Here is a 65923-nt window from a genome sequence, read left to right as displayed (position 1 = left end):
CCGCTTGATAGCAAAAGGAAAGAAGAATGGCAGAATGTTTACGTTGGATGCAGATATGTCTGAATTGAGTGCAGCAATGTTTGCACATGGGACCGGTGTAGTTGCAGATATTGATATCTGGCATAAACGCATTGGTCATGTTAATGTACAGCGACTTAAATCAATGCAGGCCCAAAATATTGTTGCAAGATTGCCTAAATTCAAGGTTGCAGAAATGCATAAGGTATGTGAAGCCTGCCAATTTGAAAAACAGGCAAGGAAACCATTTCCTAGACATGTTCAAGAGAGTGAGAAGCCATTGGAATTAATCCACTCTGATGTGTGGACTACTAAAGCTGCATCTCTTGGAGGCTGTCATTATTTTGTCACTTTTATTGATGACTATAGCAGAAAAGTTTAGGTGTATTTTATGAAAAAGAAAAGTGAAGTTTTTGGGCATTTCAAAACTCTTAAAGCTATGGTTGAAAAAGAAACAGGCCTGCAAATAAAATGCCTAAGGTCAGATGGAGGGGGAGAGTACCTCTCAAATGAGTTTGCAAGGTTCTTGCAGGAGCATGGCATAAAGCAGCAATATTCATGTAGTCATATCCCACAACAAAATGGAATTGCAGAAAGGAAAAACAGGCATATTGGAGAGGTATCTCATGCCATGCTCAATGAAAAAGACCTGCCAGATTTTTATTGGACTGAGACAGTTGCTACAGCAGTCTACATAATGAACATGACTCCCACTGCAGCAATACATGGGATGACTCCAGAGGAGAGGTATACTGGTAGGAAACCAAATATTTCTCATTTAAAAATTTTTGGTTGCATTGCCTATGTTCATGTGCCAGATGAGTTGAGATCCAAGTTGGATCCAAAAGCTGAGAAGTGCATCTTTATTGGTTACTCTCTGCAGCAGAAAGGGTATAGATGCTATAACCCTTCTACTCGTAAGTTTACAGTAAGCAGAGATGTTGTTTTTGATGAGATGAGTAGCTGGTATAAACCAGTAAATGTGATTGATGATGTAGATGCACAAAATGGTAATGCTACACAGAATTCACAGCAGCAGTCACAAAATATTAGTGGACCTGGAGTGTCCTCTAACAGTGGTTCATATTCTTCGCCATGGACAGGCAGATTGAGATCAGGAGAATCTCCTCAAAACAATGCAAATAGTGGTATGCAGGTTTCACGAAAAGGAAAAGAGAAGGTAGATCAGCCCATGTTTGATGTGAATGCATGTCACTCTTATGTGGATGGTGAATCCAGTGGCTCAGAACAGAGCATTGATGATGAGTTGGGTATTCCTTCTATTGTTACACCTGGAGTAAGGAAGACCAGGGATGTTTTGAGAGCACCTGGGAGTGAACCTACTTTGCGCAGATCTACTAGAGCTAGGTATCCTGTGGATAGGCTGAAATATGATGGATTTACAACCATTCACTATGCATATATGGTCAAAGTGATACAGGAACCAGAACCCACTTCTTTTGAGCAAGCCATGGGAAAAGAAAAATGGGAGAAAGCCATGGATAAAGAAATGGATTCCTTGGAAGCAAATGCTACATGGGAGTTAGTACCTTTGCCTAAAGGTAATAATGCAATTGGTTGTAAGTGGGTTTATAAGGTGAAGCACAATGCAGACGGTTCTGTGAACAGATACAAGGCAAGATTAGTAGTCAAGGGGTATGCACAAACATATGGCATTGACTATGAAGAAACATTCAGTCCGGTTGCAAGGATGGCAACCGTAAGAGCAGTCATTGCTATGGCTGCATCAAAGCGATAGTCTTTACATCAGATGGATGTAAAGAATGCCTTCTTGCATGGTGATTTGCAAGAAGAGGTCTATATGGAGCAGCCACCAGCTTATGTGCATGCTATTCATCCTGAGTTTGTTTGCAGGTTGAAGAAAGCCTTGTATGGCTTGAAGCAAGCACCTAGAGCATGGTCTGACAAGATAGGACAATATCTTGTCACTATTGGCTTTCAGATTTCCAAGGCAGATTTCTCACTTTATGTGAGAAAAACAGAGAAAGGTATTATGCTACTTGTCATTTATGTTGATTTGATTATGACAGGTGACAGTGATGAATATATCCTTCATGTGAAAATGCTATTGAAGCAGAAGTTTGAGATGAAGGATTTGGGAGAGCTGCGTTATTTCTTGGGCATTGAGGTGATTAGATCACCAAGTGGGATACAGCTCTTACAGAGGCAGTATGGATTGGACATGCTGTCCAAATATGGGATGACAGGCTGTAAGCCTATTTCAGTTCCTTTGGAGCAGAATGTGAAACTGAGCGCAGATGCAGGTGAGCTTCTGGAAGACCCTACTATGTACAGACGCATAGTAGGAAGCTTGATTTATATGACTATTACCAGGCCAGATTTGAGCTATGTTGTTGGATTTGTAAGTCAGTTTATGCAGGCTCCAAGGAAACCGCATTTGGATGCGACTAGACGCATACTCAGGTATGTGAAGTCCACATTGCAGTATGGACTATTTTATGAGACTGGGGTTCAGATACAGTTGCATGGATATACTGATGCTGATTGGGCTGGTAGCATTTCTGATAGACGATCTACTAGTGGATATGTGTTCTCTTTTGGGAGTGCTGCAGTCACTTGGAGCAGCAAGAAACAGCCTATAGTTGCCTTGTCCAGCACAGAGGCTGAGTACAGGGGTGCAACAATGGCTGCATGTGAGGTAGCTTGGTTACATAAGCTACTTTATGATATGCATCAGCCTACAGATGGGCCAGTTGTCATTTATTGTGACAACATGAGTAGTATACACTTGGCAAATAACCCAGTCTATCATGCTAGAACAAAGCACATTGAGGTGCATTATCACTATGTGCGGGAGAGGATTTTACTAGGTCTTATTGATCTAGTTTATGTCAGCACAGAGGATCAGGTAGCTGACATATTTACGAAGGCATTGGGCGCAGAGAAGCTGCGCAAGTTCAAAGACCTGCTTGGTGTGCAGGAATTGGGATTGAGCTCGAGGGGGAGTGTTGAGATATCGAGCTCCACTCGTGATATGCCAGGGTGACCGTTGTGCATTTATGTCACCGACTTGTCAGTTGCAGATGTGGTTGGTACACCGCCCATGAATAATAGCTACATGATAGCTATTCTTATCTACTCTAGTTCGTGGCTCAGTTAGTATGCCACCTTAGTTAGTTGAGTTTGGTTTTGAGACCCATATATAGGGTTCTTCTATTTCCTTGTACTAGAGTTCTTTTTGGCTTACACAACTAAGAAGAGAAAAATTGTTTTCAGCCTCCACCCTTGTGTGTATTCCCCCATTGTGCAAGCAAGAAAGCTACAAGTGAGACTCCTTCCTTCTCTCCCACAATCTTGACACACAGTGCCTAGCTGCACCTTCTAGTAAAGGGAAACCTTTTGTACTCAATGGTAAAGGTAAAGAGGCCAAGAACGAAAAATGACTTGCTCAGTTTGGTAAATTGTTTCTAAATGCATCCAAAGCTTCTATGCAAACTCCAAGAAGGTTACCATCTCTGGTACTCCCTGATTCTTATGGTCTTTCAATGTTGTACCTATCCTAATGTACCTATGTACCTGAGTAACTAGGGTTCCTGAACTAAAAAGAAACTAAAACTAGAGGGAGGAGAGAGAGGAGGATCAAAGACCGGTGCTCTAATATCCACTGTAATGAAGGTCTCGAGACCTAGGAGAGAGAAGGAGAGAAGGGAGAGACTGCAGAGAGGAGAGAGAAAGAGGAGCAAGATGAGAGAAGAAGAGAGAGAAAGACTAGTAAAAGAGAGAGAAAGACAAGAAAATAGAAAGAAAGAGAAGGGAAGCCATGAAAGCTGGAAGGAAGGGTAAAAGAGACTTGAATATTGATAAAATTGATGCCCTAATTGGGCATCTCAACACATTATATACCCCGTTAGAATAACTAGGTATTTCCATGCTAACCCCTGCGCTACCCGTCTATCCCCCCTCTCTTAAATTATGAGTGGCGATGAAAGATTTGCCACTGGACAAGATGAAGGTGCATCATCCTCTGAGCCAGCATACAAATTTTTTGGTGCTGCAGTGAATTTCAACCTGTAGAAGGGCCAAGATGCATCATCAAAACAAGCACCCTTTGAGCCCCTAATCTGTCAAACTCGCCAAGATATCCAAGAGATATCCTCTAGGCCAAGTTCTAAAAACCTAATCTATTCAAGTGATTCAAAATCAAGTGATCCCATATCTAGCAATCCCAACTTTTTGTCAACTCTAAATCTGGAGAAATCCTAGTGGTCAAAATAGAGCGCCATGCCATCTATGCACATTGCCAAGAGGTCGCTGGAGACATGATTTCATCAATCGATTCAAGCTATGCAGCCTTTGAATCATGTAATCTATCGCCGTTATCCAAGTATTGATTGAAGTGGATGGTGCTTCTTCTAAGGTGTTTGATCCTGGCCGTGCATCGAATGTGATTGATGCATGGTCATGTGTGCAATTTAATTTGAGGATTGCAAATGCTAGTTCACTGGTGTTTGGCACCCATGTGGCTATGGAGGGGTGCATGGCATGAATTTTTCACAAACTTCTTCCAGTTTAATGGCCAATGTTCAGCATCAAATACATTTTTCAATGTGGCCATTCATCTTTTCTCCTAATTTGACTCCCATCCTATTTGAGCTCCATGCATCACAAATACAGGCGGTTGCCCAGAAATTTCACTTATCAAGTAGTCGTGAAATGCTTGATGTCAATGCATCAGGCTTATCCAATATTAAAGCTAAAGGGCATGTTCCTGCTTTGGAGTATGCCAAATTACTTGGATCCATTGCCTTGTTGTCGACTTCTCAATCGACCCAACCAACAATGATTCAACACAAGGATCCCTATATCAAAAGTTCAAAGTCTCCAAGCAAGGATCTCGGTGTAATTTGGACCCACTGGGAGATGCCTCTTCGGATGATCCTGATAGTGTCTCTGTTCGAAATGTGAGGTTTTCCCATCACAATTTCATTCTAGACACTGCTTTATTTTGTTGCTCTTACATTGACAGCAATACTCCCATGATTGGCTTTGATGGTTTTAATCTTGATGGAGGTACTCTCCAACAATTGTTGATTGCTCATGATGAATATGCGGTTGTTGATCTAGCTAAAAGTGGTCAAGATGAATTTGAAGCTCTGCTGATCAACCTATAACTGTTGGAAATGGGAACTTCTAGCAAAGGAAAGGCCCCCAAGGCTACAAAGGGAGAGAGATGAACCAAGTAAAATTAGAAGAAAAAGATAGAGAAATATAGAAAACATCCAAGGTGGATGCATCTATTGCGGAAAAGAACCATGACACAACCTTGGACACAACAAATAGACTTGGGAAAATTTTGCTAGAGAGGATGGACTAGCAAATAACAACTAGCAAATAACAAGGCACTTGTTGATGGAAAATCATATTCGCAAATTTTTCATGGTTAGTCTAGATTTTCAATGAAAGAACTATTATTTTAAATATAAGACATGGGCATATCATTAGGATGAGGTGGGAGATCCTATTACATTGAAGCTGCTAAGTGCAAATCTTTTATGGAATATCTACATTAGATATTTGCATATCATTTTTCATCATGCAGTTTAAATTAGTCCACATTCCATTCTTTCAATGGAAATTCATATTTTCAATTTTCCTTTATTTGATCTTGTGAGGACCTTTTGAAAAGGGAAAACTTATTTTTCAATCTTAGATATTTTAGGTACTTGAATGCAAAGTATCATCCTCTTGTATTTTAACATGTGCACACTTGTTGGTTGTGTTGAGAAGAAGTGAGGAAAGAATTCTAAGGTGTTGAAATAAATAGATTATATTATAGCTAAGGTGTCAAAGATTTAGATTTAGTTTCTCCCCTCTTTCCTAAAAAAGTATCTTGATTTTCCATTGTGCTTAAAAAAGACTATTTGAACTTTGTGAAAAGTTATGATAACTTTCTTGCTCCTTTATCATATTTCAACCAAACCATATTCAAAATGTCTTAGTATTGTCTTAATGGCAGAATATGAAAAGTGTTAGGACTAGATATGTCTAGCAACAAAAATATTCAATGTAGTAGGAAAAGAACTTAGAATATTCCTAATGAAAATCAAAACAAAGAATGAGATAGCAATGAGTCTTGCCTTGTATGCTAGCTTGGGGTGTCTATGGATACTCTTCAACTTGTACATCCACTTACATGGCAATGAATGTTTTCCACTAGGCAAAAGAACTAAATCCCATGTATGGTTTTTCTACAGTGAATCAAACACAAACTACATGGCCCTCTTCCAAGAGTGACTATCATATTTGTGCATGGCCTCCTCATAAGTAAGAAGCTCACTAGAATTTGTCACCATAACATAGTCCATGGAGGTCGCAAACCGATCAAACTGATGTCTATCTCTAAAAGATTGTCTCAAAACAAATTGTGAGGTATGTACATCCTATATAAAATCATAATCATAGGCCACTAGAGCATTAAATTTTGCATGTTATCTAGCTAGTTATATGGTAATAGGAGGCTCCTCATAAAATATCACCTTGTACACCTTAACTACATGCTCAGGCTACTTATGCATTTTTCCTCATGAAAAACAACATTATGGTTAAGCATGTGGATTCCATGCATGCTAGCCCATCTCATCTGCATCCTCATAACCAAGAAAGATGTATTTCACTAACTTAGGATCTAGCTTATTGCATTTGTTTTTGGGTACATGGAAAAAAACCTCATATCCAAAGATTATATGATGCACATATGAGGGAGGTTTTCTAGACCATACCTCCTCTATAGCCTGACAACCAATAGTAGTGCATGGGGATCTATTTATCAAATGTATGGGTAGTAGTAACTTCCTCAATCTAGAAATGATACGGTAAGCTTGCTTGACTAAGAATATTGTGGACTCTTTCGTGAATGGTCATGTTCATACGCTTGCAATACCATTCTGAGATGGGGTATATCGGGCATTTAACCCATTCTTAATACCCCTCTCATCAAAAAACTTCTCAAATGATTTAGAAACATACTTACCCCCATTGTTAGTAGACCTTAGGCATTTAAGCCTCTTGTTCTCAACAAGAGCAAGACAATGTTGAAAGGTAGATAAGACATATGCTTTATTCTTAATAGGATATACCTAGACATTATGTGAATAATCATCAATGAATATAACAAAGTACTTTATGCCACCTAATGACTGACAAGGCATGGGACCACATACATCACAATGCACAAAAGACAAAGGCTCACCCATGTGTGCAATGCCAAACTTCTTATGAGAACTACGTATATACCTACCATAAAGACAATGCTCACAAGAATCAAAAAATTTGGAAGATACTGCAAATGAGTAAGCATTTTCATTCCCTTTAAGGGCATGTGTCCAAGGCGATGATGTCATAGAAATACATGCGGTATGTTAGCCATAGCCAAAACATGGTCAAGGGATCCAAATACAAATAAAGAATAGAGACTATGAGCCTTTACACCTCAAGTAAAAACAAGATTCCCATGGGTAATCTTCCATGAGGAATCATCAAAAGATACACAATAGCCTGCATCATCGAACTTTGTAGGAAATAGAAGGCTTTTGGTCAAGGCTAGTACATGATGTACATTATGTAGAGTAAAAGAGTTGCTTGAAGGAAATTGTAGCCATACATCCCTAATGCTAATAATATCTAATCCTAAAAACAACCTCATAGAACTTGTTATGTTGCGATAGTTCTAAAACCAATCCCTATACGAGATAACATGAAAAGAAGCCTCGGAGTCAAGTAGTCAACATGGAGAGTATGTAGATAAAGCATTGGTCAACTGAGAAGCATCAAAAGAGGAAGTTGCTAAGATGTACTCATCATTTAACTTAGGTTGCACTACATTTATCTCTTCAATCTTTACATTGGACTTACTAGGGTCAATGTTGCAATCATCCAACTTTTTCCTACACTTTCTCCCTTGCCTTTCTCTTTGCACTTATCATTGCATATCTTATGACAATGATAAAAACTATAATTATAGTAATACTAAAATAAAGATAGCACTATATGTTAACTATGGGCAAATAGCCAAAAAAAAGCTTCCATTAGCCAAGGATATTTGAGTGGCAATCGGGATACAAAGAATGCAACTAACAAGTGATTAAGTATAGACTACCAGTACCAAAGATGTCAATAAACTATACACCCCATAGTCATATATATCACTAACAAACTACCAACAAAGGTAAGTACCACTTTCCAAAGTATACAAAATTAAATCAGCCCACAATCGAAAGTAACTACACCCACTAGCATCATACAAGAGAGTATCTACATGAACCAAGAGTCCTACTATCTCAAAGAACCAAGCTCTGTCAAGTATGTACAAGCATATTCCATTGGAAGAGAATCTAGAATGAAAAGTGATCAAGCAAAGCTCAAGATACATACATCAAAGCATCCAAGAAGCCCAAGCACATAACAAATACATCCACGAGCATAAGTGTCCAATGAAGGTTCAATACATATAAAGTGTCCAATGAAGGTTCAAAACCTATAAAGTGAGTAAGCATGGAAGCTCAAAGCAACTAACCAAAGAATATCAAATATAGCTCAAATTCCAGTGTCAAAGCATGTCATAACCATATCCACGCTCATATATCAATATTGAACACCAACATAGACATGTAGCATGCCCAAAATACCATATAGACATAACCTGCTCGCATTGTTGAGGTAGTATGAATGTGTCATTCTTGCCTTGGTGAAATTTTGTAGAGTCAATCACTACAAAACCACTTGGATGATGTCTAATTGTGCAATGCTCACCCGTTGTTACTACTTCTTTAAACCACTTCACATCTAGTACATATATTAAAAATCATCTAAATTCAAGCTTCAAAATATATTGGATCAAGCCACAATAACCTTCCATGGTGCCATTGGTATCCTGGAAGTTTGCAAGGATACCACAATCTTGGGTATTTCTCTTATCATCTATACGTTGAGTTCGAAAATGTTTACCTTCACATTGAACAATGTGCACTAGTAGTATATTGTTGAGATCATATTAATGATTTAGTTAAAGATGAAACATGTGAAATTATTATATCATATATAACTAAAGATAATTTAATTATAAGTATGTCTCACCTTTGATAAGCAACCTCGTGCGTATTCCCACTCCTCTTGCGATATATCCATCGCCTTCTCTTTTTCCATCTTCTCCATTTCTTTATGTAGCCAATCTATATCAATATGATGTGTTAGCGCACTTAAATGTTCTGGATATGGGACATTACGTCCATGTCTAGCACGAAATGCTTGCCTTTCGTTTACTCTTTTTACCCTTGTTTCTTTATATAGTGTCATCCATTTTCTCATTACTTCGTTGTTAAGCACACAAAATACATTTAACTTACGAAGTTCCTCTTTCATTAGTACTTTTCTCCTTCCTTTTCCTTGAGGTATTATAGAGGTCATTCTCAAATCTTCATCATCTTTCAATAGTCGTGGTAAAGAGGATCCACTTTAGTAAGATTTTCAGAGATTTGTATAAGGGATTATTATACTAACCAACCCTCAACCATGCTTCCCTCGGGCCGTGTATTTTGCCTTACAAAATCTTTTAGGGTTTTCATAAAGCACTCTAGAAAAAACATCCACCTTGGATGAACTACCCCACAAATTGCGATCTCATCAATCAGATGTACGAGTAAGTATACTTGAGTAGTCAAAATGGAGCGAGTAAAAGTTTCCTCCACCAAACAAACCACCTCAATGGACAATACTTGAGCCTCTTGCAACGTATTTGAATCAATTTCCTTCAAACTCACAAATCTACCAACATGCAATTGAGAACGATGATTAGTTTTGTCCATAAATTCAAGCGGGTTTACTATGTAATGTACGTAATATGTAAACAAAAAAATAAGTATAAAGTATACATACCTCGCGAGCTCACCCATCTTGTAAATGATATCAAGCATATCTTTCGAAACACAATGGAATATGCTAGTAGGAAGAATGAACTGTATGTAAATATTCATACATTGTAAATTATTCTACATAGTTACTCCACTAATTAATTTATTTATGGCTATGAAAATCCTTACCTGAATCATTTTGTGCCAATCGTGAGACTTTAAACCGGATAGTTGCTCCACACCTCTTTTCTTTTTCTTTATGAAGGCTCCCTTGAGGCATCTCATATATCTTGTGGGAGTTCGAAAGATACATATCTGCTGTTTCACCATCTTTTATTCGGTCTTTGACAACATCCAAGGTGCACGCGGTAACTCGATCTTTCCTCTGGGTCCGATGCGTGGCCAAGCTCTATGTAAATCCTCCCTTACATTGATAGAATCATGAGCCCTGATTAAGTGATCTCATAATGTAGAGGCAATATTCTTGAATATATGCATGGGATCCAACATGTGATTGATCTTGAGTTCAGTCCAATATGGGAGACGAAAAAATATAGAGAATCTAAGGCACAAACAATATATTATTTCTCATTCTCATAATGGAGTGTACTTTAAAGACAAACAAAAGAAGTAAACTAGTTACTGACTCATGTCGAGTGGAGGATGATCATTGGCGTGTGTCCAAGTGTCCTTCCAATCTTGAATGGTCAGAGATTGTGGAGTTCTTCCATTAGTGGGGGGTGCATATTTGGGCTAGTCAATAGGAAGAAAACGATGATGATTGTCATAGATAACCTTCTTCAAGTGTGTCAGTCTAGAAAAAACCAGAGAGAGACCGCAAATTGGACATGCATGATATCCTGATGTAGTTAAACCTGTAAAAATAAGTAGGTTAATGATGACATATATTTGATTAAGGGTAAGAATAAATAAAATAGAGTATGTAACTACCTGAACACTCTCCATAGCCTGAAAAGTCATGCATGGTCCACAATAACATGCCCTTTAAAGTGAAATCTCTAGAGGACAATGATGCACTCACATCTTGCACCTCAATATCTCTCCATAGCATTTCTAGCTTCTCGATCAAAGACTCTAAGTAAACGTCAATGTTTTTTACTTTGTGTTTTTCACGAATCAAAAGAGACAACATTACATGCCTTTTTTTTATTGCCATGGACAGAGGGATATTATAGTTCACCAATACTATAAGCGCACTTGTAGACGCAAAATTTTAGACGTGGTAGTAGACACGGTAATAAACGCGCCCAACATTTTTTAACACAGTTCAAATATTGCGTCTACAAGCACGTCTATGGAGCCTTTTTGTTGTAGTGCAACCTTACATTTTTGAAGCCCGCTTGGAAACAAAAGCTCTTGAGGATGATTCTTCCTATGCTCAATCCGAAGCAAGGATAATGAATGAGCTGTCCAATTTCTTACTATGTATATTAACCATCATCGAAAGAGAGATCGACTTCGTGATTATCATGTGCCTCCTAATGCCTGATAATTCAAGGGTTTTCGGGCTGCACTGCTGTAAAAGGAGACTATGGTAGTGTGTCATGTAAAAAGATTGAACCTCCTTATGCTACAAAAACTGTCTCTAGCAAATCTACATGTATGTACAGCCAATATTATAAGCTATTATAAGTCTCTTTCAGCCATGACTAAAGCTGAAAGAAAATATTTATGTCATGAAAAAATGGTGTTAAAAACTTATGACATGATGGCTACAAATGAAGATATTTCGGATATTTTTTTTAGATTGATTACTACTAACACATTGGTTGAAATATATACAGCTGCTCATACAAAAAATCAGGCTAAAAATCAGTCCATAGAAGTATATGTAGTTGTTCATACAAAAAATCAGGCTAAAAATTAGTCCATAGAAGTATATACATTGGATTTTTATTAAACAATTCAAGAATTTGTTGAGCAGGAAGACATTGGTTTACTCAACAAGGCTGAAGCGCAAGTGGAGACAAAATACAAGACGATGGATACAAAAGTCAAGCCTGTGGTAGTCCCACTGTCTCCTGAAAGTGAAGCCTGATAAGGCAGCAAATCATCCAAGTCTTTGTGATCCTTCCAGCATTGGTCACAAGTTCATATCTGAAAGTATAAAAGAGCTCAAAATAGATGAAAATTATTTTCTTTTGCGGGTTGAAAAACACTCTTTTATGAAAATGCTAATGAAATATAAAAATATTTTGCATTTCAACAAAGTGAAATAGGCTGTGTATATCCAAATATTGTGGCTCCTATGGTCATTTTTATGGTCTCACATGTGCCTTGGAATCTCAAGCCCATTCCCGTTCCAAGGGCGCATTTGCCCAAATTATTGAAACTTCTAAATAAGAAGATTAAAATGAAGATTTTAGAACCTTCTTCAACACCTTACTCAAATCGATGGTTTACCGTACCTAAGAAAAATGGATCCTTATGATTCATTCAAGATCTACATCCTATTAATTGTATCACAATCCGAAATGTTGGTTCGGGTCCAATTGTTGACGAGTTTGTTGAAGCTTTTGCAGGTAGAGCAATTTATTCTATGGGCGATCTATATTCAGGATATGACCAATTTCAGCTTCCATTAGAAAGCCGAGACATAACCGCAATGAGGATACCTCTTGGATTGGTCTGTATGTGCACTCTACCACAAGGTGCACCAAACTCTATAGCCCATATGATGAATACCATGCACAAAGTCTTAAGGGACTTTATTCCACAACTTACTCTTCCATTTCTTGATGATGTACCTATCAAGGGATGTGAAGTCAATTAAAAGAATGAGAAGCTTGATAAAGATGGCTGCAGGACATTTGTAGTTAACCATATTAATGAGTGTGACAGGATTTTGACATGGCTAGAAGAGGTATATCTTACACTTTCTAGAGCTAAGTCGATTTTTGGAGTAGAAGAAGTCCTAGTGGTCGAACATTTGTGTGGCTCCTATGAACGTAAACCTTCATCAATCAAGATAGATGCCATCAACATAATGCAAGAAAAATACACAAATATTTCAGAGGTGAGAAGATTTATTGACGCACGTATATTCAATACTGTATGGATACCACATTTTTCTGATGTAGCTGAAAATATCTATCAATTATTAAGAAAAGGCCAAAGATTCTCTTGGGGGAAAGAGCATGCTCTCACTGCATGCAAACTAAAGAAGTTTTTATTTTCAGCCCCTACTCTCAAAAGGGCTGATTATTCAAATGGTCAACCCATCATCCTTATTGTGGATACAAGTCCCATTGGGATAGGATGGGGCTATTGGCCAAGAAGACCTTGAAGGTAACAAGTATTCAATTCGTTTTGGACCAAATGTTCTCAATGAACGTCAAAGAAGATATGCACAAGTAAAAAGGGAATTGCGGGGAGTTGTAACAGCATTAAAGTGTGATCATAAATACTTTATAGGTGCTTCCGTAGTGGTAGAAACTGATTGTCTTCCACTCTTAGGCATGATTGCCAACTGCTCTACACCTGACATTGCTATGCTAAGATGAATTGCATATATTAAATCTCTCAGCCCCAAATTAAAGCATATTGTAGAAAAGGCGAATCTAGTTACTAACATGCTATCACGTGCAAGATATGACAATGAATAAGAGCTGATGGAAAAAGATGAAGCTGAAGAATCTATACTTGTTGAATTTCATTCCATGGCTGCTATTGAAAGTACATTTTTAGTTACTGCATATACAAACTCAAAGCTGAATCTTGTAGGTGAAGCTGATGTTTTTAATGATATAGCATTAAGTACAGTAAGAATAAGAAAATGTAATGTTTTAAATCAACATATAACAACAAAGATCAAAGATTTATCTATGGAAGAAGGGTGGTCAACTAGAAGCCAGTATGCTCATTGCATTGCTCAAGTTCTAGTTCATTTTCTTGAAGAAGATTGGCTGAAGATCGATCAATATTTAAGCACAATGAAGAAGAAAGAGATTTAGACTGATGAAGAGTTTAAACATATTAAGAGGAAAGCTTAATATGGCTTCTTTCTTAAAAATGGGCATCTATGGAAGCACACAAAGAAGAAGAAATGAGTGTCTGTCTGAGTTTTAGGTAATAAAAGGTTGCATTCAAGAGCATGAAGACATAGAGGAAGGAGAAGACGCAAAAGATAAAGACATTGATATGGTAGAAGATACTTTTTCTGAGACGCCAGATCTGTAAGAATTTGGCACATGCTAGAGGATGTGCAGGTTAGGATGGGGTGGATGTCGTGCCGCTACATGCACATCGTGTGAAAAACTCTAGAGTCTGGCTTCCTTATAGATCTAGAGAGCGAATGCCACTTTAGGCATTAGTGTTAGTGTCCATGGTTCAACAATATTAGATTTTTAGATAAGTTTTAGCCAATTTTTGATATTTTAGATATTATCTCTTGTAAAAATCCATAAAACTATAGACAACTTCTAGATTAGGATAACATGTAAAAAAAGCATGTAGCTTTCAACTATTTTGAGAGGATTTTATGTAAAAATGAATATGTGCAAAATTGTGCAATACGCAATCGTTGTTTTCAGGCAATGAACAGCACTCTCAAGTGGGAGATGAAGAGGGAGTGATCTGGCAAAATCCTGGCTAAGCGCGCCGGTGTTTTATTCCCCTTTTGGAGCCAATGGAAGCATTAGATTGGCGATATAAGTAGCATAGAGGAATGTATTATTTTATATATGTTTTTATCTATAAGAGTTTTATCTTCTCATAATACAAAAAATAAACTAATAGGCTTAATCTCTATTAGTATTCTTCTTCATTTTCTATTTCTTTCTATGAGTATTCTTCTATGTCTTCTATTTCTTTGAACCCCTTCTCTTCCGTCTACTCCTCTCCGTGAATCTCCCTTCACCTTGCTGTCTCTTACCCCTGTGGTAGACTTTTGACACCAAACGTACCGACACCGTGTTAGGAGAAGTTTATGCTATCATCATAGGTGAATTCTAGAAGATATTTGGGCTGATTGGGGATTGATATCTTCAGCCATATTCAAAAAATTAGCTACAACAGTGTTCTTTTAATTCATTTCTTACTCTACAGAAAACATCTTGTCAAAATATGTAAGTATTATGTGCCCCTATGGCAAGGCAATGTTTGTAGATCATTCATAGATGCTTTGAGTTGAATTAAGAGGAGCTCTTTCTCTTATTTCTTGGATGTGGTAACTTATCCTTATCAAGAACTCAATTTAAAGCTCTCTTTGTCCTACAAGCCTTGTAATTGACTCATAAGCTTTTGTCCCTACTAACAGTCTACATTGAATGTAATCATGCAAAGTTGATTTATGCTATGGCATCATACATGAATGATGGGATGCAAAGTTGTTTATGATACATGACCACATATTGTACTTGATTTTATAATTTGTGATTGTTCTTATAGTCAAGAAAACAAGCTTGATTTGAGTTAGAACTTATGAGATAATACTCTTGTGATCTTTGCTAAGAACATGCAGTTGGAAGTTCTATTAACATCTTCAAGAACTTGGCTTGAAACCTTCAACCCTTCTCTTATCTCTACCATCTCCGGAGTCTAAGATCTTGAATCCCCATACACTCTTCTCTCTCAAACCCCTGTGATTGACCGTGAAGTACCTCTTGAACCTTTAAACATTCACAGTAATCTACTTATCTCTTGAAGACACATCTCTATCTATCTTGTCCAATTTTCTTACAAAACCCATGTGGTGACCTTCAACCCTACGTGCTGCAACAACGTATTCTATCTCTTGCTCTGATCTCGGGAATCATCTTTGCTACAATTACCCAATTTAAGTTATTGGATAATTGGATTCGCTCGAAGTAATGCATCTTGCAAGTCTGTTGAGCACATTGCTTCAAGATGGTGGTTTAGAGGAGTGTTCAAGCCATGGGAAAACTTGGATACTTGCTGCACAATATCCATAGGTGGCGCATATTTTAGTAGCATTACAAACTTTAAGTAGTAGACTTCCAAGGTTAGTTCTAGCTGCTCGAGCTTGAAGAATTCATTGATCCTCAAAGTCTAGTAGGTTGTTGGAAGGTATTGTCCACATACAGCATTTTTCAACTGAGCCCAAGTAAGAGTAGCTTCAAAAATACCTTGATCTTTGCACCATTCCTTCCACCATAACTGAGCCTGTTCAACTAACTTAAGTTTGGCTATCATTTCTTGATTGGTAGCAGCAGTTCCCGAATCAGAGAAATAATCATCCATCGACTCAATCCATATCTCCGCATCTGTTGCGACGTCTATCCCTTCTCCATCAAACTCGAGTGCCTTAATTTTCTTGAGAATGAATTTCTTCTCTTGCATGTCAGCATTCATGGGTGAAGTAGGCGCCTAACAATCAAGTCATACCACTTAGGTTATTCTATTTATAATGTGCATACAAACCATACATTAATCAATCATATATCAATATGAAGTTTTACTCTGATACCAAGTGTAATGTACTCACCTATCCGTTGTCCAAGCACATTTTAGCTTTCCATTGAGAAACGAATCTAAGTGTTGCTGCCTGGCACTCCCATGGAATGTTCCGAGGTTTATTGCCTAGGGTTTCCCGAGTCCGCCTTCGCAACGGAACGTTCACGACCGAACCCACTAGGATTGACTTGAAATCTGGGTTCGTGGTGTGGTCCAGGTCTCTTGACAGCATTTTAGTATCGGGTCCTGGACATCCTACTTTACGCAGAGATACCCAAGTCGAGGCAAATCCATGCCACACTTGGTTCAAAGAGAATGGGAAACGAGAGGGATGCACCGCTCAATCTCTGTGCCCGTAGGGCATAGTCCCATTTTGGTCCCCTAAAATGGCATGAATCGAGTTCCAACTTCACAATACATAAGGGTTGGAATGACGGTAAGACCTTGGGAGAAGCCTCCTAATTCTCTAGGACCACCCTGCCATACGACAGACCCGTTAGGGTTCTGCCCACCCGCTTCCCTTGATAGCTTTAGTTTTCTAATTAGGCCTTATTACATTTATGTGTGACATTTAAAATCAGGTTCCTTAATTTAGCCTTTTAGGAAACATGGTTCGTTTGCATAATTTATGATACTGTGTGAAAACAGAGCAAGCAATCCTTTGATAAACAAGTTCAAACAAATTCTTTAACATATCTTCACGTTAATATTTGTCTCCTACCCATATAGGAGAAATTATATATTCCTTCTGTCTAACAGAAATACCCGGTCCAAATCACATGGCACCATAATTTCCATCCATTATCTAAAATAGGATTTCCCAACGCCTCTACATGTTGGGCTCACGACAGTCTACATGTTGGGCTCACGACAGTCTACAACTCTGTTCTTGACTAGACAAGGGGTGTCCACAGCTCCATTGATCCCAAGTGACCTAGGAGTGAGACAACTTCCGTGGTTGGCCTTTTCACCACTCGACCTTTGGCCCATGAATCGAGTAAGGCCCTCTCGAGTGAAACACGGCGTGACCTTAGAGATGATCCACCCGCGCAAAATATCATTTCTTAATTAATCCAATTAAGAATTAAGCACAATCATGGCAATTAGCCTAATATCATCTTCCAAGAAAACATTCATTTATTCCCATGGCAACTTGTCGTCATAAACCCCTACCATGCATTTACCACCAAGCACCATCACTTGGAATAATCATCCAAATCACATCTCATCAACCAGTTTAATGCAAAAGCATTTAGGACATTTATTTGATCAATCAATAAAGCAATGGTATTCTTTTTCAAACATTGCAAGAATAGACGCGTTAACATTTTCTTTGCACATTGCTCTTTCCCTTGGGATCAAAGAGCAATACTATGCAAAATGTTTCTTAATATTTCCTTTCCTTGGCCAAAGCATAGGTAAAGAGTTCAAACATTGTACGCGACATAAGTTCTATAGGTTACTTACATTTATCGATAATCCAACCCCGAATTGGATTGATGGACGTTGTAGTTAATAGACAGTTCTTAAGACAACTCAATTTCAATCCTTATGATTAATTTCTTGTACTAGCCCCTAGTCAAGCCATGAAGCAGCAGGAAATTATTCCCGTATATTGAACTTGTTATAGACATAATGGATAAACACTTGATAATATAAGTGCTAGATAATCTCAGGTAAACTGGACTCTAACAAGCCTTGCATTAAACTAGAATCTAGGGTTCCTTGTTATTTGGGCTCTTAGGCATACCTTCGGCCTATAAATCTCTCTCTCCCTCTCCCTTGTCGGAGAGAATAGCGTGTTGAGGTGACTCTCTTCTATTGTGAAAAAAGGGAGGGGAGATAAACTCGCGGAGATGAGGCTACGGGTGATGCATATGGTTGTCCTCTAAGGAGGGGAGGGAAAATTGGATCCTTCTTCAGAGAGTCTCTCTCTCTTTCCCTCTCTCTCTCTCTCCCTCTTCTTCTTTTCTTCTCTCCTCTCTCTCCCTCTCTCTTCCTCTCCCTCTCTCTCCCTCTTCTTCTTCTTCTTATTCTTATTATTATTCTTCTCTCCTCTCTCTCTCCCTCTTCTTCTCTTCTCTCCTCTCTCTCTCCCTCTTTCTTTCTCTTCTTCTCTTCTTCTCTCTCTCTTCTTCTTCTTCTTCTTCTTCTCTTCTTCGTCTCCTCTCCTCTCCTCTCCTTCTCCTTCTCCTTCTCCTTCTCCTTCTCCTTCTCCTCTCCTCTCCTCTCCTCTCCTCTCCTCTCCTCTCTCTCTCTCTCTCTCTCTCTCTCTTGCAGCATCCTATCCCCTCTCCTTTATTGCAATTAGGGGGGTTTATATAATGGGGGGAGAGGTGGTATTATTGGGAGGAAACAGTTAGGGGGGGGGGGAGGAGTGAGGTGGCCTCCTCGAGCCTCCATCTAGGTGGCGAGAGTTAGGTTGTCCCTCTCTACATGGCAACAGGGCACTCGCAGCCTCCCAACTGGTCTCGTTTCTCCCTCCTGTCATCTCTTTCATCAACCACGACGTCTTCTTCTTCTCGTCAACGTCACTCCTCTGCCACATCAACTTCTTCTTTCCCCCCTCGCCACCCCTCGGTGACGGTGGGGGGGGGGGGGGGGGGGGGAAGATATAAATTTTTTAAACTAACTTTTGAAATTGAGGGAGGTTCATATGCGGGAGCAGGCGGGGAGGTTACAAAAAGTGACCAACAAAGCTTTCTTTTTACATACTCATGATTCTTCTAATTACTTTGTCAATGAACTTTGTGCTTTTGTTTTGTAAGCATTGTTGAGATGGCAAGCTCAACACATGTGGACATTAATGATGGACCACCTAATTAGATGGGTCTACACATCTACACTTGGTATGTCAATGGTGATTATGATTCTCACATAGCCATTAACTTACCAGTTATTATATATTTTTTATTACATCCACCTACAATTGGCATAGTTATGATGTCAATCAATTAGTATAGTTAGTTATGCAGTGTTTGACTTAGTAGTGTACTTTCCTTTATATTGTATCTTATTTATACATTGTGTATATTGTATTGTGTGAAAAAGAAGAGAGAAAAACTCGTAAGAAAATGTTTTGGCCTCCATCTCTCTTCTTGTGTCCTTGAGTGAGCTTCCTCTTGTGTGTATGGTGTGCGTTTGGCACAACAGCTTAAGCAAGTCCTCCTACCAGACGACTCGTGATTATAAACATTTCTCTCTTTTATGCTTTTCGTTAGTGTGTGCCATGGAGACCTAAAAATAGACACAAATAAATCATTATTTATTATGATAAATATTGATAATTATCCAATATTTATTACTTTTTATTTGTTATCATAGACTAATATTTTGTGATCTCATAGAAAATTTGTTGAGGATTGTTATATGAGAATGTCTACACTATCTATGATGTATGCTAACCACTAATTTCTAGGATATTTCTAACCTAAGCACACTAGTATAGGAAAAAAGCATGTTAAATCATGGCTATTACAACACAATCAATCTTGTGCAACATAGCCATGTAAATATACTAAATATAATTTATTTAAAAATTCTCATTTATTTCTAAACATAGTTTACAAAGAAACTTTCACCTTGTTCTTTACATGGTGCAATGTGCAAGTGTAGTTGTATACCAATCTAAGATATTTTTTATCACATTATGATAGATTTTACCTAATCTAAAATATGTTGGTGTAGGATGCATGCAACTTGACACCAACTTGTTACTATTCTAGTGCATATTTTTTCCTAACCCTAAAAACGTTGGTGTAGAATATATGCAAACTCACACCCAGGATGTTACTAAAGCTTACATTTTTTTATTACTAAGCCTTAACATGTTGGTGCAGGATGCAAATTGGCACCAAATGATGATGATGCTATTAATTCTGTTGCACCAATGCTCGGAGATTTTGTTTCATATCTAGATGTTGAGGCAAGCCAATTAATGCTTCTTGCAGATGCGAAAGAAAAGTGAAGTTTTTAGGCATTCAAAACTCTTAAAGCTATGGTTGAAAAAGAAACATACCTACAAATAAAATGCCTAAGGTCATATGAAGGGGGAGAGTACCTCTCAAATGAGTTTGCAAGGTTCTTGCAGGAACATGACATAAAGCAGCAATATTCATGTAGTCATACCCCACAGAAAAATGAAATTGCAGAAAGAAAAAACAAGCATATTGGAGAGGTATCTCGTGCCATGCTCAATGAAAAAGACATGTCAGATTTTTACTAGGCTGAGGCAGTTGCTACAGCAGTCTACATAATGAACATGACTCCCACTGCAGCAATACATGGCATGACTCCAGAGGAGAGGTATACTGGTAGGAAACTAGATATTTCTTATTTAAAATAAGAAATTATAATCTAGAAGTAGAACCACATGTTCTATTGAGAATTGTAGTATTATACAACTAAAACTACAATCATTTAATTTTTTCATATGAATGAATTATCAATCGAAAGCTTCTATTTATCGAGGAAAATATGTTTTTCATACGAAATAATCTTTAATACCAAAGAATTGTTTCCTACAATAGAGTCATTTAAGAATATTGTGTATGAAAGATTAGTAATAATATAAAAATTAGATTTATATAAAATATACAAGGTATTGAACGTTGTTGAAAGTTACTAGAAATAAATAACATGAATATCTATTGTTATTTACCCACATAAGAAAACATTGAGCCATCAAAACCAATGCTCATAATTTACTTGAATTCAAAAACTTGCACAAAAGATCATGAAAATTTCTTTACAAACTCCTTATTCTTTTTTCAACACTTACATGTACATTGGGTGTGCAATCTTTTTACATCTTCACAAACTCTTACAAGGAAAAGTTATCAAGATGAATCACTTAGATGACAAACTCCTCTTCTAGAATGATAAACACATTGTATACCACATTCGATAGTTCTTTGAATCCTAATACTCTCCACACATAGAGACCACTATAGGATGAGTGTCCACTCATCTAAACAAGGCCAAGAGATAACCTTCATGCACGGACATCTAGAAAGCTATGATGGCATTAGAGGAGACTTGAAGGGGTTACAATGTGAGCAAGAGTTCATGTATAATAAATCTTTTATAAGGAGAACGGGATTCAAACAAAATGTCAAAAGAGATATCTTTCACATATATTTTTTCGGACCCATGGTTATGGACACATAATATACAACATGAACTTTGCTTTTTGAAGACTAAGATGCAGCCTTAGATCAGTTCTTTAAGACTTATAGTGGCGCAATAAGCCTTTAAGTTTCCCTTTGTGAGAGGATCTTGAGACTTTGATAACGTCTTACAAACCACACTTATATCTCTCATAGTCCATCCATAAGTGTGCTTGGCCATGTGAAAGGGCATCAAAGGATTAATTTTCTCAAAAGGTTTACTATGAAGGTGGAGAAGTAAGAGGAAAAGAGGCTTCAAACAGTCGATGACTCCCTAAATAATGTTTAAATCATATTTACAACTCTAGGTTGCACCAAAATGGCATCACCAGCTATCCTTTATGCAAGGCTCCCAACTTGTGATCCATGCGTTTGATCCTCTTATGCCCACGTATGCCCATCAATGTGGCTTCACCCAATATCTAAGATTACATCATTTTATCTGTTGCTAAAATTTATTTTCCAATATATGACAAGAGCATAGCACGAAATTAGCACATAAAATTGTTAGGAAAAATTAGCCCAATAATCAACACAATGGACACTTGAGCAAGCCCACAAGAAGTTAAACCTTTTTAGTGCTTATTTATTCAAATGAGGAGAGGAATGAGAATACGACTTGACTTGCGCACAATTACATCATTTCATCATCTGTTTTGCAATTTTTGGTTGCTAGGAAAAGAAATTGGGGTTTGGGGAGATCATGACTCACCCGATCTTGGCAAATCTACACCATTTAACATCGAAGTTTGACTCATCTCACGAACAAGTTTCTCCCATTGAAAGTTCGAAGAACCGGTAGGGTGAATAGCTCCATGTGCAGCCAGCTTCCACCGTTCAATGTTGTCCATGAGTTGGCTGGATGTTTGCATCAAAAGTGTCACCTTCTCTTGGACCTGTTCCAATATTGGTTAATGAGAAAAGAGTTTAGCTAGGCCATTTACTTTTGCTAGGAGATACAAACAAAAGGCCTACAGTGTGGAGACTCGTGGGCCAAATTCCATGTGATTTGCCGTTTGTATGTGTGACACCAACTGACTTTTCATCGAGAACCGGAGTTCTCCACGAGTACTACAGTCAGCCAATACTGACCTGTTCTCGACGGATCCAGCCCGTTTCATCAGCCTCGAGCTCGAGCCCAATCTTCCACTGCTCCACAGAGCGCCTGTTATTGAGCATTTGGTCGGCGAAGTAGGGCCAGCCAAGCACGGGCACGCCCGCCACGATGCTCTCCAGGGTGGAGTTCCAGCCGCTGTGCGTGAGGAAGCCGCCCACGGCTCGGTGCCCCAGAACCTGCTTCTGCGGCGCCCAAGCCACGAAGCAGGCACGGCCTCTACTGACCCTCTCTGCAAACCCACCGTCATCATCACGTACGGCAGCACCCTCCTCCTCCTCATCATGATCATGATCATGATGATCACTCCCTGATCCCAGCAGATCGCCCCGCATAACCCACAATACGGCATGCCCGCTGCCTTCCAAACCCAACGCCAGCTCTCTCATCTGCCCCCGCGTGAGCACCGTAATGCTCCCGAACGACACATACACCACAGACCGGTCTTCCTGCTCATCCAGCCACCTCAGGCAGCTGTGGTCCTCCTCCCATAGCGTCGCCGTTATCTGTATATTCCTGCTAGTAGACTCCTGCTCATCACTCCAACGATCTTCATGTCCAATATCCTTGCAATTCTTCTTACTCTCTTGCTGTTTAATAGCAACGATTGTGCCTGATCTAAAACACCAGTCTGGCAGCACCGGACCTATTGTGTGAACGGGCTTCCCCAGGTCTTCTCGCAGCGCAGCCAGCGATGCCTCCTCCAGCTCCTCGAATGTGTTGATGGCTACCCATGTTGCCTCCTCTAGCACTGCATAGCACCGCCTTACGTAGATGAACATTGGTTCCTTTGGATCCGCATTCCGCAAGGATGTGCTCACCTCTTCCCACTTCAATGGTGGTACGCCTGGGATCCAGTCCACCAGCTCTCCTGCGAATCACATCATCACACATTGGAATTGAAGTCTGATTCACTTGGCTTCGAAAGAGTCAATCCTGCATGTTCCAGTTCGAGTCATTCTTCATGTTTACAGATGCACGCATTCTTCAAGCTTGCAAATTGTTATTGAGTTTGAATATCGAAATCCCCAAATACCCCCCAATTGACATGTTGGTTGGGACAATTCGTTCCTTACCCAATCATGCTCCATGGGCTACCAAATTTGCCCCTGTCGTTGAATTTCACACTGGAAATGGCCGAATCCCCCTAATGAAGCATTTGATGAAACCCGTGAAACCCTCATGCATGATGTCAACATTCAAGGAGTTGTATCATGCGTTCTGGATGCTAGAGCTAATCGTGCAGAGTGCGTTCAATCATGCACTATACGTTTCCTACCAGGATCTCCTCAGAGGCCATGCTCATGCATTCCAAAAGACTCATTCATGTACTTCTAATTAAGGACAGCTTATGCAACTTGAACACCGAGTTGACCATATAAATCCCATGAATGATCCCATGTGATCCAAATTTCCACCCAAGTTTCTTGTAAAATGCATTAAATAATTACAAGTTATGGTTCAAAAGCAAACTTCCTACTCAGCCCCCTTGTTAGGATGAAAATGTGAAATAGTGGGCAACACTTATGATGAGGATTTTGAGCTACCTAGCATTCCATGTCGGAGTCTTCAATGTGGCTCTATTATATGCATGTTTGTAAAATGTATTTGGATTTGTAAGATATGCTTTTAAGGTATCTTGAGATTGTTTCTAAGGTGTTAAAACTACACATATACACACACTCTCTCTCCATTCAATGTTCACAAAACACTTTTTTCCTAGATCCAACGATTTAAAGGAAGTGGTCGAAATGTGACTGGTATTAGGGGAAATTTGTTATTAGTCGGTTTTATAATTAAAATGTTAAAAAAAGGCAGTTTTCAGAAGGACAAACGTGACTGACTTTTAGAAAATCCAGCTGGGAAAAATACGAGGAACGGTGTGCCGTGAAGTTTGAACATTGTCTCCTGGTAGGAAAGGTATACCAGGATCTACAGTCATTTTAATTTGTTGAAGCAGTTAATTTGGTAGACCCTAGATTCTTTTGAAAAGATTAAAACAAGGAAAGGTGTTATAGTTGTGAACCCAACCCCGGGAGAGAGAGAGAGGTAGGTAGTGTTGAGTCTGTTGTATCTGCTTTGTGTTCCATAGCCTACAGCCATCCTGCACCTCGTACTCTTGTACTTTTTTCGAGATTAATACAATACAATCACCTAATTCTGGAAAAAAAGAGAGAGATAGAGGGGTAGTACCCGGAGCAGGCGGGCGGCGGCCATGCTTGGTGATTGCCGCATAGGCGGCGACGCTCCCCGCAGCCTGAGGGGAGAATGCAAGCAGAGGGAGCTTGAATTTGGCAGCCACAGCGACAACGTCAAAGGGGGCGAACATGTCAGAGATGATGCAAGTGAGGGGGATCGCTGCTGGGGTCTCATCACCATCACCATCAGTCTTACCTGAAGAAGATGCCGATGACAAAGATGATGAGCCGGTGAGGAGCAAGAGTCGGACTAGCTCCTCGAAGGCGGCCGTGAGGGGGCTGTCCGGACACACGCACATGTCCACGATGGCGGCTCGGCCGGTAAGGGTGCTCCTGCCTCCGACAGTACTTAAGTTAGGTTGAGTAGTGTCGATGGGTGCGGTGATGATCTCCGCCAGGTGGATGTCTAGGCCTTGGGCTCGCAAGGCCTGCTTGATCTGCGCATGGTTGTTGGGGGTGGCGGCGAAGGTGATCCTGAAGCCCTCTCTCGCAAACTTGATGGACAGCTCCATCAATGGCCCTATGTGGCCCTGAGCTGGAAACATCGCCACCACCGCATGAGGCCTCATCCTCTTTGTCGGCACAGGTCGATTCATGTGATCTCTCTCTTTTTTTTTCGTAAAATCTGATCTCTCTCTCTCTGTGTCTGTCTGTCTGTCTGTGCCTGTGCCACAGATGTGAGGACGATTGCCTTAAAGGTCGGTACACCCAAACCACGTCAAAAGAACAGAACATTTGGAAATGGCCATGGGGCCAAAGTTCCAAACGGATCCGCGATAAATATCCAAAGTTCACTGTTCAAAGGCACTTCAAAGTTGAAATGGTAAACGGGCGTTCAACATTTCCAAAAGCACATGAAATGGTAAACGGCCACTCAACATTGCCTGGTTTTTACTATGCATGGTATGTATATCTATACTACCTCTTAGTTTCCCATTTCACAAGTCAAAAACGAAACCTAACATGGCAGGTACCGAGCTTAAATCTGCTTAGATGAGAGAGAGAGAGAGAGAGAGAGAGAGAGGACTTCAGTGTTTGCATTGGGAGCTCTAAAGTATAGAGAGCTTGCTTCAAATCAAGCATGGCACTATCTTACTACGATATTATTTTCGATTTAGGTTCAAAAAGGCCCGAACTTATCTTTTTTCCCAAAACCTCCCTTTTTTAATCAAAATCCTCTCGCTTCTCCTCTTTCTCAAGTGTAATCTCTCTTTTTCTCTTCCTCCTTCCTTTTTTCATTAAACCTCTCCCCTCCCCTCCCTCCCTCACCTCCCTTTTTTAAATTAAAACTCCCTCCTATCTTTCTCACTTTAATCTCTCTCTTTCTTTTCCTCTCTCTCTCTCTCTCTCTCTCTCTCTCTCATGTGTAGGGCTTGGGTTCTCTCTCTCTCTCTCTCTCTCTTTCTCTTTCCATAATTAAACTAGCGTTCCTTGTGCGCACTATCTTGCTTCGCTGTGAAAGCGAGGTATAAGGGAAGTGAAGCTGCCGTGCGAGGAAAAGCGGGGTGCACAACAGCTTCACTTTCCTATCGCACAGTGGGTAATGCTATCACAAAAGCATCACATGCTTTACTCTCCTCTACTCACAACCCCTCTATCTCTCATCCCTTTCACACCTCCCCCCTCTGTATCCACACTCAATCACTCTCTTGTCCTCTCTCTCTCTCTTTTACACACATGTATAAAAGGCCAAATATGCATTTGCATCAAAGAGTACATAGACTCATATGTACATGCAATGACCATGCACCAAACTTGTAAACTTGTATCTATACTTGCTCTGCACAACAATTAGAAGTAGCTCTAGATGATCCTTGCATGCTACAATGAGAAATAACATTGCTACAGTGAAACGAACCACAAATGAAATATGTATGAGCCACACCACAAAGTTTAAGTTTGTCTAAGCATTACATGCAAACTCTCAGTATTAATAATCCACATAGGTGAAGCAAAGCCTAAAACCAAAGTTTCTTCTAGAGACTATGCCAATAACCTTGCACCACAATTTCAAGTATCAACAAACCACAAAGTGTCACTCCTTGATTGTGCCTATGCATCTACATCCAAACACTACAAAATTTTTGAAACTTCCTATAGGGTTTAACCAAAACAAAGCTTTCTTTTCTTTGAGAAATAACTAGGAAAATTTTCACTCTCCAATATAGCATGGCTAGGCAAAGCAAGTCCAATCACCACTCTTCATCTTGTTGATGGTACAGGGGACATGATAGTATTTCCTCTCTTTCTTGCACCTAAAATTTTAGAAGTCCACAACATAAATGTAAGCACATTTAACAACCAACAAAGACTACTTAACATTAAAACAACAATACCTGGCCTAACATCTGCAAACCACTCGGTAAGCTTTATCATAGCTTGATGCAACGTCACAAATCAGTCGAGATCTTTAGATTCATACATCGCCCACTCTCTTGATACTCTATCAGTGTGACATCGTCAAAACCTCTTATCATGTTCAGCTTCACCCATATGTACTTGAAAACGCTGAGTATATCCACAATCTATTCCTCCCTCCCCTAGTTTATTCCTCTCTTTTGTTTGTGACCCCCTCTCCCACACAATTTTTACATCTCTCCCTATCTTTTCACACTCACACACACACACACACTCTCTCTCTCTCTCTCTCTCTCTCTCTCTCTCTCTCTCTCTCACACATGTACACATGCATAAAAGGATAGACATGCATTTGCATCTAGGTGTAGAGAGACTCACATATGTATATAATGCATTTTATACACCAAACTCATAAACTTTATCCATACATACTTTGCATGATATCTAGAAGTAGCTCTATACGATCCTTAGATGTTTTAATGGGAAATAACATTGCACCAAACCATAAACAAAAGACATACAAAATGCATATTTTGTACCCTTGAGTGTAAGAAATTATATGCTTGCTTACCATATTCTCTCTATCTCGAATCATTCTCACTATTTTTTGCCTCTTCCTCCCTCTCCCTACCTATCTTCACCCCCCCTCCATTTGCGACTCTTCTCTCGTATATTTGTTACCCATCTTTCTTTCTCACATCTATCATGCTCATTCCCTCCCTCTTCCCTTGTTATCTTTCTTCTCCCTCCACAACCTCTATCTCTTTCTCCCTCCCCCCTTGTCACCTCTTTCTCTCTCCCCTCTTTTACCCCTCTCCTCTACTCTATCTCTCACCCCTTTTACACCTCTCCCCTCCTCTATTCACACTCACTCACTCACTCTCTCCCTCCCTCTCTCCCTCTCTCTCTCTCTCTCTTACATGCATGTACAAAAGGCCAAACATGCATCTAGGAGTACATAGACTTATATATATACATGCAATGACCATGTACCAATATTGCAGCTGCATCCATACTTGCTCTGCGCAATAGCTAGAAGTAGCTCTACATGATCATTCGATGTTATAATCAGAAATAGCATTGCTACGCTGAAATAAACCACAAAGTCTAAGCATATCCAAGCATCAAATATAGACTCTCAGCAGTATTAACAATCCACATAGGTGAAGCAAAACCCAAAACCAAAGCTTTCTCCAGAGCTGATAACTTTGCACCATAAATCCAAGTATTAAGAAATCACAAAGTGTCACTTCTTGATTATACCTATGCATCTACATCCAAATGCCACTACAAGATATAGGCATTATACCGACATTAAAAGTGACAAAAATGTAAATAACAAAATTTGCCCCCATCGTCGCAAAAAGCATCGTTATTGGCGACACCATAGAGCAGTTGGTATCGGCGTCGGTATCAACTTCGTTATTGGCGTCGGTATCAATGTCGTTATTGGCGTCGGTATTAGTGTCGCATTTTGATACCGATGCCAATAACAACGCTGATACCGACGCTCTGCGACGCTAATAACGATGCCAATAATGACACGAGCAGTAAATTTGCGACGCTAATAGTGACGGTAATAAGGAAAAAAAAATTGTTTGGGCCATACAAAATAGTTTCTGCACTATGTATAATGCTCGTTTAAACAAAAACAAAGTATACTAAAATCATAACACTGATACATGAAATAAATACATGATCGCATAATGAAAGTGACTGGTACAATCATGACAAGATATCACTACTACATAGAAAATGTCTATACATATCAAGCAACCAAAAAAGAAAGGTGTGTGAGCTCTAGGGATCCAAGGGCGAGCTACATATCCTCGCCATCCGAAAGCTCGTCCCATCGCAAAGGAGCATCGAACAGACTCTGTAAAAAAAGAAACAACAATACATCAGTCCACCATACAATAATGCATTCTAATTAAACATGGTAATTACGGACAAGAAAGATGAGTGACTTACAAGGCCGCTGCGTCTATACAATCGGTCGATCAATGTAGTGAGGCCGTGCTTCTTTGCATATCGAGTCTCAAGGCCGGTCGGATCGCGATTTGTAATGGAGTGCTGCAAAGAAAACAAAATATTAACTGTTAGAAACATGATTGTCAGTACAAATAATATTGCAAAAAAATAAACAAGCAAAACAAAAGAAAAACTTACAAAGTTCTCCAGATATGTCCTGTGGCCGCCACTCCTAAGATGATGGACCACTCCGATCTCTAGTCGTGCCCTCACCGCCTCACACTATTGACTCCAACGTTGTCGAAGGGTTTTCAAAAGCAAAGTCGCGACCACAAAGATTCTTGAGAAATTCCAAGATATAAGATCAATTAAGCGAGATCAGGTTATGCAACAGTAAACTCCAGACTCTTCATATTGAATGTAAAAATTACTGATTTAACATGCATCTGAGAGTTTTCCCAAAAGGAAAAGATCAATTCTAGTCTACGCAGTGCAAGTGCAGCTTAGTCTCAATTAAAGCTTCGAACAATGAGTCATGCTAAGAAGATGTTTAGGTGTGTCCAAAATCCACGCATATACATAATGTCAAAGTGATGTGATGAACAAACAGAAGCCTGTTCAATAAGCCTGATTTTTTTCTGTTGTTCAAGCACTTTTCCGAAATCTATACTTTGGTAAGCTGACTTAGAATAGAATGGCCAATTAAATTATAGCTTTGAGTTCATGTAAACAGAGTCATTTGTAGTAAAACGGAATAGTTTATAGCCACTTTCAAGAGAGTACCTCCTCTTTGAACCTTGAAGGAAAGGAGGACATATAGATGTCAACAGGATTCTTATCCTTCATCTCCTTGATATCTGCACCAGCTTTAAGTCCATGCCAAATGCAAAGAGGTCAGGCTTGCATCATGTCTCTCCATTGTCTCTACATAGGTCTGTACCTTGTTCAATTATTACAGATCTGACTCATCCAACTTTAAAGACCATATAACAGACCCACCATCTACTGTGTCATGGGTATCATGGGCTCTAAATGCTCCCTGCAATAGCACCAGGAATCCCCCAGCAGATCGAAAGCAACCTCCCGTATTATCAGTTTATCTTTACCACTTTTGTATATCTCAATAATACCAAGAGAGCCAAGAATTTAGCCACCAGTTGGAAAATCAGGACCTGGAAGATGTTCACACAGAGCAACAGAACAATGTTATGATAGCTGTCTACGTGCAATAGCATCTCAACATGTTGAGGTAGCACTCGAAAATTTCATAACAGCAGAAGCAACAGCAAAGCTGAGGCATGTGTACAGGCATCCCTTCTTCTCACTGTGCTTTTGGTCTTTCTGATGATGACCGGATGGATTAGGAGAACATACAGAGACGACCGAAAGAGCTGTGGAATTACAGAAGGGATGGAAGAAAAAGTCTCATGGAAAGGCATGGCGTGACAGACTTAGCCGAGAAATCTCCTTTTTGATCCTGTTGTCATCTCTCATCCTCTTGGTGATGGGTGGAAAGAGTGCCCACGATCCATCTGCCACCCTCTTCTTCACAACAAGCAGATTGGCCGTTACTTCATCACTCTCCGCACACGTCGAAGTCATCTTTTTCATCTTCATCATCGTTTTGCAGGTACCAGTACCAAACGAAATTCGATTGCCTGTCTGACGGTTGATCTTCTTCTTGTTAACACTAATCATCGTCTTCTCTGCAACAACTTCGCCCCTCTTTGACTGCAACTCCATCAGCTTTTCTTCATCTCGACTTCTCTTCACAGTAATGTCCTCCAAGTTGATATGTCACAAAACTGTTGCCTTGTTTTTCCAATAGTGTTCCCGCGTTTCGTTTCTCTCCCCCCAAAAACAATTTTCAATTCTGTGCCATCTAGATCCCCTGTTTTTCGTTGCTTTTCTTCCCCCAGGCGGCCTACAACATGCCTCTTTCTGACCAGAAAAGCGGCCCTTCCCATAATAGCAGAATTCCCGAGAGCCTAGAATTTTGGTGGATTGCTTTTCTCCCATATCACATCGAATGACCAATTCTGAGCTCCCACTAAGTGCCAGGGTGTAGGGGTTTCATCAACAGCCACAATTTGGGAATCCTCTTGAAACGTGTAGCTGTTTACTGAAATCATAAAAGTCCTCTAACTCCTCATCTATGTCCCCATCCTCGTATCGTAGCTTACAATGGCTCTTTGATATCATATGCTTTCGAACTGCCTCCAAACTTTGGAATTGTTTTCCTCGATCATCACAATACAAGTAAACAAAACCCCTTGTTACCTTCAAGCCAAGATAATTCAGCATTCCACAAGGATCTTTGAGAAATTCTGAACTTGGAATGAAAAAACCATGATGTTTGTACATATGCTCAACACAACCTTCTATAGAGCCATCAAGTACAACATCACAAAAAAAACATTGGCTTGCATTCCAAACACCCATCGTCTCATCCTCAAGTAACACATTTCTATCCCCTCTGTTCTCTCTGCTGATTCATCAGGGCTCTCATAACTCATCACCTCGTCACCAATTTTCTCCCACTCGTCACTTTCATCCTCTTCTCTGATAGACTACCCTTTGCAATGATCTGTCCATGCAAAACAAAATGCAAACGCAAGGACTAAGTATGTACAAAGTAACAAATGTCACACACACAACTTTTTGGTGGATTTCACACCTCGGATGCGTAGCTATATGACAACGTCCTGGAGAATATGTAGTCTCCTCCCTCAGTCGGCACCAGTCGTTCGTGTCTAGCCACTCGCGCTTTGCAGCCCCACTCTTGAGTACCTTGCCTACGTTCAATCATCTGTGTGACATATATGCACGCATGCAGTCCATCATCCGGCCCGTAGAAAATCCATCTAATCAGGCTGGAACCGGAAAATCCTCATGCAAGGATGCTACTATGTAGTCCTTGCTCCCCTTCGGTATGTTCTTCCAATGATCTAAGATGTTGTGCCGAAAAACTTGTTGGCACAACTCTCTCATGCGAACCATCACCCTCCTCTCCTCATCCTTCATAATGATGGCTCCTGACCTATCATCGACAAGATAGGCATATCCCTCTGGGGTATACCTAAGATGGGTCCTCTCCTACCTGCGTCCACGCTCCTGGGCATATCCAAGAGACCCCTGAGCAAAAGCCGGAGTAACTGGAGTAGACATCCCCACAGGTGTGACAAATCCTGGAGGTGAGCAACTCCAGTAAAACGACGAGATGGAGACACCATGTCCGTGTCTCCACAACATCCACTTGAGCCTGAGCCACGCTCCCTGGAACCGCCACGAGAGCGAGAAGTCGCACATGTATCCCGTGTCAACTGCGGGCTCACTGCCTTCGTATCTCTACAGCATCCCCCTCACCCTGAAGCACTCCCTCTGTCTGGCCCAAGTCTGGAGCGTTGACCTCGTCTGCTCGAAACTGAAGCATCTGATTGCGTCAAACTAGATCTAGCAGAGCGGCATGATGATATCCGAGATAGCTCCTCGTCTGCCATGTCTCTGAATCTCGTGATCTGATCTGGAGACATGTATGTAAAGTTCTCCTACAACTTCTCATCACTCATCCCTCGACTCATCCTGAAAATGTCACTTGCACAGACAAAAAATGATGTTAGCATAATCAATTTAAATCATACAAAGCACGGTAATATAAATCCCAAAAAAATGATCTCACTTAAAATGCATATCTTATGTATTCTTATAAGCGATTAGTCAATGAATTGAGTAAGTGGATGCTCCAAGTATGAAGTATTCTATAGTTCCATGTTAATCTCTTGACACAACTCCGCATATACTGGAAGGTCGATAGACATATCACCACAAAAGGATGAGTCCACCTCGTTCTCAAAGAATTCTTGGACTCCTGTATTTCCATCATTGTTAGCCGATGCTGGCTCCAAGCTTTTGGTGGCCTCCACCCCTTGCAATATCGACCCCTCTATTTGCATATTGTCCTCATCTATGCTTAGAACATCGCTTTGATCATATACTCTCGCACTTTGGGAAGATGAAGGTATAACATACCACCATCAAGGTTGACGGGGGTTTGGATAGAAGATTACATATTCACAAACACGTACAAGAGAGTTTAAACTATTATGACATGTACCATGATGTAATACAATTAACAAACAAATGAGTTCATGCACCTGTTCACAATGGGCTGGCAACACAAAGGTGTCGCGCAAATCTGTCCTTTTTTTTTGGAATCTATTTCAAGAAATCTAGATGGACCTCATCGAACTATTGCTCTAGCTCCTTCAAGTACCACTTTGAACCACTGCACATCGAATAGTATCATGGAGAAGCTACGGTAATCCACCGTAACAATACTTTGCAAGTTCCCAAAATACTCCATCTCATCTATAACCGTGTTTGGATCCGTTGCTTGTTGCCAGCTCTTCTGCTCGAACCTTGCCATGATACCATAGTCCATTGTGGAGCACATTTTATCAATACGCTCCACATGAGAATGTCGTCTGCGCGACCACGCTGCACTATATATTTTGTACTGTACATTGAAACACTCAAATTAGTTGTCGTATATAAAATATAGATACGACAAATCTTAAACACCTCATCACCTTTAGACTACATTCCCTCGAGAATTTTCACTCCTCCATTGAGACCTGTACCCCTTCGCGAGACGTTACGGTCAAAGCTCCATGCAACCATTGCGTTGACATGAACAACGACATCTCCTCCATGCCCTTGGGATATTAAATCGGTCGATGATGCGTACTATGTCGAAATTCAGATCTCGCTTCCTCTCGATCTTGCCTAGAGATCTGGTACTTGGCGAGCCACGTCTCCATAGAGGCATGGTGCAACATACAAAAGCGATTCACATTCTCCTCCATTGCAGCATCCATTCTTTTTTCTACCTCATTTCCAACCACCACATCTCGGATCAGTCTATCATCATCCTTTAGCGAGGACCATAGCATTTTGTTCTCTGGATCCACCGTTGGTAGCCATTGTGAAATATGCACTAGCACCTTAGACACCAACCAACCTTCAACCATGCTATCTTCTGGCCGAGCTTGTTGTCGCACAAAGCCTTTCAAGGTTTTCATGAAGCGCTCCAAGAAGAATATCCATCGTGTATGAACAGGTCCAACAATCTCCACTTCATCTACAAGATGCACAAGAAGGTGAATTTGTATCATGAGCATGCTGGTAGGCAGGTATTTCTCAAAGAGACAGACTGTCTCCACTACTCCCCGCCTCATGGATTCAATAGAGGATGTCTTAATATCCTTCTGTGAGATCCATTGCACCAAAGTCAACAACCTGTAAATGGCCTCGCGTATTTTTGAAGTAAGGCATCCTGCGATCGCGATCAGTAGTACAAACGGCCACAAATGAGAAAGCATTATGAACAATGGCTACACTCCAAATAGCAAAATGTGCACGCCAATTACAATCCATTCGTAGTACAAACCTGACATATCTTATGCCAGTCATGGGTTTTTAGGCCTAATAATTGGTCGTCTTTAGAAAATGTAGACTTGAGAGAACGCATTATATCCATCGGAGTGCGGATAGACTTGGCTACTTGCTTCACAATGCGCTCTTCTTTAGTGGATAAAACCCAAGGAGTGCGAGGTAGCTGCACGCGACCATCAGTACTTGATTGCGGCCAAAGCACCTCCATCTTGCCTACCTCCTTCAAATCCATTCGTGCCCCTATAGTGTCTCTCTTTCTTGTGATGTGGTCCCATCGCAAGCTGCCCATATTCTTGAAAATATGCATGGGATCCAACAAGTGGTTGACCTGTAAATGGGTCCAATATGGCAACTCGTAAAAAACTGAGAACCGCTGCATTCCGTTTGGATGTGACTCCGTGTGGACCATTTTTATCTCGTACCAGCTTGCGGTATTCATACGTGTTGGAGGTCATCCAATAAAACCTTCCCTGAGTTCATGACCCTTTGGCAAGAAAGCAGCGTGTCCTTGATATACCATCTTCTTTATGGTTCATGACCTTCGAGAGTCTAACTGTGGCCCGCACAATTGACATGCATGATAACCTGAGGTAACCAGACTTGTTCCAACACCACGACCTAGTGAATACAAGCTTGAACAAGATAAAATATAGATACTACAAATGAGAATGGAAGCCTATTTACCAGAGCACTCTCCGAATCCTGGAAAGTCATGCATCGTCCACATGAGAATGGCTCGAATATTGACGGACCGTCGACCATCGCGCTTGCTCATATCTTGCACGGTGACCCCCTTCTCCCACAAAATCTTAACCTCATCGACTAATGGACGAAGATACACGTCCATATTTTTGACTTTGTAGTGGCCGGGGAGAACGAGTAAGCTAAGGATGAGATGTCCTTTCTTCGTAGAAAGCCATGGAGGGATATTGTAGTTGACAAGGACTATAGGCCACACACAGTAAGAAGTTGAGCGCAGACCGAATGGGTTTACGCCATCCATTACAAGACTGAACTGAAGATTCCTTGGCTCTCGAGAAAAGCTTGGAAAGGTAGAGTCAATGTGGCTCCATGCGCGTGAATTCTCTGATATTTTTTGAACTCCATCCGTAGACCTATTCTGCGCATGTCATGTTGTCAAGCTCGCCATGCCGAACGTACGAAACATGTGGTTTATGCAGAGGATAAGCAGAAAGTGTCTGAGAACTTTTTGAGGGATGGTTTGCCCTTGCAAGTCCTGTCGATACTACCTCTGAGCACCACACTTTGGACATGTCTCCATAGTCTCGTATTCTCCTTTAAACAGTATGCAATCGTTGATACATGCATGGATGTTGTTGTAGTCCATGCCAAGCTTTTGTAAAACATGTCGTGCATCATCACGAAACTCAGGCATGGTATTTGCAGGTGGTAATATATGATATTTCAATAACTTGAAAAAAATCATAAAACACCTTGAAAAAGCACAAATGTTTTTAATAATAGTACCAAAAAGAAATCAACGAAGCGTATGTATAAGGTACCTAAACAACTCGGTCACACTCACATCGCTCCACCCGTATTTTACTTACACACTTGCAGTGTCTTCAGGTGAGATACTTGGCACCCATCATATAATGGTATGGATGCTTCCTCTCTAAGGGGATCAGAAGTCTCGACATCCGTGGAAATCAATGCATCGATCATTGCCTCCATCTCAGTCTCCAAGATTGTAGGTAGGTCTTGAAGGCTATCTATTTCCTTTGGCATTGACGGTATAGATTATGCAGTGCCTTGCAAGTGGTGGATTGGCTCATACACTCCATCCATTGCACGCCCACAAACTCTTCTAATTGGCCGCAAAGGGTGCACTCCTCCTTGGGACGAGACGTCACCTCCCTGGATAGAAAATTTGCTAACCAGACCCAATCTTATTGTATATCGTATTCAATTAGCTTACGAGTACAATGCATGATTGATATTAACTTTTCTTACCGTTTGCTGAAAACCCACAATCGCCTGATCAATGATCTCAGATTGAAACTCGCCAAATCATCGTATGTGTTCTATAGACAATCGATGTTTTTGCCTAATTACTTGCTTGCATTGAGAGTAAGGACATGGGACACACTGATTAAGATACGCCTCGCGATCTTGAACAACAGGACCTTCATCATTTGCCATTTTATCTACGTTACGACAAACATTTTGTTTTTGTTATCATTCTTTTTTTCTTTCTTAAATTGTTCTCTTCTCCTTCCATCTCTCTCTTTTCTTTTCTTTCTTAAATTGTTATCCTCTTCTTCCATCTCTCTCTCTTTTTCTACGTTACAACTATGACCATGACTACGACTACGACCATGACCACGACCATGACTACGACTACGACTATGATGGCCATGACCATGACCACGACCACGAGACGACCACGACTACGATGACCATGACCACGACTATGACCATGACCACGACTACGACTACGACTACGACCACGACCACGACCACGACCACAATCACCACGACCACGACTATGACTATGACTATGACTATGACTACGACTACAACTACGACTACGACTACGACTACGACTACGACTATGACTATGACTACGACTACGACCACAGCCATGACCATGACTACGACTACGACTATGACTACGATGACTACAACCATGACTACAATGACCATGATCACGACTATGACCACAACCACGACGACCACAACTACGACTATGACTACAACCACGACCACGACCACGACTACGACTGCTTATATAGAGATGAAGAGAGAGACAAGAGTTAGGGAGAGAGTAAAGCTAGAAAAGAAGAGGAGACAAGTGAGAGAGGTAGAAATAGAAAGAGAGATAGAGAGAGAAAAGAGATAGGGGGAGATAGAAGGATTTAGGGAGAATATAGGAAGAGAGAAAGAGGAAAGATTGAGGGAGAGAGAAGGGTTGAGAGAAGAGAGAGGAGAAAGAGAGAGAGATCTGACTAGAGAATTTGACACCCATAGTCAACACACCGTGGAAAACACAAGCACAAATTGACATTGAATTATGGCAAGAAAATCCACCACAAAACAATAGTTATAATACTTGAGGTAGGATTTCAAAGTCTTACTGATTTCAATTGATCATGGATGCCATATTATGGGTAGGTTGCACTCACTAAGAATAGAATTGGCGATTCACCTCATCTTCTCTCCATCATCAATAGAATTCTCCTTTACCATTTACAACTCACCCACCTTCTCTCCACACTATTGCACACTACAATCTCTATGGGGGCATGAGATTGGGATCTCCACGGATACCAAAGTATGATCTCTAGCTTGATGGTTGCATATATACTACTACTACTCATGGAATACAGCTTAAAATAGTTATTATGCTCAAATATATGCTTGTTAGAGTAGAAATTTGTTTCTAAGACTATTATAAGGAAGAAAGAGGGTTAATGATAAAAGAGTGTCATTCCTTGCAAGTGATATTATATTATATTTTTAAATTTAAATTGATAGTTGAATATGAGTTTTCTAAGAGATCTTGTGGTGATGCTGTTTTAGTTTTGTGAAGCATATGAATGATGCTATTTTAGTTTTTTGTATTTGTCTTTTTAAGAAGAGATTGATTTTTGTGGAATATCCAAAGTTATTTTTGGATTTACATTATGAAAAATGAATGTTTTTCTAACTGATAGGCTGATTGCCTTCGTTGTATACTTGCGTGGTGGAGGCTAGGACAAGCCCCATGTATGAGATGTCTCTTTGTAGGAAGAACATTACGCTAGGAAGCACAAGTGTGCTAGGGTTCTCTAGCCATATATCCCTTAGGTTTGTTGAGGATCGGCCTAACCCCTATGAGCCTAGGATGAGCTTATTGTAAGGTCTTATTTCATTTTCTCTCTTTCTCTCCCTCTCTCATTTCCTCTCCCTCCCTCACCCTCACCCTCTCTTTCTCTCTTTCCCTATTAGGATGAATGATTTTCTCTCTTTTTCTCTCTCCTCTCCCTCCCTCACCCTCACCCTCTCTTTCTCTCTTTCCCTATTAGGTTTAATGATTTTTCTCTCCTTTTCTCTATCCTCTCTCTCTCTCATTCCTTTTTCTCTCTCCTCTCACTCTTTCATTTCCTTTTGTCTCTTCCTCTCCTCTCCCTCTCTCACCCTCACCCTCTCTTTCTTTCTTTCCCTATTATGTTTAATATATTTTCTCTCTCCTCTCATTCTCTCATTTTTTTCTCTCTCCTCTCCCTCTGCCTCTCCCTCTCCCATTTCCCTATTATGTTTAATGTCTCCCTCCCTCCCTCTCTCTCTCTCATTTCCTCTCCCTCCCTCTCCCTCTCTCATTTTCCTATTATGTTTAATGTCTTCCTCTCCCTCTCCCTCTCTCATTTCCTCTCCCTCCCTCTCCCTCTCCCTCCCCCTCTCTTTCTCTCTCTCTCCCTCCCTCTCCCATTTCCTCCCTCTCCCTCTCTCATTTCCTCTCCCTCCCTCTCCCTCTCCCTCTCTTTCTCTCTCATTTCCTCTCCCTTTCTCAATATACACAAATTATACAAAAAACAAGTAAAAGAGATAGAGAATGCGCTCTCCCTCCCTCTCCCTCTCTCTCTCTCTCCCCCTCCCTCTCCCTCTCCCTCTCCCTCTCCCCCTCCCTCTCTTTCTCTCTCTCCCCCTCCCTCTCCCTCTCTTTCTCTCTCATTTCCTCTCCCTCTCTCAATATACACAAATTATACAAAAAATAAGTAAAAGAGAGAGAGAATGCACTCACCGTAAAGACTCGAAGAAGGGTTCGGTGGCTACTCTTCGCGACGGCAGATTCTTTTGTCCTCTGTACACCTCCTCCTCTTCTTCGCGAACGGCGGCGGTGGCGGTGAGAAGCCTTCTTTCTCTCCCTCCCAGCAAGACGGTCGTTCTCTCTCTCGTCGCTCTCCCTTTCACTCTCTTTCGTGAATGTGCGAAATGAAATGCGCTCGGGTTTCGGCCCGCTTTTTTTCTCTGGGTACCGTCGCTATTTGCGCGACGCAAATAGCGACGCCGCTATTTATCATCACTAATCGGCGTCGCTATGGCCTGATATCCTTGTAGTGTGCTATAAAAATGTTGAAACTTTCCATGGGGCCTAACCAAAATGAAGCTTTCTTTTCTTTGAGGAATCACTAGAAAAAATTCCATTCTCCAACACAGCATGCCCATGTGAAGCAAGTTCCATTGCCACTCTTCATCCTGGTGATGGTACAAGGGACATGATAGTCTTTCCTCTCTTTCTTGTGCCTAAAATTTTAAAAGCCCACAACATAAACATGAACACATCTAACAATTGACAAATATTGGAATAATAATACCTAGCTTAACATTTGCAAACCACTCGGCAGACATTGTCACAGCTTGATGTAGCATCACAAAATAATCGAGGTCCTTAAATTCCTATGTCGGCCACCCCCTCGGTATTCTATCAGTGTGAGATCATCAAAACCTCTTTTCCTACTCAGCTTCACCCATATGCACTCGAAAACACTAAGTATACCCACAATGCACCATCGCAATAAAAACTAGAAGTAAAATCTCTATATTGACATCATCATATGAATGCTCAATGACCCTTGCAAGCGTTCTTCTTATAATATCATGCGTTGTCACCGTGCGCAAGATACACTACAGTTCCTTCTGATACTCAAACGCTAGATAATAACCTTAGCTTGGAGTAGGCATCTACAAAAGTCAAGGAAATACCTATATACAGTGTAGGAAATATATACTCAATTACCATTGAGTATATGCCAACCGAATATAGCACAAAGGCCATTGCACATATACACCAAGTAGGAACTACAAAGCCATCAAAATTCAGTAGATACATATCTATAAAAATGCAAGTATATCATTCCACCCTCCAAAAAATTCATCTCTGTATGCATCTCTACAAAAAAACAATGCACCTTATTGTATCTTCTGAAGTACATCCTTGTACACAATGTTCGTCATGACATTCACAGTGCTTCATCCTCATCCAATAAGACCCTCACACCGCATGAGGATTTCACCCTTGAAAATGCAACATACAACTGTCCATGTATAAATACTGGTGTCTTTAAGTAAAGACCAACAATAGACGCCTTGCAACTTATTGATCATCATAGCAAACGCCAGTCAAATAGGAAATTGCCTCCGCCTCATAGCAAATGGAAATTGTAAGGTGCTAGGAATAAAAGTGATCCCAGGAATAAAAACTTGTTCCCCTACATTTGTCCTTGTTATTATCTCAACATCTATCACCTTTTTATTGAATGCCTTATATATCAACCATGTATCATTACATAAACCTTTTGCTAGATTTAAGTTTCTAAGTAGAATAGCAGTAATTGATGAGGAGAAAATCCACCTCCAAGTTCTAGTGTATTTAAATACTCTACAAAGTATAAAAATGAGCTATCACCCGTCTCTGCAATTGAATCCGCACTACAGTACGGTATAACTTCTCCTGGCATCGATTGCAATGCACAATGATTCAAAGAAGCCACCTTTGTATTCTGCACCTGCAAGTATAGCACGCTCACTGAAATATGCTCCAAAGTCTCTCACCGTGGACACTTCACCATACACACTATTAACCAAGGTTTCAATAGAGCACCCTTTCAATACCATGCTAGATGGAATATGCAACTTATCACAATTCTCAGTAATACCCACTCCATCCCCTATCCCTTGAATCCAACCAACAAAACCATTATCCATTATACCACTAGTGGTTGACATCCTCATATTCCTAGACAACCTTAGCACCTTAACATATTGCCATAAATGAGAGTAACATAGTGTCACATTAACAATATCTTCACGGGAGCCCTTCATCACGATGGGCAGGATTTGTCTAAAATCACCCCCAAGCAAAGTGACCTTTCCACCAAATGGTTTATCATAGCTCATAATATCTCTTAAAGTTCTATCAACAGCTTTAAATGCAAATCTGTGCATCATGGGAGCCTCATCCCACAAAATAAGGCTCGATTGTTTGAACAGTTGAGCAAGATTGCTCTGCACAGAAATATTGCAGGTGGATTGATTACATAAATCCAATGGAATTTTAAACCTCAAGTGAGTAGTACGACTGCCCTGTAGAAGCAAAGTAGCAATGCCAAATGATGTTGTTGGTAATGCTATATGACAATCACTACGCAACCTAGCAAGCAAACACTGGTAAAGAAATGTCTTTCCAGACGCACCAGGACCATCCAAAAAAAAACATCCCCAGAGTTTCCACCGATGGCACCTATAATTGCATTATATGCAACTCTCTGTTCGTCATTCAACATTGCCTCCATAGAAACACAAACTCTACATTGCTCTAGTATATCATATGCATATTCATCTTCTAAAAGAGGAATAGCACACAACCGAGCATCTGTTCGATGAGGTTCTGGCAATCCATCAAAGTCAGAGAATCTTCGCCTATGATATTGTAAAAGATCCTGAAGATGCAATAAATCCCTCTTTAATGCCTCTTGTTGTAGAACTGTAGAAGATATATGCATATGCTCTAGCTGTAACTTATACAAAATATTCTCCACCATTGGTGACATAAACCTATCCCAAAGCTGACCAGACTGCGCATGCTCACAAAAGACCAAAATTGTAGCAAACAAAGCACGCAACGGGGCACCAATTTGTACAAATGCAGCCTCTTCCAAGCACATAGCACACTCATCATCACCCTCTAACATGCCCTTTGCAATGCAGGATTCCTTAAAGGTGTTGTATACCACATTGCCAACAGTACGCAAATCATCAAAAGACATACATCCTCGAGATACTATCAAGAGCATTCACAAGTAATAACACTCACTAGATGTGGGTGGCACAAAGTATACTTGACCACATGTATTTCCACGCTTTCTCTTCATCCATAACTTTCGTTGTGCATTCCACACCCAATATACCAAAGAAGTCTTGATAGCGAATAGCTCGAGCCTCTGGATGAATACGATTGCACACAAACCATTCCGTAAGAGTATTTTTCATGATACCTTCATTCTGCATAACATCTGATATATTGTCTGTATCTTGAAACACCACATAATTCTCATCAGGCAAGTGCACCTGCAACCGCTGTATATCAGGCTTCTCATTGTGCAATGCATAGTCATATATTCGCCAATACACTTCTGAAGTAGAAACATACAGTGCATCTAAATAACTCTCGATCTCATCCACTTCACGAAAGGTTGTACCATTTAACCCTAAGTTTCACACAAAAAATTTAATGGTTGCACGATCATGTCCCTTGTATATATACTTATACAAATACTTAACAGTGCCACCATTGAGCATACCTCAACATTTATATGTGCATTGTATTTTTTACTCAAGTAAGGATTGTATGGATCGATTATCAATGGTATTAGCCTTTATTGTGACCGTCTTTCCATCATCTCGTCTTCTATAAACATGAGAGCCATAGCTATCAATAGTTGTTACATTCCCAAACCTCCGAGGGAATTTTTTAGTGCATCGACCATTGCGCATGTAAGGGTTCTTAGGATTCATTGCACTGCAAGAACCATGGACATTGCATTTTGAGATAGTTTCAAACAAAGCTAAAAACTTTGCTTTATTAGGAAACTCAGCACAAACAAATCTATCATAATGGCATGCTTCAGAGGGTTTAAAAGGGTGCTCCAAAATTAGCAAAGTATGAGAATGCGGTAGCCCTCGCTTTTGAAACTCAATCACACTAACTTAGCTTGCAATATTCCCAAACATATTCCTTTTCAACAATGTATGCATCATATCAGCATGTTTTTTATGGAATACTTGAGCAGTCAAATCAGGACGATCATAAGCAATTTGTCCAAGCAACAAAGCATTAGTTATCTCTAACCACTTTGGATTACATGTCATCGTTATAAATAGATTAGGTTTTCCCTTACTCCGCACTATAGCCATGGCATCCTAATACAACTGATACATGCGTCTTAGCCCACCAGTAAAAGAAGATGGAAAAACCACCCTTTTACCAATAGAGGCACAAATAATTCCCACTACCCATCATCCATCACTTGCGTCATATCTACTAAGCCCGTATAAACTTTCGAGCATAAAAGTGATTGATTCTGACGACACCAAGCCAACCTACATCACTCTATACTAAAGTAAGCATCAACAATAAATTGTTGCAACAATCGACCACCCCGCAACATGTGCACCTCAGTGTCCTCACGCACTTGTAGTCAAAATGCATAAATTTGCATATGAGTAACGTAGTCCTTATTAGATAATCCATGTATATTAATTGAAACATTAACACCACTATAAGGTACCTTTATATGCAAACCATCATCACCCATAGGAAAAAGAAGAACGTATAGCATTGGCATATATGCCCTATGCAAGTTTGAAATAGCAATACATCGTCCATCTCGACTATAAACATGTATGTCTCGATGATAAAGAGTATTCTCATTGCCTTGTAGCTGCAGATGCGGTAGGTACACCGCCCATGAATAATAGCTAGATGACAGCTATCCTTATCTACTCTAGTTCGTGGCTCAGTTAGTATACCACCTTAGTTAGTTGAGTTCGATTTGAGACCCATATATAGGGTTCTTCTATTTCTATGTACTTGAGTTCTTTTTGGCTTACACAACTAAGAAGAGGAAAACTGTTTTCAGCCTCCACCTGTGTGTGTATTCCCCCATTGTGCAACAAGAAAGCTACAAGTGAGACTCCTTCCTTCTCTCCCCCAATCTTGATACTCAATTGTTGCAGTAAGGCATTGAACCTATTAACATTCATTTGAAACTGCAAAAATGGTAGTCAATAACCCCTCTGGCAAATCACAGGCTCGTGATCATCTCCAAGTCCCCCAAAACGATGTCCACATATCATTCAACAACAAATTCATCAACCGTCTTGTCTCAAAGACAATTGCCGAAAGTTCCCTCACTTCACCACCCAAACTACTCGAGACTTGTTGAAGAACACTCTGGGTGTGCTTTGTCTCGCACACAACACCATACAAACCTTTATCTTGTTCATGCAACTCTGCAAAGTAAATGGCAAGCACATGATCGATACGTATGGATAATCTCATCTCCAATTCCATCAACTCATTCATCTTGGTCTAGAGGAGTTAAAACTCCAAATAACTTGAAGCAGCCTTTGTGTTTCTTCGAAACGTTGATGTCATTGTGGATTTAGTAACATGCTCTCCCTACTGCCTCGCCACTTCTTTCATCTTTCGCACATTAACTTTATTCACTCTTTTAAACTTCACATTTTGGCTACAACAAAATGCAAAAATGACTATCTCCCTAAAAAGAACACAATATCTTGACAAAAGTACAATTATAATAACTATCTCCCATACCCATGCGAACGGCTCCTAGCAGGCAAGCGTTGAAGAGATGATGTTGTGGCTATTTTCTTTAATTCAACCAAATCAATTGCATTCAATGGAGTCGAATGCACTATGTCTGGAACATCGTCCATAGCTTTGCTTTGTTCTATGATGACTAAACAAAACTTTCAATAGAGTATAAGAGTCCCAATAGAGAAATCTCAAAGCCATTGAAGACAAACACATTTCCAATTGAAAACCCTAAATCGAAAGTGTCTTGGACTCAAAGACAAAAGAATAGTCATGCATGAGCCTATGCGTAAATAATCATGCATGAGCACATATATACACAGTGCTCGCCAAAAGTCAATTAATGATTCCCCTCTCCAATGGATGTCCATTCATCCACATGTGCACATGACACTCACCAAAGGCCCAGCAAGCATCACTCAAACTTGAAGATATGTTAGTCTCGAGGATATCTTAGACTCGAAAGTGAAAGAATACACACGTATTGAGCCCAACACGCATAACCAAATGCATATATGGCCATGCCTTAGCACATGCACGCATCACTCAACAAAGACCGGTTAAGTATTATCTAATCTCCCTCCTCTCCTCCCACTCTCTCTCTCTCTCTCTCTCTCTCTCTCTCTCTCTCTCTCTCTCTCTCTCTCTCTCCAGGCCCTACTAATGGATGTCCATTCGTCTAGATCCATACATAGGTCTTGCCAAAGGCTCGAATGTGTTAAAGATCCAAAGGTGTTCAATGCTCAAAGATAAATGAATACCAAGGTGAAAATATGAACAAATAAACTATTAAAATGAGTTCAAAAAATCTTAATAATTTGGAAGATATAGACAATGTTTTTCAAAATGGAGATTTTCATCAATCGAATAAAACAAAACTCATTTAAAAAGTCTTGCAGAGATTATATATATCAAGTATGTGGCGATTTTCAATTTGGAAGAGATAGACAATGTTTTTCAAAATGGAGATTTTCAAGGATGTGCTTATGCAACTGCAACTCATCCAAGTTAACTTTGCCAAAAACCTATCTAGATAAACTTTGAAAGAAGCAAGTTGCACATCAAGGGCAATGTTCTCGAGTGTAAGGGGATGACCCCACACGATGATTCATCTGGGTTAACATTGTTGAAAACCTATTAAGAGAAACTTTCAAAGAAGTAAGTTGCACATCAAGGGAAACATTCTCATTCTTGTGAGCAATTAACTCACATATGCCATCCTCTATACAACCACCACTGTCAATAAGATATGTCATCTTCTCATCATGATCATCCAAGGATCCAATACGTGTCCAATATTTTCAGACATGGTCATATATCTCCTCTATGTAATCCTTGATTTCTTCCAACTCATCCTGTATCCTCACCCCATCACAAAGGTTTCCTTCATATTTCTCCTCCAAAATTCTCTCAATCCTCTGTAGATGACTATTAATGCTCTCACCAAGAGAAATCGAAGCCTTTTGATGTCGAAATAGTGCCTTCACTTGCTTCTCAAGCCCATCCAAGCGATGAATGACTCTCAAGAAACTAATAGAACTTTCATATCCTCCAACATGCCTGAGTGCACGAAGAACTGCCTTCTTCCTTATAACCTCTTTTCCTTTGCACATATTCATTTGCACACTGGGAGTGCACTGCACAACATTTGCTACACACATATTTTTGTCCTCCATGCTGCGCAAAACATGTGTCAACATCGAGGTGCATATTGACCAACTTCCAAAGCATTAAATTTAAAACATACATGCATTAGACTATATGATTGATTACAATAGAATTTGCTATAGTAAATAGCATCTAGAGTGAGGTTTCAATTTTTTTTATCCCACACATAGGACTCAACTGGGTCTTCAAGGTGCATTTGGATTATTTCAAGCAAATTCCCATACCTCCCTATGTGAGAGATTAGACTTTTTGTCACAATGGATGTATCCATTTCATGATGCAAAACCCCCCTTGTGTAATGAGCAAAGTCAAGGATCGAACCCGATGCCATAATGACCAGTGAGTTGGTATTTTAAGTGGTGTACCTAACCTTGCATGGTGCATGCAATACAATATCATTTCTTAGAAAATCATATCCCAAGATGATGCAACATTCCCCACTTCTACCAATAAAACTATAGTTCACACACTAAACAACCTCCTAAGTTTAAAAATGTCAATAACAGATTTTTAGTGCCATGAAGGGTTATTATATCCATGCCAACCCCACGAATCGCAATGAGCAAGGCAAATGATAGTTGTACCTCTCAATAATGAAAGTCATGACCATGAATAAATAAATAGTAATATATTATAATACATATATCTTATAAAGTTACTACAAAACCTTCCCTCCATAAAATACACATGTATTAGACCAGTGGATTGGCTTTTTAATTGGTGTATTTGAGTTTGTACGATGCACACCATACAATATTCTTTCTTCGAAAATCATGCCCTAGAACGATGCAACACTTCCCACTCCTGCCAATAATGTCAGAGAGAGAACTAGAGAGAGAAAGAGGAGAGAAAAGACTGCAGAATAGAGAGAAATATTGCAGAAAGAGAGACAAAGAGAGTGACGAGGAGAGAGAAAGACTAGAATTGGAGAGAGAAAGACAAGAAAGAGAAAGAAGCCATAGAAGTTGTGAGCAAGATAGGAGAGAAGGACAGTAATTGTATTAATGTGTCAAAAGATAATGAAAAATTACATGTCCTCTCCTTTTATACCAATGTCAGTGTGACATGGCATAACATCAATATTATTCCCACCTTCTTACAATCCATCCCTTCTTACAATCTATCCCTTATTCCAACCTTCTTACAATCCATCCCTTCCCAAAAGTTTTTTCCCTCAAAAACAAACTTGAAAGACCAGAAAAGGATGGATAGAATAGAGTACTACTCTATTTTTATAGCTTTACAAATGGAAAAATGAATGAAAAATGACTAACTTATGGACTAAAATTGAAGATCAAGAGTAGGTCTCAACTATATACATGATCTGGAATACTTCAAAAGTATATGGAGCCGTAAAATCTTCAACAGATAATCTCAAAATGAAGTAGACAGCTTGTTGTGTAAACAGACCCTGCTGGACCAAATCTACCATAACTTCTAGTAGAAGTGTCCAAATGAGGTGTGCCATATATCAAAACGTAGCTCGTGAAGAGTACTTTAAGCCCATATAGATAGTTTAATTTTTAAAATTAGGCATAATAAAAACTGTTCCAAAACATCGTATTTTCCTAATCCTGTCTGCACCAAAACTAGCTCCATAATCAATAGGCTTCAGCCCCACTAGTATATCTCTTAAGAAAAGAAACTGATGCAATATAGAATCAGGCCTCCAAGAAGATTCCTCAGGTGGTAAACCTCTCCATTTGATCAAATATTCCATGATAGAACGAGATTGAAGCTTCTTCTCACGCTGACCTATAACAGTCTCTAGGATGTATTGAATAAGGCCTTCTTCATCAATAGGTGGCAGCTCATCAATTATATCTAATGGATCAACATAAAAAGGCTTGAGCTGACTAACATGAAAGACATTGTGAATCTTTGTGGAAGAAGGAAGCTCTAATCTGTATGCCAAGTATCCAATGCGCTTTAGGATCCGATAGGGGCCATAAAATCAGTTAGCAAGCTTATTACTAGATCCATCTTTTAATGTAGAGTATCTAGACTTGGGCACCTTTAGTAAGACCAGGTCTCCTTCTTGGAACTCTAAAGGCCGCCTCTTTTCATCAGCATACATCTTCATTTGGTCTTGAGCTTTCCGAAGATTCATCTTACATTACTAAAGAGGGGTTTGCATTCTTTCCAACTCTTCCTTCCCATGAGGGTTGATCCTTTGATTAAAGATGACTATGGGTAAGGGCACCTTATAGACATACAAAGCCTCAAAGGGAGAAACTCCAATACTAGCGTGGGTAGAGTTTTTGTAAGAAAACTCAGCCAAGTGTATCCAAGAATCCCATGAAGTTAGGACATCATAGCATAAATTGCGAAGATAAGTCTCCAACCATGTATTAACTCTTTCTATCTGTCCATCCATTTATGGATGAAAGGCCGTAGATGGAGCCAATTTAGTGTCTATAGATGTAAATACCACCTGCCAAAAGTTACTTATAAACTTTGAGTCTCTATCATGAATAATCACCTGCGGTAATCCATGTAGTCTAAAAATATGCTCTATAAACTGACTAGCCACTTGAGAGGCAGTAAACTGGATCTTGGTTGGAATAAAATGGGTTGCCTTGGTGAGTCTATGTACCACCACATATATACTATTCCATCCCTTCTTGATCATAGGCAAGCCAGTAATGAAATCCATAGTAATGTGAGTCCATTTACTTGTAGGAATAGGTAATGGCTATAACAAACCTCTTGGCTTATGGGTGTTGTCCTTATTCTGCTGACAAGGCATACACTTCATGACAAAGTCCTTGAAATCTTTCCACAATCCTTTCCAATAGAAATTTTTATTGATCCTATCATAGGTCTTGAGAACTCCTAGATGTCCAACTAAAGGCGAAGAATGTAGTTATTCCATAATTTTTCGTGTAAAAGAAGAGGTAGAAAGAATGACAATCTTGCCTTTCAACCAAATAAGGCCATTTTTGAACTAATAATACGAGTTTTCTTCCATAAGACCTTGCTGTAAATTCTGAAAAATATGACTGAATTATTCATCCAAAAGATAAGCCTTCTGTAGTTCTTCAACCCAATTATTATGCAATTCAGTCATAGCTGAAACATTGCAAGCCCACATACGAGAAAGAGAATCAGCCATTATATTGTCTTTGCCCCTCATATGAGTGATGTCAAAATTATAATTTTGTAGTGTAGCTACCCACCGACGTTGCTTAGGAGTAAGACTGGACTAAGTAAGGAAATACTTAAGAACCCTATGATCACTTCGGCTGCCATACAAGTAATGGTGCCATTTCTTAATTGCATGCAAGATGGCCAACATCTCTTGGTCATAAACATTCATGGCCATTTCTTTATCTGTAAACTTACTCTTTTAAAGGCAATTACTCCATGCTCTTGTAACAAAAAAGCCCCAATGCTATGGCCACTAGCATCACACTGTATGGTAAATTCTTTGGAGAAGTCCGGGCATACTAAGATAGGAGCAGAGGTAAGGAGTCCCTTTAACTTGTTGAAGCTACTATCTGCAAGAGCATCCCAAAAGAAAGCCTCCTTCTTCAACCTGTCAGTCAAAGGAGCTGCAATAGCCACATAATGCTTGATGAATCGATGATAGAATGAAGATAAACCAAGGAATCCTCTAAGAGAGGTAGTAGTAGTGGGTGTTGGCCAATCTTTTATACACTGCACCTTGAGATCACCCTGCATTCATTTTTCATTAACAATATGTCCCAAGTATTCCACTTTAGTCTACATGAAAGAACATTTCTTCTCCTTAGCAAAAAAGCTGTGATGTCTCAATACATCAAAAACCCTTAGCATATGTGCTAAGTGATCTTGTAAAGTCTTACTGCAGATTAGAATGTCATCAAAGAACACCAAGAAAAACTGAAAGAGGAAAGGCTGCAAAATCTTATTCATCAAGCTTTGGAAGGTAGCTGGAGCATTTGTAAGCCCAAATGGCATCACTAAGAAATGATAGAGCCCTCGATCAGTCTTGAAAGCAGTCGTGACTTCATCACCCTCTCGCATGCGAATCTGATGATACCCTGACCTCAAATCAATCTTCGTAAAGAATCGAGCCCCCTTGAGCTCATCAAGAAAACCATCAATCCTGGGTATCGGATACCCATTCTTCACTGTGATCTTATTAAGATCCCTGTAGTCAATGCACATTTTGAAAGATCTATCTTTCTTTTTGACTAACAGAACTGGAGATGCATAAGGCGAATAACTTGGTTCAATGAATTCCATCTCAAGAAGCTCCTTGATTTGCTTGGCTACTTCCTCTCATTCACACTCAGATAATTTGTAAGGTGGCTTATTGATTGTCTTTGAGTTGGGCTCCAAATCAATAGGGTGATCTACTACTCTCTTGGGAGACAATGAAGTAGGCACCTCAAATAAATCCCTATACTCCTTAAGAAGAGCTTTTAAGGCTAGATGGTTTGCTGAATTATTGGACTGATCTTGCATCTCTTTATTCAAATGCAAAACAAATATTTGTGAACTCCCTTTTGAGTTGTTGAATGGAAATAAGCTGAAATTTTAATCTACTATGAATTCCCTGTAAATGGATGAGCTGTCCATTGAAGATAAAATCCATATAAAACTTTGATAAATCTATAGTGATCCTACCTAATGTCATCAACCAATCACAACCGAGTACGATGTCTATAGGCCCCATTTCCAAAGTAATCAGGTTTACTTTTGCTTCAAAATTTTCTACCGGCTGTAAAGAAACCTGTGGGTATATCCATGTGTTGATTTCTTCTTTAGCATTGGCCACTTGAACTCTAATGGGCTGTTGTAAATCTATGGGAATACAATTCAGCTTGTCCATGATGGACTTATTCACAAAATTATGGGTATTGCCACTATCTATCAGAATGAACACTGCCTTTCCATGAATGTCACCCTTCATACGCAGTGTATTAGGGCTCTTAGATCCTGTCCAAGCATCCATGGAAGTGGCTCATTACAAGTCCCACCTAGATCAAAAGGAACACTTCCACCTGGATCAAAAGGAAAAGAGTTGACTGGATCATAAAAATACTCTTGCCCAATTTCTTCCTCAAGATCTTCATTTTCAGCATTGAGTGCAATTTGCATTAGCTTCATCCATCTGTCACTAAATTGATTGCTTATTATGCATTCTCTATTAAAAAAATTCATGTCTATAAATTAATGACTCACTTTTCTTTAAGTTTTGATGATGATCTAGCATGGCCATGAGACCATTTAGATACCAGTATTCCTAGTGTATCACTTAATGGGGTGATGAAAGCACTGTGACAGGGATATCTAGTACAGGTAGTACAAGTTGTGAAGGGGAAAATAAGTGTTTGCCAAGTGTAAAAGTGTACACAAGAACCAAGGAGTTAGACATAAATGAAGATGGATTGAGTTCTAAGAAGAGGAAGTGCATTAGCATTGTGTTATGTATTTATGTGTGCATCTAGGGACGCTTGGAAATGTTTCACTTGTGTGTAATGAGCATTGCATTCATTTGGGGTCATCCTCTCCGCTACAAGTCAAGGTTTAAGATCTTTTCTTTCATTAAGAAAGATGGGAGAGGGAATTCTCTCACTAAAAAAGACGAGAGAACGTGATCCTTTGGAAGTGAGGAGAGAAGTGATTTTCTCTTTATAAGGTCTAAAATGACACAAGCTTTTGTATGGAATTCAATCTTAAGGTTGAGGCCCAAGGCAATCTAATGAACTCTCCTTATCTATGACTCAAAGTGGTTGCATGGACCACAAGTTAAGAGTACAGTTTAAAAAGCTTTTTTTTTTTGAAAATCCAATTTTAAAATATCTCGCAATAGAAAAACGATCTCTAAAAACGGGCCGCGAGGGTTATCGAAAACAACGAGATCTACAACTTTTGTGTTGGATGTTTTTTCATCCAAACAACACACAAAGAGATATCTCAAAATTAGTGCTACAGAGTGGAACAACCACATCTTGCATGAAGAACAACTCAACTCTCTCTCCAAGAAGAGAAGCTCTTAAAAGCCTATAAAAGAGGAGGCTCTCTTTGGGTGTAAGGGAGGGGTGAAGGAAGCATCACTTTGCATGTATCCAAGAGGAGAAGAGAAGGTGCAAGTGCTGCGAAAGCCTTGCTGAAATCAAGTGCTACGGAAGCTCTACTAAAATCAAGTTCCAAGAGGAGAAGAGAAGGTGCAAGTGCTGTGGAAGCTCTGCTGAAATCAAGCACCAAGAGGAGAGCCCTACACATATTGTGTAGGAGAGAAAGAGACTCAAGAAGGATCAAAAGGTGTCAACTTCCAAGTTGTGCAAGTGTTAGTCGGTTTTATATCGTTCAAGGAACCGTGATCTTGTTTCCAAGATCTACAAGTAAGAACTGGATTATGTGTAATGGAAGAGCTTGCTCCTTGTCAATAATATAACTCCACAAGGGGGGAAACTGTCCCATCTTCCAGTCCCTAGTGTGTTGCCAATTTCTGTACCTCTCTCTCTACATCTTTCTTTTCTCTCATCTATTCTCCCTCTGTGCCAACATAATATTTGCTATATATATTTTAAGTATATAAGAAAGTTGAGCGTGTATCTCGGATCTTATAATAGTGGTATCAGAGCAGTTCTCTTTGCTTTTCTCAAATTAAAGGTGATCCTTGCAAGAAGAAGGTAACAATGGCAACTGATGAAGCACCTAAAAGTGAGCAATTACATACTCAATTGACAGAGTATCAATCGTAGCTTGTTGGAGATTCTCGAAGTACGTCAATTGATTGACAGCTTAAGGGCAAGGGAAGAAGCTACTTATGAAGGACCGAATCATCCAAAAGATAGTGATACTGGAGGAAACACCATTGCACCAATTGATGGTGAAGATGCAAAGCATCCAATTGCTGAGAAGCTTCCTAGAAGGAAGAAGGATTCTTGGGTCAAGAAGAGTAAAAACACCTCACCTCGAGTAAGGCAGATAAGGAGGGAGTCATCTCCCTCAGCAACCAGCTACTCCCATGATTACTCAAGTTCCTCCTCCTCCTCCTCATCTTCTAGTTTCTACTCTCTTGGTTCTAAGTCTCGTGCAATCCACAAACAGAAAAAGAGGAACCATAAGAGGAGCAAGCTTAAGAAGACTAAGCCTTTCAAGTCTAGGTATAAGGACTTTACTCTGGTAAGAGAGATCATGCTAAGGCGTTAGCCTTTGTCAGCTAATTTGAAGTTACTTTTTCTGATGGTAATTTCTCAAAAAAGTCCAACCTAAGGCATGTAGGCATGCACTTGAAAGACACCACTAGCAATTGTGGTTGACTCTCATTTTGGAGGGAAGGAAACCTACGAATTGGGAAAAGTTCAAGAAGAAGTTTTATGCTCAGTTCTTGCCTCCTGATTTTGAGAATGATGTCAAGAAGGAGTGGGATTGGCTAGGCTAGAAAGAGCATGAAAAGGTCACTAGTTATGTGGACAAGTTTTGGTCTACTCTTCTCAAGGTTACTCCTTTCATGGAGATCATCAACGAAGAGAAGAAAAGGAAGTTTGAAGCCGGCCTACTCCCTCATTTACACAGAACCATGAAGGTGTGTCCACATGAAACCTTATCTTGCATGATGGAGTTTGCCATCATAGCTGAAAGTTTGCATATACCTAGTATATCTCGAAAGTTGGAGACGAGTTCTTATAGAGCTAGACAAGAGTAGCTCTATGATCAACCAAGAGACAGGACTAATCAAAGAAGACCTACCTTTACCCATGACCGATATTCAAAGCCAGAGGGTAACAAGAAGAAGCGCAAGTATCTCTCACCCTCTGAGATACAAAAGTACAAAGAGGAAGGAAGGTGCTTTCTTTGTGGTGAGTTAGGGCATATGAAGCCTGATTGTCCTCACAAAAGAAAGGAAGAAAATGCGGTTAAAGATCCTCCTCTGCCATCCTCAAATTTTGTTCCAGATGTGCAAGCTAACACTCATTCAAATGAGAAGAAAAGACAACTCTTAAAGGGTTGGGGGACTCTCAATCAACGAGTTTTGATACTCTTTGATCCAGGGTCCACAGATAATTTTGTGTCAACAGATATTGTTGAAAGGCTACAAATTCCACTGGATTGATTGGGAACACCAATTGGATCAGGTTCGGCATTTGAAGGAATTACAACCAATTCTACTCCTATTCAAGGGAAGTTGAATCTTAGAATTGGGGATTACCGCGACCAAGAATCTTTTCTACTTGCACCCATAGGTAACTGTGATGTTATCTTAGGCATGCCTTGGCATTACAAGATTAGACCTCTTCCCGATTTTGTTAAGAAGACCCTTGCATTTCAATTCAAGGGTCGGAACATAGTATGCATTGCTGATGCTGGAGATTGGCCTATGCCAATGGTTAGTCATGTTAGCATTTCTAAATAAATGAAGAAAGTTATTACTGTGTACATGATTTTTGAGAGAGAGTCAAAAGAAACTAATGATTCAAGGGCACTTGGTGCCTCTAATGAACACACAATACCAACTAATGCTTCTAAGTCTCAGACTTTAAAAGAACCCCTCTCTTTAATTGATCAAGCTAGACATGATTTTGTTAAACAATATGAAGATTGTTTTAGTGATTCACTCCCAGGAGAGTTACCTCCTAAAGCGCTCGGAAGATCACACAATTGATCTTATCCCAGGCAGTTCCACCTAACCAACTGCCTTACCGAGTAAGTGCAAGTCAGCAAGAGGAGATCCTAACACAAGTAAACGAATTGTTGGAAAAAGGGTTAGTTCAACCTAGCTCTTCTCCATACTGCTCTCTAGTCTTACTTGTTCAAAAGAAAGATGATTCTTTCCGTATGTGCTTTGAATAAGATCACAATCAAGAATTGTTTTCCTATCCCAAGAATAGATGATATCTTGGATAAGTTGCAAGAGGCTAATATCTTTAGTCATATTGATCTCAAGAGTGACTATCACCAGATACAGATAGCACCTGAAGATGTTCATAAGACAGTATTTCGTACGACATTTGGACTATACGAGTTCTTAGTCATGCCATTTGGTTTGACTAATGCACCCGCCACATTCAATCGAATGATGGAGAGAATTTTTAGACCTCACTCAAAGTTCAGAGGTGTCTTCTTTGATGACATTCTAATATTTTTATGGTTTGAAGAAGAGCATAGAAAACATATATCTATTGTTTTTCAAGAGCTTCACAAGCATAGACTATAGGTCAATGCTAAGAAGAGTGAATTTTTTCTTTCGAAAATTCATTAGTTAGGCCATATTGTTTCTCACAATTTGGTGAGAATGGATCCTGAGAAGATTTGAGCCATTGTTGAATGGCCTACACCTACTTCTGTACATGAAGTTAGAAGTTTCTTGGGCCTATGCTCATACTATAGGAGGTTCATACGAGGTTTTGTGTATGTTGTATCTCCTCTACATGACCTTACTAAGAAGCGAAAGCCTTTTTGCTGGGGATCAAGGCAACTACAAGCCTTTGAAAGAATTAAGTTTCTTGTGACTCAAGAACCAGTTCTCATAGTTCCGGATCTTCAAAAACCTTTTGAAGTTCACTGCAATGCTTTTGGGGATTGCATTGGAGATGTGCTTAACCAAGACATCATGAAGTAGCATTTGAGAGACGACACCTCAAGGACCATGAGCTACATGCTCCAGTATATGAGAAAGAGCTTATGGTGGTGGTACATGCTCTTCAAGTATGGAAACACTATTTACTTGGTGCATATTTTGTTATTAAAATAGATCACCAAAGTCTAAGATACTTCCTCACTCAGAAGAAGCTCTCAGATAAACAGATGCCTTGGGCAAATTTCTTATCTATATTTCATTTTCAAATCCTTCACACATCTAAAACTAAGAATGTGGTAGCAGATGCTCTATCACAGCGACCTCGAGTGAATGCAATCACAACTGTTTACCATAACGAGTTCATGGATTTACCCAAAATGTACACAACTGATTTCGGCTTCTCAACCATATGGGATTAACTTAACTCACGTAAGTCGATTACACCTTACTCGATTCGAGATGGTTATTTGTATCATCATCAAGAAATTTGTGTAGCATTACCATTGCGACACAAGGTAATGGATGAAGCACATGCATCTCCATATGCTAGACATAGGGGTATTCTACCCACTACTCAAGCATTGGAAAGATATTTCTTTTGGCCCACTCTTAGAGATGACATTGAAAATATGTCTGCGAGTGCAAGGTATGCCAAAAAGTAAAGTATGACAAACATAAACCACATGGTCTACTAAAGCCATTACCTATTCCCAATGAGCCTTGGAAAAGTATAGCCATGGACTTTATCATGGAGCTTTCTCACACACAAGCAGGCAATGATGCAATCTGGACTACCATTGATAGATTCAGTAAGAAAGCTCACTTTATACCTGTGTGAAAGACAATCAAAGCCAATCATATGGCTAAGCTATTCATTGCTCATATTTTCAAGCATCATGGCATGCCTAAGTCCATTATAAGTGATCGAGATCCCCGCATGACTAGCCTCTTTTGGCAAGCTCTCTTCGAGAACCTCGGGACAAAGTTAAAGTTTTCATCCTCTTATCATCCTCAAATGGATAGGTAGAGTGAAAGTGCTAATTCTATTGTTTTGGACCTTTTGAAATCCTATGTCTCTAATAATCAAAGAGAATGGGAAAAGTATTTGCCTTTAGTAGAGTTTGCATACAATAATATGGTGCACTCTAGTATTGGTAAGGGGCCCTTTGAGATCATCTATGGTAAGCCTCATTTACCACCCATTCTTTTTACGAAGGATAAGATCTTTGTAGCAAGTGAGTTTGTTAGAGACATTGATACAACTTTCACTCAAGTAAAAGCTGCTATCCAAAGGACACAAGAGAAGCATAAATGTGAAGCAGATAATCATAGTCGTAAGTTAGATCTTAAGTTGGGACAGTATGTTCTTCTTAATTTGAGAAGGCTCTCTTGAAGAAACAGAAAGGTCAAAAGGGTAAAGTGGTTAAACTTTCTAATTGCTATTATGGCCATTTCAAGATCATAGATAAGATAAATTATGTGACTTTTTGTTTGGATCTACCAAGTCATTGGAGCATTCATAATGCTTTCCATATAAGTTTGCTACGTTCCTATATTGAAAAACCTCCAATGGAACCAATCAAGAAAGATTTACCTGACATAGAAGAAACAGAAGAGTTCCTTGTGCCTGAAAGAATTTTACACCATCAGGACAATACTCTAAGGTCAGGTTAGATATTACAGAAGTATCTGGTTAAGTTTAAGAATTATCCCCCATTGGACGCTTAGTTTATGACTGAGAGAGAACTACAACACTTTCCAGATCTTCTTAATGACTATGTATCCCCTCTACAGTTGAGGTCAAATATTTAGAAGCTAGAGGGATGTCACTAAATTGATTGCTTATTACACATTCTCTATTTAATAAATTCATGTCAATAAATTAATGACTTACTTTTCTTTAAGTGTTGATGATGATCTAGCATGGCCATGAGACCATTTAGAGACCGATATTCCTAGTATATCACTTAATGGGGTGATGAAAACACTGTGACGGGGATATCTGGTACAGGCAGTACAAGTTGTGAAGGGGAAAATACGTGTTTGCCAAGTGTAAGAGTGTACACAAGAACCAAGGAGTTACACATAAATGAAGATGGATTGAGTTCTAAGAAGAGGAAGTGCATTAGCATTATATTATGTATTTATGTGTGCATCCAAGGATGCCTGGGAATGTTCTACTTGTGTGTAATGAGCATTGCATTCATTTGGGGTCATCCTCTCCCCTACAAGTCAAGGTTAAAGGTCTTTTCTTTCATTAAGAAAGATGAGAGAGGGAATTCTCTCACTAAGAAAGACGAGAGAACGTGATCCTCTAGAAGTGAGGAGAGAAGTGATTTTCTCTTTCTAAGGTCTTAAATGACACAAGCTTTTGTGTGGAATTCAATCTTAAGGTTGAGGCCCAAGGCAATCTAATGAACTCTCCTTATCTATGACTCAAAGTGGTTGCATGGACCACAAGTTAAGAGTACAGTTTAAAAATCTTTTTTTAAAATATATCACAATAGAAAAACGATCTCTAAAAACAGGCCGCAAGGGTTATCGAAAATAGCGAGATCTATAACTTTCGTGTTGGAGGTTTTTTCATCAAAACAACGCACAAAGAGATATCTTGAAATTAGTGCTGCATAGTGGAACAACCACATCTTGCATGAAGAACAACTCAACTCTCTCTCCAAGAAGAGAAGCTCTTGAAATCCTATAAAAGAAGAGGCTCTCTTTGGGTGTAAGGGAGGGGGTGAAGGAAGCATCACTTTGCATGTATCCAAGAGGAGAAGAGAAGGTGCAAGTGCTGCAAAAGCCTTGCTGAAATCAAGTGAAGCTTTACTGAAATCAAGTTCCAAGAGGAGAAGAGAAGGTGCAAGTGCTACGGAAGCTCTGTTGAAATCAAGTGCCAAGAGGAGAGCCCTACACATATTGTGTAGGAGAGAAAGAGACTCAAGAAGGATCAAAAGGTGTCAACTTTCAAGTTGTGCAAGTGTTAGCCGGTTGTATACCGTGCAAGGAACCGTGATCTTGTTTCCAAGATCTACAGGTAAAAACTGGCTTATGTGTAATGGAGGAGCTTGCTCCTTGTCAATAATATATCTCCACAAGGGGGGGGGGATTGGCCCATCCTGCAATCCCTAGTGTATTGTCAATTTCTCTACCTCTCTCTCTACATCATTCTTTCTCTCATCTATTCTCCCTCTGTGCCAACATAATATTCACCATATATATTTTAAGTATATAAGAAAGTCGACGTGTATCTCGGATCTTATAACACCATCTCATCTTCAAGATCCTCAAAGACTAATATACTTTGAAGCTTAGATTTGACATTTTTATATACACACTTTGAGGCATGATTAGGTGTATACTTTTCCCCACACTTGAAACATAAGCCTTTCTCCTTTCTTTATTTATAAAGATCCATAGCAATAGACTTAGGATTCATGTTGGCTGAAATGGATTTAGGCTTGCTGTCCCCTTGTTTAAAGTCAACTCTAGGACTATTTGCTGTCCTGAAATTACTTTGAGGTCTAGAAGCATCGAATGGTGGATAAGTTGGCACCCTTAAGCTCCCATTTGGAACATGATTGCTATCATAAGTGTTACCAGCTTGCCCCTGTTTAAAAACAGTCATTGGCTGTCCAAAACTAGGTTAAATATTTCCTTCCATAGTGCCCTGCAAGCTCAATAGCCTTAAAGAGAGAAGTAGGGTTTTGTGCCACGACATCAGCTGATAAAGATGGCTCTAAACCATACATGTACTTGTGGAGCTTAGCCTCATCACTAATGCTTTCTACATACATGGTTAGGTTGATAAATTGGTTAGTCTACTCTCTTAAACTTAGGCCTCTTTGTTTCAAACCATACCATCTCCGTGCCAGTTTCTCTTTTTCAAGAGGGGAGACAAATACTTGAGCCATAAGTGCCTTGAAAGCTTCCCAATTCTCTACAAGTATGTTTTCCCTTTTTATATGCCTCCACCAAGTATGGGAAAATCCCTCCAAATGCAAAGAAGAAAAATGAATCTTCATGTCATCAGTTTTGGGGAATATGTCAAAGTAAGATTCCATCTTAGAGGTCCACTCCTCTAAATCAGATGGTGAAGATGATTGGCCATTAAACTTGGCTAAAACGATCTTATCCTTCAGCTCTCTTTCATGGAATGGTTGTTGTCCCAAAATAGATTGATCATGAGTACCATGCATTGAACCCCCAAATTGAGATGGAAATCTCCCAATAGGCGACTAAGAATGACTATGCAATCTTCCTGTTGGTAGAGGACCCCTAGGAAGTTGAGTATTTAGCCCAAAAGCTTGAGAGTTGGCTCCATTCAAATTGCCCAAATAGTCATCATGCCTTTGTGAAGTCTCACCTACTTCATATTTGCTATTTGGGATGCCTCTTTGTCCAATAATTCCCTAACCATGACTATTTTGGTTAGATGGCTGAAGTGGGACTGAAGGCTCACTGTTTGAATAGGCTTTCTCCTTGGCTTCTTTAGATCTCATTTGCATCTGCATCCATTGGGAAAATCGAGCCACAATTTGAGCATTAGATTCCACCAAATTGTCAATAGAAGCCTTTGTTTGAGTCACTGAATCTACTAACTTCTCAATGGAAGACTTCGTTTGATCAGTAGACAAAACCATTTGCTCCATTCTTGATAGTAGGGCCTCATGACGTTCTCTATGCCTTTGTTCATGTATGCACAAGGTATCATTGAGTATACTAATTTTCCCTTGTTGTTGAGGCTCTTCACGGCTCTCTTGAAGTACATTAGCCAACATGGAATCTCTGATTTGCTGAGCATAATCATCTTGGACTTTATTTTTACCCTTATGCCTACCATAATAGTGCAGTCCTGTAGTATCCCCTGTCAGAAAAATGGCTATAACTTTTGCTAGGAAACTCCGATTTCAAAAATTTTTACTTCAAATCGAAGAAAAGAATGCTCTCTTTGAGATGAGCTATAGCACGCTATAACAAATTTAGGATAGAAAATTCTGCAACTCAATCTCTAAGTCTGAACTATCTAGGCCTGCACCTTGTTTTGACCTATAAACGCCCTGTTTTGACCCTTTAAGGTAAAATAGTAACCCCAAATGGTTACTAAACCCTGTAGAAGGCTGAGTAGGACCTATGGGTATCCTGTAGTACTTGCACCTGTACTTCAATAATGAAGGGTGTACCTATAACCACCTATAAATGCCATGTAGTGCCCTGTAAAATACCTATTTTACCCTGTTTTGATCGTGAAGATAATTGATCCTTTGAAACTCTTCAATCTTCAATTCTCCACTCGTTGTATCTGTGTGAGGGATAAAACATCATGACAGGCTCCCTACACGGGATCCAAATCACCGGGAGGTGGGCAAAGTTCTTCCCGGGTTGGTTGGTTGCACCCCTTCGGGATCTTTGATAGTGAGGGAGGGTCACCTCTCTTTTGTCCCACTATCTCCCTCAGCATCCACCTTTTTCCTCGGTGGGTATATAAACATGGAAATGGCATTCTATTATAATCAACCAGTATGAAATGCATTGCTGGAATATTCATTCAGTCTTTTTCATGAGATAAAATTGAATGAAATCTGGAAAATTTGGATAGGGAAAGGGTCTTACCAATGTAATTCAATGACTCACTGATTGCTAAGGTACTTACCCTTTAACAATATTTCAGCCTGGGAAAAAGAATTCAACCAAAACAAGTCAAGGTTATGCATCAAACTTGGCAAATGATATCTATGATGAGGTTATGATTGAATCAATACTGAAATTCAATGGAATAGATTGAGATTAATGGTAAATAACACTAATATCTAATCTATTGATCAATTCATAGAATTAATTGATTAATAATCTCTCATCAACAAGTGAAAAAGCATTAGCAAGTAGATTATTGAGAGATTTTAGATATTAAGTGAGAGAAATACCTTGATTAAGCTTGAAGAAGATGATAAATGTCAGCACCAATCCCATTGATGAAAGAATTCTTCAAAATCCACCATAAATCCGCCATGAAGTTTGAAATATCCACTAAATCAATCCATATGAGCTCCAATATACTCAAATCCGTGAAGAATCAATGCCTTGAGCTTGCTTGAACACTTGAATATCAAAGATTCAAGCCTCTTGAAGAAAAGCCCCAAAATAAACCTTCACTATGAGCTCCAATGTCCTCTACGGACTAAAATCTTTACGATTTGTTGAAGAATCCTTACTGCCTTGATCCCACGAGCTGGATTGATGAAGAATCTTCAAGAAATTCATGAGAAATGGAAGCTTGGACTGAAGCTTTCATGGCTACCATGGACTTTTCATCTAGGGTTTATAGGAGGGCTGAAAGTTCTTGAATAGAGTTCAATCTTCAAAGATCATTGATGATTTACACTTGCCAATGATCAGAGAGAGTGCCAAGGGCTAGAGATGAAGCATCTGATGCAGGGAACATGTTGGAATCAGCCCAAAAATTGCGCCGCAATTTTCGGGGCTATTCCTGGCTCCATTGTTGAGCCAATCTTGAGCAAATAGATAATCATCCTGTAGGTATTGAAGCAAGGAAACTATTCCAGATGGTGCTTGGCCAAAAAGGTCAGGGACTTGAGAGATATGAGCACATCTTGCTGATGAACTTCCATAAAACCTGCAGGAAACTCCAAGAAAGGGAAAAGAGGACTCCCTCTTTTCAAAGTAACCATAGTTTGTTCCCAAACTAAGCCCGGTTAACTCTCCTTTACCCTAGTTACCTCCATTTTTGCATGAAATTTGATAATGACCTGCCACTTTAGCCATCCTCTGCCATATCTAACCTCGGAGATCTCCAGTTGTAGTCTCTTACTAACTGTAGATGGTCTGCAACACTCCACTAGTCACTGTCTTGTACAATACTTGTCTGAAATTGATTTTGATGGAGGAAAATAGGACTGAAAATAGAAAGGAAAAATGGATCAAAGACCAATGCTTTGATGCCACTTGTCAAAGAGAGAACTAGAGAGAGAGAAAGAGGAGAGAGAAGAGAGAAGACTGGAGAAGAGAGAGAAAGACTACAGGAAGAGAGAGAAAGAGAGTGACGAGGAGAGAGAAAGACTAGAATTGGAGAGAGAAATATAAGAAAGAGAGAGAAGCCATAGAATCTATGGGCAAGATAGGAGAGAAGGACAGTAATTGTATTAATGTGCCAAAAGATAACGAAAAAGTACATGTCCTCTCCTTTTATACCAATGTTAGTGTGACATGGCATAACATCAATATTATTTTACACTAAATCCTTATTCCCAGCTTCTTACAAATAAAATTATAGCTCACACACTAAACAACTTTCTAAGTTTAAAAGCATCAATATAGGCTTTTAATAATGCCCCACGAATCGCAATCAATGAGGCAAAGGATAGTTCTATCTATCAATAATGAAAGTAATGAGTAATATAGTAGTAGTAGTATTATAATTTAGCTCCACTCTGGCACCTTTAAGGATCAACAATATAATACATATCTTAAAGTTACCTTCCACTCCATGTCTTAAAACACATATCCTAAAACGTTTATTAGTAAAATAATAATAATAATAAAATTAAAAAAAATAAAATAGCAATAACAACAACAATAATAAAATAAAATAATAAATATATATCTTATCTATACTAATAATAAAATAATAATAACAATAAAAAATAAATAAATAAATTAAAATAACAAAAAAACTAATAATAATAATAAACTGAATAATAACTAAACTAATTAAAATAATACATACAACTAGCAATATCTAACTAACAACTGAGCTAATTAAAATAACAAAACAACAACACTAACTTACTATTAACTATTAATAACTGTATAACTAATTATATTATTATTATTATTATTAATTACTAATTAAAATTAAAATAACATCATATTATTTTTATATATCTCTACTAATAAAATAATAATAAATTCAATAATAACTAAATAAATTAATTAAATTAACAATAACAACTAAAGTAAATAAATTAAAATAAAATAAAAACTAAACCAATTAAAATAAAAACACCACAATAAACGAATAATAAAGTAAATAATAACTAAACTAAAAAATAATAAGAATAACAATAGCAAAAATAACAATAACAACTAAACCAATGAAAAGTAAAATTAAAATAATAATAATAAAAGATAATATAACTAATAAAGTAGTATAATATAGTGCAATGTAATAAAATAAAATAATATCAATTATCAATATCTGTATTTATAATAGTCTACTTCTACTATATAATAGAATAATAAAAATAATAATATAGTATATAATAATAATATAATAAGGAACCATTAATTAATTATTAACATTAAAATTAATGTATAATATAATATAAATTATATAGTATAAAGTAGTATAATATCGTGCAATGTAATAAAATAATATATCTATCTTCTATATTCTACAATCTTCTATATTTATCAAAATCTGTATCTATATGTATCTATCTTCTTCTTCTATAGTAAAGTATATAAAATAAAATATAAATATAAAGAATATAATACATTGTTAATTGCTTTGCTAATAGTAACACACACACACACACACACACACACACACACACACACACACACACACACACACACACACACACACACACACACACACACACACACACACACACACACACACACACACACACACACACACACACACACACACACACACACACACACACACACACACAATCTATAGCTTATTCTTTCTTATCTTATCTTATTCTTATAAACCATTATTATAAACTACAACTAATTCATTCATTCATTCATAAATCAATAAATAATCAATAATCAATGACAATGATACATAACAATATAATAACAACAACAACAATAATAATAATATAATAATAATAATAATAGTAATATATAAGCTACCATTAACTAAACTGTTATTATTCTAAATTCTTAATCTTGTTCTTATAAATATAAACTATAAAGATAAATATAATAATAAATAACTAATTCATTAACATTAACAACAATATTAAACTTAACATTAACAACAACATTAATCTTAACACTAACACTAACATTAACTTTAACAACAACAATAACAATAACATTAATCTTAATGATAACATTAATAGCAACATTAACATTAACGTTAGCACTACCATTAACAACATTAACATTAATCTTAACTATAACATTAACATTAACGCTAGCATTCTTATTCTTATCTATATTAACTTCAAATCATCAAACATCACACATTAATGTTAGGGGGAGAGAGAGAGAGAGAGAGAGAGAGAGAGAGAGAGAGAGAGAGAGAGAGAGAGAGAGAGAGAGAGATGCCTGCATGGCCTGGCCCTCGCCGAGAGAGAGAGGGAGATGCCCTTGCCTGGCCCAGCCCACCCCGTCCCCTAGCCATCCTCGCCCGTCTTGGCCCCGCCCGCTCGTCCGTCTTGGCCCAGCCCGCCCATCTGTCTTGGCCCCACCCATCTGTCTTGACCCCGCCCGTCCTGGCCCAGAGAGAGAGAGAGAGAGAGAGAGAGAGAGAGCGGCGAGCCTGGGGAAAGAGAGCAAGAAAGAGAGAATTGACACACTAAAAGGGGAGTGGGAGCACCACGTGCATGCCTTGCCACGTAGTAAGTCCACCACCCAATTCCCACCCCCCTTTTATTGTATCATTCCTTGTTCACATGACCATGTAGGGACACCACTTCCACTCCCTACCCATGTGGTAATGTAGGGACACCACTTTAAGATATTAAAGTTGTGTGAATTTACATTTTTCAATGCCTTGAATTTTTTTGGTATTATATTTAATGTTTAGGGTTTGGGGACC

General features: G+C 39.3%; 1 protein-coding gene across 5 annotated transcripts; it reads right to left on the bottom strand.

Annotated features, from left to right (window-relative positions):
- Positions 1–8955: 8955 nt before the first annotated feature.
- On the bottom strand, positions 8956–25577 carry LOC148041419 (7-deoxyloganetin glucosyltransferase-like). Of its 5 annotated transcripts, XM_087679190.1 has the most exons (5): positions 24816–25577; positions 22601–23493; positions 22221–22404; positions 9133–9227; positions 8956–9003 (listed from the first exon to the last, which is right to left on the bottom strand). In XM_087679190.1, exons 1-5 carry the CDS (start codon positions 25414–25416, stop codon positions 8977–8979), a joined length of 1800 nt encoding a protein of 599 aa, XP_087535316.1. In that variant the 5' UTR covers positions 25417–25577; the 3' UTR covers positions 8956–8976. The 5 variants fall into 5 exon arrangements, with proteins under 5 accessions (XP_087535316.1, XP_087535315.1, XP_087535319.1 ...); XM_087679189.1 differs by lacking the exons at positions 8956–9003; positions 9133–9227 and adding an exon at positions 10644–10780; XM_087679193.1 differs by lacking the exons at positions 8956–9003; positions 9133–9227 and adding an exon at positions 11864–12023 and having other exon boundaries at positions 24816–25576.
- Between the last annotated feature and the right edge of the window lie 40346 nt (positions 25578–65923).

This window comes from Lygodium microphyllum, chromosome 1 (assembly GCF_053477565.2).
Source record: "Lygodium microphyllum isolate KBCC chromosome 1, Lygodium_microphyllum_v1.1.10, whole genome shotgun sequence".
In the NCBI taxonomy this organism is placed as follows: Eukaryota; Viridiplantae; Streptophyta; class Polypodiopsida; order Schizaeales; family Lygodiaceae; genus Lygodium; species Lygodium microphyllum.
Note: the sequence above shows the minus strand (reverse complement) of the source record. Positions and strands in the feature narration are given on the sequence as shown.

What these genes read in the sequence shown, in the direction of transcription:
- LOC148041419 (XM_087679190.1), bottom strand. Translation starts at nt 25,416, where the DNA reads ATGAATCGACCTGTGCCGACAAAGAGGATGAGGCCTCATGCGGTGGTG. An exon ending in CCGCCGCCCGCCTGCTCCGG is followed by an intron (nt 23,494 to 24,815) that starts GTACTACCCCTC and finishes TGTGATTCGCAG; the next exon opens with GAGAGCTGGTGGACTGGATC. An exon ending in CACGAGGTTGCTTATCAAAG is followed by an intron (nt 9,004 to 9,132) that starts GTGAGACATACT and finishes TTCAATGTGAAG; the next exon opens with GTAAACATTTTCGAACTCAA.